This window comes from Solanum lycopersicum, chromosome 9 (genome assembly GCF_036512215.1).
Source record: "Solanum lycopersicum chromosome 9, SLM_r2.1".
NCBI lineage: Eukaryota > Viridiplantae > Streptophyta > Magnoliopsida > Solanales > Solanaceae > Solanum > Solanum lycopersicum.
The window spans coordinates 18,113,306-18,185,394 of record NC_090808.1 but is presented as its reverse complement, the minus strand read 5'-3'; the positions used below and the strand labels follow the sequence as shown (position 1 = coordinate 18,185,394).

At 34.0% G+C, this 72,089-nt stretch overlaps 1 protein-coding gene and 1 pseudogene across 1 annotated transcript; both read right to left on the bottom strand.

Annotated features, from left to right (window-relative positions):
• Positions 1-18,917: 18,917 nt before the first annotated feature.
• LOC101247055 (MLO-like protein 1) lies at positions 18,918-23,487 on the bottom strand (annotated as a pseudogene).
• Positions 23,488-58,586: 35,099 nt separating this feature from the next.
• LOC138338400 (uncharacterized) lies at positions 58,587-59,750 on the bottom strand. The gene is made up of 2 exons (XM_069289356.1): positions 59,458-59,750; positions 58,587-59,238 (listed from the first exon to the last, which is right to left on the bottom strand). Exons 1-2 carry the CDS (start codon positions 59,748-59,750, stop codon positions 58,587-58,589), a joined length of 945 nt encoding a protein of 314 aa, XP_069145457.1.
• Positions 59,751-72,089: the final 12,339 nt, after the last annotated feature.

Here is a 72,089-nt window from a genome sequence, read left to right as displayed (position 1 = left end):
TTAAAAAAGGAAAAATTATAGTGCAGCAAGGACCACAAAACAACAATGGCAATCCTTCTATGGCGAATGCATTCATCGTTCAAGGAGATCCTACAAAGATGTATGCTAGGCACTTGACAAGGAAGTGTAAATTACATCAGAGAAATTGATAAGGACAAGAATCTTATGAACAAAGTTCGCTTTATTGTTCTCAGACCTTATGCCAAAATCCTTCCTCATTCATTACATTTTTGTTGTAAATCTGAACTACATTTAACCTGATTTCCTTTTGGATACGTAGGTAACCCTTGATGGGTCCGGTCTCTATCAAAAAATTTCTCTTCTTTTCCATGTTCATTCAAACACTCTTTTACAAATTCAAATCTAGGCTAATTAACAGTCCATGAACATAATTGACATTTGGATTCGAAATTTAGCCTTAATATCAAAATACAAGACAATCACTCCCTTTTGGAACTAATAATTTTCTTTGAGTAAAGCAGGATCACGAAATCCCCACTTATAAATTGGGGCAAAATTTTTGAGGAAACTTCAAAAATTTTATGGAGATATCTAACAAAGTGAGTATATATCTTATACTCTGGGGCAGAAACTTTTGAAAAATTTTCAAAAATTTCATCAAAATGAAGTGCGATTCTAAAGGCAAAACAAGCACAGGTATGACCCTCTCTCCTTTTGAATTTATGATATTGCTCTAGATGCATGAATAAATTATATATGAGTGGACTGTCAAATTTGATACAAGGAGCTACTATTTAAGTCATACTATCATTCAGATTAAATTTGAAGAGGCTATTCTTTGAATCAACTTGCTTCTATATATATTTAGGCTTTTCCACCTTACAATAGGATGTTTAGACTCTTCCACCATACGATATTTAGGCTCTTCCACCTTACAATAGGATGTTTAGGCTCGTCTACCTTACAATACGACATTTAGGCTCTTCCGCCTTACAATAGGGTGTTTAGGATCTACCGCCTTACTATAGGGTGTTTAGGCTCGTCTGCCTTACAATACGACATTCAAGCTCTTCAACCTTACAATAGGATGATTAGGCTATTTCGCCTTACAATATGATGTTTAGGCTCATCTGCCTTACAATACGACATTTGGGCTCTTCCGCCTTACAATAGGATGTTTAGGCTCGCCCACCTTACAATACGACATTTAGGCTTGTCTGCCTCATAGTACGATATTAAGGCTCGTCCATATTACAATAGGACATTTGGATCTTCTACCTTACAACAGGATGCTTAGGTCCATCTACCTTACAATCAGACTTTTTCCTCTATATTATTATATCTCTATACTATCAGATCTATTGGAGGTTGACTTTATTCTTCAGAGAAGGTTTGCAATTCTTCAACAAGTTAAGTCAAAGTCTACCACGACATCTCAAAGCAGATACATTTCTTATCACCTCTTGTCATTTTTTTAAGAACTCATATTTTATCGTTGTTGGTCATCCTTTCTCTATTTATAAGCTAACATTTTATCTAGTCATACTAGAATTTGCAGGTGTGATCAATCGCCCCCTCAGTTACAATTATCGTGTTAACATCTATCGCAACGAAGGCTCTATCAATTCTGCACTACTCGTATTTTTGTCTGAACGTTACTTAAAGTTAAAATTTCTCTATCATGCTCTTCTCACGTCTCTATCTCTCTCTTCTCGCTACTCTAAACTTATCAATTCTAGCTGATATCGTGCCCTTTAGAATATCTGACCGGTCTTTCAACTTTTAAGAGTTTCATTTGCTCTTGAATCTAGAAATATACACAACCTGATTCTCGTATTACCAGAGATATGTAGGCTACTTAATACCAAAATATCAGTCGTACCCTTTTTCAACTCTACAACGTTTCAATTGATCCCACCGACATCTCACACCGATCTGACAAAATCGGCTACTAAGTCAACGTTCGTTGCCTGACAATTCATTCTTCATTCTCAAGCAACCAAGGGGCAGCTGTTGACACTCAATTTTGACCAGCCTTTAATCATTTTTAGGAATGTTATTCGATTAAATGCATATGTTAAAAGTTTAGAATTTTAGTCGATTTTGCATAAAAATTATATATTTTATAAAATTATTGTAAATATTATCAAAATATTTTTTAAATTCATAATAATGTTTGAAATGATTGTTTTATTTAAATGTTATAAAATTTAAGTGATTTTAATTGTATAAAAGTTTTTATAATATTTCTAGTATTTTAATTGAATAGAATCTCTTTAAGTTTTCCTCAAAATTATTTTTAAAATAGCTTATTCTATTCCAATTCATTTCAATTCTAGTTAATCCAATTCCGATTTTTATTTCAATAGTAACCATCTTTTCCTTTCAATTATAGCAAATTTCTATTGCAATTTTGGCATTTTCAAATCCCATTCAATATTTTTTAGATTTTAATCTCATCCGTCCATTCTTAAAATTAAATTCTAGATAAAATCCTAACCATGCATCTCTTATTAAAGTAATGGTTGAGATAAAATCCTTACTTTCCTCTTCTTTAACCTAAAAAGAAAAAAAATAATTCACTAATCTTCCTCCCATCCTCTCTCCACGAATGCCCCTCTTTCTCCTCCTCATCGTTGCTCCTCCGACCACCACTGAAGCCAGCGATCCAGGCGATGATGCCTCCCCTCTCCCCTCTCTCTCTCCAACCTTCCTCTCCCTCTCGTCCTTCTTCTCCTCTTTCCTCTTTCCTCCCCCCCCCCCTTTCTCCTTTTGTCTTCCCCTTCTTCTTCTCTTTTATTTTCTTCTTCTTTTTCCAGAGACCAGCGACCAGCGACGGCTCCATGCAGCAGCAGTCTCGCGCAACAGCAGCAGCAGGCCATGACTAGAAGCACGGCGCCACCCTCTCCTCTCTCCTCTTCTCTGTCCATTTCTTCCTCTCTTCTCCGCCTTCTTATTTCCATCACTGGCAGCACTCAGACGAGCTTCCAGGCAGCAGCAAGCAATCACCAGCAATGGATGCACGCAATTGACAGCGACTCCAGCAGCAACATCGGCGCCGGTAAAATAATGCAGCGCCAAATGGACAGCATCTGCCTAACGATGCCCCCTCTCTTCTCCATCCAGCAGTAGCGGCAAATTTCGGTAAAATCCTCAAAGCTTAGATAAGGATCCGACCAGGTATGTCTTTTAAATAATCTCTCATGTCATGTCTACTGGTTAATACATTTTAATACGCGATTCAACTTGGCAAATCTCTGCTTGCTCATATAAAGTTTTGTTTTAAATTAATTATTATCCATTTGTTCTTATGTGATTTCCTGCTCAAGGTTTAAATGTTCCTATGCTATTCTTGAAATTAATTTGAAGATCTCATACTTGTCTTTGATTTGCCTATTATTGCCTGATCATCTTGTAAATCTTGATATATCACCAATCGATTTTAGTCTACACCTTAAGTAAATGATTCTCTTTCATTTAGAAGCAACTCGCATAAATGGGTTACTAATTGATATACTCTTTGGACCCGGACCCAGTATGTTATTGCATTATATTTCTTTTAGTTGTTTGTTATGTAACATTAATAGTTGGAATTTTACAGCCTACTTACAAGTTGATTTAACTAATTGATTTTCTTGATTCTGAAAGTTCCAAAACATAAGTTGATCCTTCTTTAGATGCTTAGTGATTTCAATAAATTCGTATATGGTGAATGTCCCTAATCAAATCTCTTAGCATAATTAGAATTAAACTAATATTTGAAAAATCTTAATTAGTTGGATAGTGTTATATATTAATTTTCTTTCCTTTCATGCGAATCTTGACTGGCCATAAATTCAATCTTGGTAAAAATAGTGACTTTTTAATTTATTCATTTACCTTAATTAAAATTGATTGATCTCTTACTTATTTTCATATTTGGTAAAAATAATTTTAATTTTGGCTCTTCTTGATTTAAGGAAAAATAATATTACTCTTCCTAATTTGATTTTTTACTTGTTTACATATGATAAAAGAATATTGTTTGGCTCTTCATTATTTAAGGTAAAAGAATATTTTACTCCTAATTTATTTCTTTCCTTATGTGATTCCCCTCTTTGTTATATAAATAGGACTCCCTCCTTTCATTATTTGAAAACTCATTCTTACGTTCTTACCACAAATGCTACATTATTCTTAAACTCATTCATTCTCTCATTGCTCATACACACACATTCATTCTCTCAACTCATCATTCACTCATTCTTCTAATACAAGTGCTACCTTATTCTTAACTCTCTCTCATTCTTTCTCATACTTGAATACTAATAATATTATTTTACTCTTAAAAATAAGTTAAGATTCTGATAAGCATTCAAGTGCTTTTTGCTACTTTGTTGTGTTCGGATTACGCTGTCTCTATTGTTGATAATCTTTTCTACATATTTTGTTAGAGCTCTTTATTAGTTTAAATTTGACTATTGCATGATTATAAATATTTGTGTGTTAGAGAACGAAACAACAAGGAAGCATCCAAGTTAGTTTCATCATCCTTTTACGTGTCATAATATAACTATGTTTATTCTTTATATCTTTTTGTGTGTTATTTACATATATATGAGAGTAATTGGTATTATAAACGTCCGATTACTTTTTCCATCGTATATGTGTTACATCGCTTCTAACAGGTTTGAACTAAGAGTTCAGGATGTTGAAGAGTCACCTAGAAGAAAATTTTGAACGAAGCTATTTATTTTAATGTGTACTTGGTTCATTATTTTTGTAATATTTATAAAACTCGCTAACTATATATATATGAAATATATTTGGGGATCACCTAAAGGGAGGGAGAATTATGTGTTAATTATCTCTTTATTTGCAAACTTACTTGTGCTATAAAACATGCCTATACGTTTGTAAATTTGTTTGATATCTTCTCATTTGATAAAATAACTTTAGATCTAACCATAAAATAAAATAAATGTTTGCTTGATAATTTAGTTAATCTTGTCCAAATTAATGTTGGAAGCTAATTTTATTCAAATTGGCATATTAAGTAATGGGTTATGACTAATTTGCTAAAATGTTAAGTGAATAATTTGTGTGCATTTTGTACAAAGTTATTCATTGAATAAATTATGCCTGTGGAATTTATGCATCTATATGTCATTTGGAGTTTAAAAAAATGTTTATAGGTGTTATTTAAATGTGTTAATTGTTAAATCACTTAGAAATCATGTTTATAGTAATAATCAACTAATTTTTAGCATGCTAATATCGAATTGTTTCTTTTTTACTTTGTCATTTTTTCCAGCATGTTAAACACCTAGAAATCGTGTTAATAGCTTGTAAATTCTCAGTATTTCAATAATTGAAATAAAATTCGTTATGCATATTTTCTGGCACTTTTTAATAAATAAGTCCTATTGATTTATTGCATCTAATAGATCGGCTACCTCTTAAACAAATTTCTGCATTAATAATAAAATTTGTTATTGTTCTAAAAAAATATTTTCTACAGCTAATAAAATGACTGCCTAAGATTATTTCTGCATTAATAAAAATTCGATTTATAATTGTTGCACGGTAATTATTTTTCTGCTAAAAAATATATTTTCAGCACTAATAATCGATATATAAATTTGTCATTATTTTAAAAATAATTTTCTGCAGTAATAATAAAATTTTCACTTATCTATAACAATTTACTGCATTAGTAATAAATTTATTATTCTTCTTAAAAAATAATTTTCTACCTTAAATAAATAAAATATGTTGTTCTAAAAAATATTTTCTGCATTAATAAATAAAATCTGCTACTTTAAAATGCTCTCAATTAACTAATTTCTGCATGTTAAATATTGTTTTAAAATAATTTTTTGTACACATAATATTTTGCTACTTCTTTTCTAAAATAATTTTCTGCATTTGTAATCACTTTCCTGCATTGAATGCTTTGTCTATATGTATGTTCACACACATAGCATGAAGACCTTTTCTCAATTATGTGTTCTTTGCGAGCATGTCTAATTAAAATTTAGAAGTCAAGTTTAACTTATCATGCTAAAATGACCGTCTTGTTTGCCTTGTTTATTTTACTTGGTGTCTAGAAGGGTCTTATATTTCATCTTGTCAACCTATTAAGAGCCCAATACCTCTTGGACATTAAATTGGGACGATTAGGCACCTTTTAGGTACGAAATGCATGCGGTGGTAGGGTAGCGGGTAGCTGACCCTGTGGAGATGATGGCATAGACAGAGACTTGAAAAGACAAACCTAGGTTTTGTCTGTCCCTATATGGAAGTCTATAAGAAGATAAAAGAAAAGTCGAGTGTTGATCCTAAAGTCTCTCTTAGAGTCTCCTTTTCCTTTCAGCCCTTTATTTGTTTGATAATTATATTTATTTGGGGTAGCTTATAACAATAAAATAAAATGATTTGCTTATTTATTTGTTTCATTTCTATCATATTGCTTATCTCTTATTTAATTGCTTAGTATGCATATATTTTATTTATTGTTATCACTTAGACTCACATGCTTAATTATTAAATAAAATAATAATATGATCTAATTGTTTAGTATTAGATAAACTCTCATCACCTAGTCTTGCATGTTTGAATTAATAAATAATAAAATAGTTTTAATGTCTAATATTATGTTTATCACCTAGCCTTGCATGTTTAAATTAATAAATAATAAAATAGTTTTAGTTATTTAACGTTATGTATATCACCTAGCTAGCATGTTAAAACAAAAATAATGAAGTGACTTTAATTGCTACTTGTAACCCCCACATAGATTGCATGAGACACGGCGGGACCCACATTTGTGGAACTCGAGGGATTCCTAATACATCCCCTCAAGGTAATTTGAACTCTTACCCTGATCCCTGGCTCGTTGACCTTAGCTAGACTTAGTTAGGTTAGATAGTTGCCTTAACGCGCCTTAATTCGTTAGGTGATGACTCTTCAAAATCAAAATCCCAAAAGAGTTGTTAGGTCGTGCACAAAATCCATTTTTGATGAAAACTGGGGCGCGACATTGTGATTACAAACTGCTCTTTTAAGGACTTGCATTCGAAAATTATAAGAGCATAACGGAGGTGACCTTTCGTAATCATGGAAATTGCACTCGTAGAGTCAGAATTTAACTCTAATGGTCTTAAGTTTCTTGATTTGGCTAATTTAAACCCTAGAGAATGTCTAGAAGTTATGTTTGAATTGCGTCTGTGTAGGCCTACATTTTTTTTGAAGCCAAATATCCAATTTTTTGTGATGATCCCTTAACACTGCTCCAATTCTCCGTATGTCTGCTTTAGCATTTTCAGATGCATCTATGTTAAGTTAATAAGTGCCTTGTGTTAAGGGGTTCCATTTGATTTGGACATTCTCTCTTACTTCTGTGGATGGCACATTTATCATAAGATGATATTCAATAGCATTGGCTATAACTATTTAGTATTTACAATTTACATAGTTTTGTTAAAGACTTAATCCTTTCTTCCTAGCCACAAGTGCCACATACGAAGGAAATTGTAGTCTTCATAGGATTAACATATTGAATTACTTCTTCTTTATTGAGTTCTAAACTAATATACAATTGGTTTCTTTTCATAGGAGATAGGTTTATCTCAATCATGGGATTGCTCTAAAAGGACATGATTTTTCAAAAGTGATGTATTACATGTTTTTTAGTGATCCTCACAAATGCAGGGACTAGGTCCCTGACAGAGTGTTTTCGCATCCGGGATCAATATGATATACAACTGGAAAGTTATTCTATCAGGATTTGGTGAAGCGTCAATGTACTTCACCAATAAAAACGGACGACATTGTTTGTCCAGTGGTCAACAAGTCTTCTTGATTGATATATTCAAAAGGACCAAAAACTTGACGACTCATTCATTCAAAGTGAGAAGAAACCAAACTTCAAATATACAAAATACAACAAAGGACCTGATCAGCTGAAAAATTCCTACTCGTGTGTGCTGTTGTTTTTGAATTCTTGTAATGTTCTACACTTGTAGGATTTACACTTGTAGGATTCATTTCACTCTTATAACAAACATTTCAAAGCTTTCTTTGAATCAGTGTAAGAACATTGTTAGAGTTAACTTTGTGTCTTACTGTTTGAAGTCTATATTAATTAATTTTAGTTAATATAATGGGCATTGTGTGCATTACCTTGGCTCAGTAAGTAATAAGTATATTACTTAGTGTGAGATTAAGAGTTTAGTCTCATTGGTGTAGTTGAAATATGTATTCCCTTTTCCTTGAAGATTAGTGAAGGCAACTGAAAATTTTGTGTGGCGGGTCATGGTTTTACTTTCTTAAGCAAGGAGGCTTCCACGTAAAATCTTGTGTGCCTATTTTACATCCATTTTTTTACTTTCTACATTCAAACTGTATTAAAGGACCTGATCTTGTTGTCATTAGTGGGCGTGTACATTCCAATAATTGGTATCATGATATTGGATTATCTATCTGGTAAACACTAAGAGAAAAGATCCTTAAGGAATGGTGGGCCCACCAAGTTTGGAGGAAGGTCTATCACCACTCGTCCTCCTTGATTCAACGACCAGTACTATGGATGGTAGAAGACCAGGACGCACGATTATATTATGCCAGAAGATAGAGAGTTATGGGATGTAATATTTATGATCCTTATGTTCCTACCAAGGACGTGAAAATAAGGAGATATTACTAAAGTAGTTCCCAATTCTGGAAGAGAGTACAACCAAGTTAACAGGAAAAAAATTAAGAAATCAATTACAAGGCCAAGAAGGTGTTGGTTTGTGGGTTCGTCGATGCAGATGAATATAGCAGGACTTATGCATGTGAAATGGCCAAAGAAATTTAGGACTGCTTGAAAATAGCCCATGAAGGAACAACTTAGGTCAAGGAGTCCAAGGTGGACATACTAACAACTCAATATAAGAATTTTAGTATGAAGAAGGGTGAACCAACTCATGAGATGCACTCTAGGTTTACCTCCATCACCATTGAACTTAGGCGTCTTGGTGAGCCTATTCGTCCAAGCAAGAAGGTTCAGAAAATTCTTAGAGATCTTCCCAAATCATGGGAACGGAAGGTGAATATTATTACTGAGGCCATATATCTAAAAGTTCTCATAGTGGATGAGTTTTATGAACTAAACAAACAATAGGACTCTTCCAAGAGAGAAGGAATGAATGATAAATCAGTAGTATTGAAGGTGTATCCAAATGATATCTATAAAGATGAAGATGAAATGGATTATTTAACTAGAAGGTTTCAAAATATAGTCAAAAAGCAGAGAGGGTTTCAAAATAAGGGAACCACCAGTAAAACAAAAAATGCTAATGACCTCTGTCACAAGTGTGGAAAGCTACGTAATTTTATGAGAGACTGTCAAAGTCACAAACATGAAGTGCAAGATCTCAAACCTCAGCGAAATGACCAGATCCCTAACCATACTAAGAGAAAGGCCAATGCATATCAAGTAGTGATGAAGGACTTTGCACTATAAGGAAACACTTCAAGTGGCTCTGAAGAGAAAGAACAACATGAAGATGTCTCTATGATGGCAGGCAAGGATGTTGGAAATGTATTCAATTCCATATTCTCATTGATGTCCAAATCTGATGACGATGATGACAAGAAAGAGGTAACACTTTTGATTTTAAGGGTGATAAAGATACATTGTCGATTAAAAGATTGATAAAACTTACTACTCTGTTAATTGACTTTGTTGATGAATCAACAAATCAAAACTTGATCTTAAGCAAAAACCTCAATCATTGTGAAGATGAAAAATCTGCCCTTATTTCTCAAATTTATGAAATGAATGTTTGGTTAAGTATCTTGGAGATTGACAGTCGTCAACTTGAAGAGGAATCTGCTACCTCTAAGAGTGGAAAGATAAACCTCAGTAGCTTTGAACTTGATTTAGTGGAAATTTTATAGGCTTCTGAGTCCAAACTAGTTGCAGCCTTGAAAGAAATTGAACTAGTGAGGGATCTTAGCAAAGTTAAAGAAGATCTAAATCAATACTTGAAATAGACTGACTCTTCCAATATTCTTTCCAACTTGGCAAATCAAAGTTCAATAGTGGAAAAGTTTTAGGGTTTCAAAAGATAGAACCTCCCTATAACCCTCATTGCAAGTATGTTTCGGTGTCTAATAAGCTTCTATGTACCCACTGTGGTAGAACGGTCACTTCAAAAAAAATAGTGAGCCTTTGAAAAAGTTATAAGAAAATGAAGAAAGTTTCTTCAAATCTAAGATTAAAAAAGTGGAGAAAAAAAGAATACCTGGTCCCAGATATCATTTTAGCAAGAACACATTGCCTCCTTAGATTGGAAAGTTTCTCATCAAACCTCTCAATGACTCTTGGGAACTCCATCTTAAGTGGGTTCCTAAGTCTAAAAAAGTGATTCATTTTGCAAAAGGTAAGAGCAAACAATGTTGGTTCATAGATAGTGGTAGATCAAAGAATATGACTAGAGAAGATCATCACTCCCTCTCTTTGGAGACACACCAAGGTGGTGGTGTGTCATCCGAAAATGGCAAGAAAAATTTCATCCTTGGCATTAGGAATATTGGGACATTTGTATAGAATTACATAGAGTGTACTATGTTAATGGGTTGAAATACAATCTACTCAGTGTGTCTTAGATTTGTGATAAAGGAAATGAGGTGAGATTTGTGTCAAATCAATTTATTGTCACAAATCTTACTTCCAAAAGAGTTATTCTTACTTATATAAGGGTAAAAAATGTATGTTGTTGATCTTGATTCTATAGAAAGGGATAATTTGGGACATGTAAGTTCATCAATGCTAGACAAATTGGTCTCAGGGACTTGGTCTGTAGGCTACCCAAGCTGAATTTTGATGAACAAAATATGTGATGCTTGTGCAAGGGGAAAGCAAAAAAATCCTATTTTAAGCTGAAGAAAGGGGTAAGCACAACCAGGTCACTAAAGTTCCTTCACATGAACATGTGTGGACCTATTAGGATTCAAAACAACTCCTTCACATGGACTTATATGGACCTGTGCTGCTGAATGGGAGAAAGTCATCACTCAGCTATCTGAAGGCCTTTGGTTGCAAGTGTTTTTGTGCTAACAATGATAAAGAGATCTTGGCAAATTTGATCCAAAGAATTATGAAAGAATTTTTGTGGGCTATTCTTCTACAAGCAAGGCATACCGAGTCTTACAACAAGAGAACTTTGTGTGTAAGGAAAGTATTCATGTTATATTTGATGAATCTGGTGAGATGAACAACCTTGAAGAGAGGATAATTTCAAACTTGAGGAACTAATGCAAAATCAAAGAGATAGTCTAGTGCAAGACTCTGGGTTGGAAAGGATTTGAACAAAGAAAACTTTGCAGAACCTATTGAAAAACATGGTCTTTCTAATACTTCAAGTCTTGTTAATGAAGGAGATATACACAATGAAAGTTCTGAGGAAGGTGAAAAAGTTTTTCAGCATGATGAAGAAATAACAAGGAAATCAGGATGGAAACATCAGTCCTCCCATCTTTTGGACAATCTTGTTTCTCCCCGGGAATCTGCAATGCACACTAGATCCAAGACAAGAAATCTAGTTTAATTCTCCACTTTCATCTCCACCATGGAACCCAAGAACATTAAAAAAGCCTTGAAAGATGCAGAATGGGTGAACTCAATGCAGGAGGAGCTTCATCAGTTAAAGAAGTAAGGTATGACACATGGTCCCCATACCTCTCAACAGAACTATTATTGGGTAAAAATGGGTGTTCAGAAATAAGTTGGATGAACATAGGAGTATCAGAAGAAACAAATCAAGACTAGTAGTGCAGGGATGATTATGATGAGACTTTTGTACCTGTGGCAAGAATGGAGGCAATTAGATTCTTGATTTCTTTTGCTACCTATATGGTGTTCAAGCTATTTTAGATGAATATTAAGAGTGGATTTTCTGAATGGTTATGTGAAAGAGGAGGTCTATGCTAAAAAACCTGCAGATTTTGAAGATGTAGACTTTCCACTCATGTGTTGAAATTAGATAAACTAAACACCCAGAGCTTGGTATGAATGATTACCAAAATTTCTTCTAGAAAATGAATTCACAAGAGGAAAATTTTCAATACTTAGTTCTTGAAGTCAAGAGGAAATGGGATTTTTATAGTACAAGTTTATGTGGATGACATAATATTTGGAGCTACTTCAAATCCCATGTGCAAAGAGTTCGCAATGTTGATGGGTAGTGAATTTGAGATGAGTATGATGGGAGAACTTACTTTCTTTTTGGTCTTGCATATCAAATAGTCTCCTCAAGGCACTTCACTTTGTCAAAAAAAATATTTCAAAGAACTACTCAAAAAATTCAGTATGCAGGAGGCTAAGATAATTTATACTCCCATGAACACTAATACCAAACTCTATAGGGATGAAACATGCAATGGTGTGAATGGTACAATGTATATAGGAATAATTAGATCCCTCCCCTATCTTATTGCAAGTAGGACATATATTATCTTTTAGTGTGGGGATGTGTGTTAGGTTCCAAGAAGCTCCAAAGGAGTCACGCCTGAAGGCAACAAGAGAATCCTAAGATACCTGAAGGGATCTCAGGACCTATTCTTATTTTATCCTTATAAGGATTACTTTGATTTAGTTGGATATGTTGATGATGACTATGCAAATTTTCTTGTTGATAGGAAGAGCACCCCATTTATGACACATTTTGTAGGGTCATCAGAAATTTCATAGGGAACGAAAAAAGCAAAACTCGGTAGCTTTGTCAATTGTCGAAATTGAGTATGTAGTTGTTGCTTCTTTTTGTGTTCAACTTTTGTAGATCAAGGAACCTCAGTGACACAATTCCTCTCATGTATGACAACATAAGTGCAATGAACATGGCAAACAATCTTGTTCATCATAATAGGACCAACACATTGATGTATTACAAGTTGTTTTGTTGATACTCATAAAATCTGACTTTTTATTTAATTATAACTAATTGAGTAAAAAAAGGAAATCAAATATTCCTATTTTGTTTTGAATTCCCTTAATTTATATCATCATTACTTATCCTTAATGTTATCTGTTTTTTATGAAATTTTAAAAAACTATTTTTACTATTGTATTAAAATCTTTTTTTAAAAAAATAAAATGTTATAGCCTGAAATTTTTTATTATTACAACTTGAAAGTTCTATTTTACTGCTATAACTTGAAAATATTAGTCTAATAAATGTTATTTATAAAATTCTCACCTGCTTAATGACCCCATATATTTATTTAAGGAGTAATATTGCAAGTTTTAGGTCTACTTCTAAATATTACCACTTATAACATCTTAATTGAAAGTTATAACAAGTCATTTTTTATTTATAATTCAATTAACTTTACTTCACTAAATAATTGGTCTATTATATTATATTTTAACTAATAGGTGAGATAAATAAAATAAATAAGAGATAATCAATTGTAATTATCTATTACACCTTTTTAGGGATTTTTCACCTTCCACACATAATATTACACCTTTTTATGGATTCTTTTACAATTCACGTTCAATATTTACTCAAATGGTAGATTTTTCTCTCTCACCATCACCATTCTTTTTTTTTGTACATCCAAAAGAAGGAACAATAAATCTCTCTCATCATCTTCATTCTTCTTCTTTATATACTCCAAAAGAAGGACAAATATTCTAAATAGTACAAAGAATCAAGAGTCTAGGTTGACAAAAAAACATGTTGAAGAATAAAAAACATTTGCATACACTTAGAAAGGTCCTAGATCTGTTAGAAGGGGATTCTAATGTTGAAATTGAGGCTTCATCTTTTAACATTTTGACTCAAACGACGTCGACTACCAAGAATGCGAATTCGATGAAAAAGTGTGTTATCACTCCCAAGAAGAAATAAATGTCAATAAAGTTTGTACATGATCAAATTTAGTGTATTTTTTATATGAAATTGATATACTGTGTAGTTGGTATGTTACATTTAAGTTTTCCAAAGGAATATTTATTGGATACAATATTAACTAGTATTAGGTTGATTAATTTGGTTGAAATCTTAATTACATCTTAGTTTTTCTTTTTTTTCTTTTTCAATTGGATATCAGCTGGATACCAAATAGATACCAATTGGATATAACAATAACTAGTTTTATGTTATCGAATTTGGTTGAAATCTCAACTACGTCTTCTTTTTTCTATTTTCCAACGGGATATTGGTTGGATACGAAATGGATACCAATTAGAAATTACATTAACCACTCTTAGGTTGGCAAATTCGTTTGAAATCTCAATTATTTTTTGAAAAAAAGAATTTCAGTGGGACATCAGTTTGATACCAAGTGTATATCAATTGGATCCAACATTAACTAGTTTTAGGTAGGCTAATTCGGTTGAAGTATCAATTAAATATTTTTTCAATCAGTGAGACTTCAGTTAGATATCATTTTCATACTTAAATTTGACTTAATACTAACACCTATCCTAATAACAGTTAGTCTTACGTGTACAAAGGAATATATATAAATATGTTGTATTTATATTCAATTTTCATACCATAATAATACAAATTTCATCCACAACTTCATTCTTCTAACACAAATTTATACACACTCGTCATTACTTATTCATACCAATATCATTCCAAAGTCTACCAGAATTCATACCATAAAACACATCTTACGAAAAATAATAGTCCGCCGTACACAATACAAAGGAATAATAATTATGTTTTATTTATATTCAAATTTCATAACAGCCTAATGCAAATTTCATCCACAACTTCATTATTATCAGTCAAATTTATATACACTCATCATTACTGATTCATATCATTATCATTCCAAATAGTCTACCAAAATTCATGCCACAAAACATATTTCATACTTTTTTTGGAAAAATTTCATATTTAGCAAACTAAATTTATGAAATAACATTATATGAGTATAATTTACATAATTACATTTTATGGGTAGAGTATAGTTTGTTATGTAGCTTTTTATTTTGTACAAAACATTTTTTATTAAATTTGTACTATATTTTACTTTTCATTAAATAGTAACAATAGCCCTAAATATGGTAACAAACATTTACATAATCCCATAATTTAAGCTATACATTCAAATTCAAATATTTTCTCAAAAAAGAATTCTATTGCGACTGAAAATCCATACAAACTTGTTTCTGGGAAACTAAACTTTTTAATGTATATAAAGTTTATATACGGATGTAAATAAATTGAATATAAATTATTTAATTTGCACCAAATTGTAAAGTAATTATTATATACATATACACAAAAATCCCTCAAATAGTTTTATATATAATAATGTAAAATACAAAAAAATTGTGATTTAAAATAAATTATTATTCAATTAATTGTACCAGATATTTTAAAGTAATTACTTATATACATATATAAATAGTTGAATATAAAAAAACTGTATATGTATAAACAAAGTTTTTATATGAATTTAAATAAAAATGAATATATAAATTTACAAAAAATTGTATATGTAAAAACAAATTTATATACGAATGTGAATAAAATGAATATAAATTGTTTGATTTGTATTAAATTAACTATTATATAGATATATAAGTAATTGTATATGTATAAATAAAAGTATGAATATAATACTTGTATATAAACAAATCCCTCAAGAAGTTTTGTATATAATAACGTCATAAAATTATGATATAAAACAAATTATTATACATGTAATTGTATCATTTTTAAAAGTAATTTCTTATATACATATATAACTAGTTGAATATATGAAAAAACTTAAAATATGAATATAACAGTACAAAATACCTTGATCAGTTTTGTATATAATAATTCATTGTACAAACAACTATATACATAACAATCAAACAAGTAATTCTTACAAACAACTATATACATAACAATCAAACAAGTAATTCTTACATAATGAGATGAATTTTTCATTCTGATTTTGAACAACTTTAAATATGATGAGAAAGAAAGATTTTTTAAAAAAAGAATATGAAAAACTAAGAAGCATAATACATATACAATTGTTGATGAAGGAAAAAAATAAAAATAGATTCATGGGTTACTTGCGAAAATTGAGAGCAAGACAAAAGGAAGTCCGTGAAATCTTATAAAATTTGAACTTCAAAATAGAGTAGTGGAGTGATTTTAGGAGAAAGAGATGTAACAGGGATAGAAGAGATAAAATTGGTTTTATATAAAATTATATATAAAATCATTAATAAGTCCCATTAATTATGACAAAAAAATGAAATTATTATTGTTGAGAGTAAATAAATTAAATTATGCCCTTATTAATTAATTATTTAGTATAGTTTGTCATCCAATGTAATTTTCCCTTATTTTTTCTACACATTACATATATTTATAACGATAACATCATCACTATTTCAAACACTTTCACGAAACAATACAATCAACTTTAAATATAAATACAAAATGGCCACATGCATGGTTTTTACAATGTACAAATTACAAAAATCAATATGCCAAAAAAACTCATAACATCATTTATACAATTTTCATAGAAATTATTTTGTAATATGAAATAAATGTAGGTTCATACAAAAATGACAATTTAAATCTATTATACACAACCAAAATACAACATTTTCATTGTTCTTAATTTTTTTTTTAAAGTTGGAACAAAAATACAAACAATAAATTGCAATGAATACTAACCAGAAAAATCCCATCGACCACCATATTTTATTAATATCAATAAAAAATTGTTCATTACCACAAATTAAAAAATTTTGAACCAAGAATATTTTGAAATTAGTCGTGAATGACGATAATAGTAGAAAAAAATCAGGAAACTGAGAAATATTTGAATTAAAAAATCTCATTAATGAATTAATTTTAACTGATTGAGTAAAAAAGGAAAACAAATTCATAGAAAAAAGTTAGAGGGAGAGTAAACATTTGGAAAAAAATGAAATATGACTTTTGGTTTAATTATAGGCAGAATAGTCTGGTGAATTCTCGTACTTGTATCGGATTGTATATGGACTCTTTTACTTAGTTTTTGTCATTCAGATCCTTATAATCCACATAACACAATATATTAAACCCCTCTCACCATTGATCATCCTTACGTGGCATTAATATAGATGAGTTGGCAAGAGAGTGTAGTCACACACCTGCAAAGGCAAATGAATATGATATTTGAAATTTCAACTTTTACTTTTAATTTATTAAAATTATTTTTTTTAAAAAAATAAAAGGAAAAAAACTCCATCTTCTTCCCCACACTACCTCCATCTTCTTCCCCACACTATCCTTTTTCCAGCCACCCCAACCCCAACTTATTTTTCTTTCTTATCTACACCCTATTGTTATTTATCTTCATTTTTCCTTCACATCTTTCTTCTTCCCCCCACCCATCCCTATTTTTTCCTCTTCAATCATCACTTTCCCTCTTTTTCCCCTCCCATACCTGAATTTTTATCTTTCTGTCTTTCCTTGCTCCTTTTCAACTTCTTTCTTGTTTGTTTTTTTTTTTTGTTATCCTAAATAAAAAATAAAATTGAGAATTTTTTTTGAACATAATAAGGAAAGAAAAATCAGAAATTAGTGGAATTGTTGATATCTCTAATGAGTAACTTGACCTCTTTTGGTGTCAAAATCATTCTTGTATTTCTAAGCAATTTGGGGTGTGAAATAGTAGTTAGCATTGGATTATGAAAAGTTTGGTTAGACCCGGTTGTTAGGTGGCATGCTTGTTGTTATTGTGGTTGTTAGATGACTTTGGTTGTTATTACTTGATCTCGTCGGTAAAAATGGCGATGACGCTGGCAAAAATGGACGCCTCCGTCAAAAATGGAGACGACGCAATGGCTCCATCGATTTCTCTGGCATCGACGAGATCCTCTACCTTGTTCCGACACGTTTGAATTTCTATCCATGACGGAAAATCGGAAATGTTATATTAGAATTTATAATTGGATTCTAATGGATTTTATGACGCCGGCTTGGTGGTGAAATAGTGAAAATAGGGAGGATTAGAAATGTCAATAAAAAATTAAAATGACACTAGCGTGGAGTGAAGTAGTTTCATGAATTCATCAGATTGCTGGATTGTGAAAAAATTGAAGAAGAAAAAAATGGGGATATGGAGATGGTGGAGTTTTAACAGTGATGGTGGGTTAGGGAAGGTGGAGGAAAGGTGTACAACAATAATAATTTAATTTTATTTGAATAGATTTTTTTAAATTTGTTTTTTATTTAATATTTTTACTAATAATTAAAAAATTATTATGAAGAAAATTATGACTTGACATTAATATATATGACATGGATATAATATGTCATTTATGTAAGCGAGAGTGAGATACAGACATAGTCAGAGGGATTTAAAAATCTCATTTTGGTAAAGCTTAGGGGTCCAGATGACAAAAAATCTAAGTAAAAGAGTCCATAATACAATCCGATACAAGTACGAGAGTCTACCAGACTATTCTGCCATAATTATAATTGATTGAGTAAAAAAAGGAAATCAAATATTCCAATATTGCTTTGAATCCCTTAAATTTATGGCATTATTAAATATCCTTAATGTTATCTGTTTCTTATGGTATTAAAAAAAACTTTTTTAAGTATTATTATAAAAATCTATTTTTTAAATAAAATGTTATAACCTGAAACTTTTTATTGTTACAACTTTGAAAATTTTATTCTGTTGCTATAAGTTGAAAATATTATACTAATAAATATCATCTATGCAAATAGGGGAAGATAATCAAAAGGCTTGTACATTTAATTAATAGAACAGTACAATTTCTACAAAAATTCTGCGATCCTATTACTATATAATCAATTGCGAGTGATTATGACAAACATGTATTATTTCTCTTCAAGCATATTTTGGGTCTAACCACGGGAGATACAAGAAAAAGTAAAATATCATTATTTTGAATAGCAAAGAAGTTACAAAATTAATGTATAGTAAATGCATAGCAGATGTTTGCTAAAATTTCCATCCATTAAAATATGAAGAGAAGTTTGTAGGTCTTACATTGAATATCCCTCTTCGAATATGGTTCCTCAGAAGAGTTGAAAAAAATATTTTATAAATTTAATATAAGGTTTTAATTACGACGACTATAGTTGATTATAATTGTGTTCCCAATTAAGATGGGTTGTTTCCTTCTGGTTGATTGCTGACATCTGTAATCTTACTGTAGAACCCTCAGTTGAAGTTCCAGCATCTGTAGCAGCCTTGAGTCCCCTCTTCATTTTCGCTTTCAAAGCCCAACCAAGAAGACCAACTTGAATGGGCTCATCAAATATTGACTTCTTGAAATGGGTACCCATCTGTAATTCAGATTTAATTTGAATCTTCATATCAACCTACTCAACAAACCATGTCTGTTTAAAATACTAACCTGTGTAACAAGAGCATAAAGTGGCAACGTGCTATAGCTTCATAACACTTGAATTATTACCCTGGAAAAACACAATCACATCATCATCAAACACACGTTTTCTCCTACATTTGCGCATACCAAACTGGCCACTGGACTTTACCCTATAACAAGTCGTGGAACAATGAAACCAACTTGTCCCATTATGCAAGAATCAAACCCATATTGCACCTATTGACACAACGACAAAACTACCTAAATTAGGAGTAGATAAGTAAGCTTAGTGAAAATCATAGTATAGTATAATAACTTTAGCTTACCAATATCCTGAAAAAAGAATGCTATCTCAAAAGCATTTTGGAAGAGGATAAAGTGTATCAAGACAAGGACAATTTGAGGGCGCTTGAACCAGAAGTGATCATCAGAAGGTTGGACCACCAATTCACCTTCTATCGCGACATGTTTCTCTGCTACCTCATGAGCTAACTGTATAATTACATGCTCCAACTTCGTGCCAACCGCAATCAGAAGCTGATATAAACCAAAAAAAAAGAAGTTTAAGTGGAAGAAGATGAGGTTGTTGCTAAAGGAGCCTCGTGTTTAAAAAAAATATTAAGAGTAATTAAGAAAGAAAAGTAATTGAATGTGTGAGAAAGGAAACACCCACATTCAACATGCATCTTAACTCATGAGAAGGTTGATAGGAATCTAGAAATGCTCCAGGCTACCCTTAAATTAAATGACTTTTAAATAGAATGGTACACTTTTGTGGACTTTCTTTTTTACTAAATAAGTGGGATCCAACATAGTTAAAATATTGATTCTGCCACTAAACATTTGACAAATAAAGAAACGTGTCATTTTTTTGGCGACAAACTAAACAGAAAAAGTGTGTCACATAAACTGGGACAGAGGGAGTGATTGTTTTGTTTGAATGGCTATTCTTAAAATTTGAATTAGATCTAGCAGAAGGCTTAGTAAAGATACAACTCACATCAAAAGGAATGAACGCAATCCAGAAGTATGTATGCCAACCTGGAGAGTATAAAATGAATTAATCAGCTTTCATATATAAACCACTACCAAATGACCAAACTGAAAAATCAATGAAACTTGTAAAATATCAAAGCCAAGTGAAAGTTATGCAGGAAACACTGTTAAAAGCAGTGTCTGAATAAATCATCTAAAAGAGTGCTGAAAAATGAAAATAGTAACACAAAACCAACAGAATTCTAACACGTGGCTTTATTGAATCATAACTTGGGGATGCATAAGGAGATGTTATCAAATTACAACTATAGCATGTACAACACTAAGATTGCTGGTAGCCAATTATTACTTGCCAAGACAACCCTTTTTCATTTGTTCTGCATAAGTATACCATTGAAACATTTCAAAGCAGCTGCAAGGTAAAAATGACTATTCCAAGTTTGAGTTGGCATACCATTAACATTCAGAAACAAGAAGAGGACAACAAATACCCAGAGATACTAACTGCAAAAAAAAACACAGGAAAATGGCAACAAGTAAGAAAAACACCGCAAATTCTTCCCGGTGGGATGGGCTCCTTATCCCTCACCTTCTTCAAACTCCGATTCATATTTCTCATAGAGAAATCTCCGATGTGGCAGAGGAGGTAAGGAGAATGGACACTAACCTGATACCAACGACAGTCTTAAAATCATCTTCCAGAGCACGAATCATGTACTTGTGAAAATTAAATTTTGGGTTTTGTTTGCAATGTGTCTGCCAAAGAGAAGAAACTTAATACTAAATGAGCAATTAAACACCTAAAGATGGGAAAACACTAAACAATTATCTCAGACAAGTAACGTAGTGAAGTTACCATAATGAACCCCAAACACAGAGTAGCATAATCTAACTTGCTGACAGAACCATAAAATTGCTTAAAGAAAGAGTGCTGCAAGTTTTGTGGAAACCAAATAAAAGTATGAGATGCTTATGTTAATGTAAAGGCACTATAAAACCACGTGATTACTCTACTATAAATTCCCCATTTCTACATTTTCTGTCTTACTCATAAATAAATTGATGTTTGTTCAGCATGTTTTTCAAATTTTTGTTAGTGCCAACTTATCATATTTGTTGAGAATAAGAACTAGTACTTGCTTGTATAGAATTCTCAGGTAACAGGGCCCTAACACAACAGTAAATAAAACTTGCTAATAATATAAATTCTTTCAACGCACTTAAGTAGTGAACCATATATTAGCTAAACTAGATATATGATGGAGTTACTGGAGACAGGATCCAACATTTGCCTTTCTCACAACATAAACGGATAAAAGAAAGTGATCATATATGTCCATCACATATTCCCCTGTCATTTGAAAGCGTATGCACCTTCCCCATCTTTAATAGCTTAAATTTAATGATCTTTCTTTTCTTTCCACATAAATGTGTTGTAAGAGCAGTTCCCAAGGTAAGTTTTACCATACATAGGAGAAATATATGATGGGGAAAGAATGATTGCTTATTGAGGAAAGAAACTGCTTACCAACCAACCAAAAATGGCTGAGCATTTGCCCATACCCACAAATCGATCCCTGATGAAATCGTGTTGCTGGACATGTGTAACCCGTGGTTTTAAAACTGCAAAAGAAAGCATCAAACTATTTTAGTTTTAAGATCAGCTTGATCTAGATATAATGCATGAGGGGAGTAACTCCATATTGCTTCTTACTTATCTTTCCTCTCATTGGTTGCAGTATGAGAACAGTTCACTACCTTAAAGACTTGGTTAAGATAGTAACTAGTTTTATAGGGAGCACATTAACTACAGGGACGACATAAACTTTTATATCGGCCATTTAATTTCTTTCATCTTTGATTATTATCATTTCGAACCGTGTAAAGCGGTTCCCAATTGTTATGTAAAATTAAAGTTTTCCACATAAGCTTTTCATTAGGTCATTTACTTTATTTCTTCTTTGCTAATCGTCATTTAGAACAGTGTTAAGCGGCTCCAATTATCATGTAAAATTAAGCTCCTTATAGAGAAAATAAATCAAATTATATCTGTTTTTTTGGCGATATGGATCAAAGAGTTTGATAAAAGACCTCACAGGTAATCAATCATACATACCTTGTGCAGTCTCATAATTAGCTTTTGCAATACTGTCCTCACAGTGCTTCCGTTGACGTATCTGAACCATCAGTAAATTACAAACACTCAATTCAAACAACAAACAAAGTTGAAGAGAAGAAACGAGGAACAAGTTAATAAAGTAGAGACCTTGGCTCCTCCAAATACAATAGTCAGAAGAGAGAAAGTCACGTGAACAATTGCAAGGACAAAGATGAAAATGTGAAGGTGATGCAAGGCTTCAAGAGAGAGTAATGGTACCTTATGCTGAAACAAAAAAAAAAGGAATAATGATATTAGAAGTCAGTATGTAGTGAAGTAGAGTAATCTAACTAACGAAAAATGACGAGAATGAGATACTGGAATTCAACTCAAGAGTCAGGATACTTAAGAAAATAATTCAAGTAAAACAAATTGATTACTTTAGCAATGCAATCGCCAACAACTGCTTCTTCTTCAGCTAACAGACGGCGAAGATGTTGTGACTCATGAGATAATGAACAAGGTAGCAAGTGCAAGACCACATGGTTAGGCACACAAATCTTGATTATGCTACTTTGAAGAACCGTCAGTAAAAGGGATATAAACCCCAAAAGCATCAACTCTGCATATTCAACATTACAAATTAATTATAACTAGAATTAAAAATTTACAGATCTTGGTATGGACCTTCTTTAACTTTCTGTAGCGCTTCATATAAAGGCTTCTGATTCTTCTTCTTCAGATACTGTGAAGAGATAGTATGTGAGTTGAATATGAAATTGAATTAAAAAAAGAATAATTTATATACATACCTTTCCAGTATAATGGACGAGACGCTCAACGGCAAGAGAAATGGCAGCGATGACGGTGCAGACGGTGGCCACCACCCAAGTAGGGGTAAATTCCAATGTTGACCCTTCTGCTTCTCCTTCTCCGCCACTCATTTCTCTTCCCTTTAATCTACCTAAATTCAAAACTCTTCTTCTTCTTCACAAATGTAACTCAAAAATGAACTTTTTCTTTCTTTTCTTTTCTTTATAAACAATATTTAAGATTATGACAATTTTCTTTGTTGAATAGTTATATATTACTTTATATATACTAATTTCTATTATATAGAAGAGTAGAAGAGTAAAGTGGGAGGACCACGATCCGCCGCAACTTGTCTTTCTTGTGTGGTATCATACCTGATGGAATGATTGTTTTCCCTTGTCTCTGCGAAAGAACTCCCTTGTTTCATCGGTGCAGCTGATATTTGGTGAGAAAACTCCTTGCTTGTCGATAAGAGGAAATAAGCAATTGTAGTAAGCGACCAAGGGTGAAAATTAATTTCAAGCTAACAAAAATTTATTAAGAAAGATAATTAATAATTCTAGAAACTGTTATAAATACATTGAATTAAGTGGATAGTCCATAAGGTTGGTACATGAACAACCATTCATATTCACTAGGTGACATGAACCTTTTTGGATAAGAATGTATCTATTTATTATGATACTTAATATGGTAACCTTTTGAGTGATTTCTCACTCTATAAATAGGATTGTTCATTCACTATTGTAATATATACATATGAGATTTGCATACACTTGAATAAGAAGAAAATTTCCCTTCTTCTATCTATCTCTCTTGTCTTCTTCTCTTTATGATTATATTCTTATGAGCTTGATTTTATAACACGTTATCAGCACGAGTCTCTAGCCAATTAAGATTGAGTTTTACTTTTTCTTTAACTCATGTTTTGGTTGATCTCGTTATGAAGATTAAAGTATTATATGCATAAAATCAGGTATGTATTTTCTAGAATATTTTTATGATTTTGAATAAAATAGTATTCAGTCACTAACAATTATCAGGAACCAAAGACATATACTACTATTGGTTGAATATGACATGCTATACAAAATTTCTTAAATAGAAGAAGGTATAAAATTTTAATAGCATGAATTTGAATGTTATTTTGATTGTTTTGAAAGACTCAAAGGATGAGTCATGTTGTACTTCGATTTATTATACCGTTGGTTAAGGGTAAGACGATGAATTCAAGTTTCATCGCACCAAAAGGGTAAGACATCAGGTTAAAGTCCGGATGCACCATAATGAAAAATATTTGAGGATAAGACGATAGATTCAAGTTCTATCGCACCAAAAGGGTAAGACATCAATTTGAGATTTGATGCACCGTGATTGGGTTCAAGTCCCATAGAATTATGGCGTAAAACGCCTTATATGGATAAGACATTGAGTTTGAGTCAATGCACCATAATGATGATATAATGATGACTAGGCTTTGATGAAAAGTCTTGAAATTCGTTCTATTGAATTTGCTTCATTCCTTGAAAAGAATGTGGTAGCAACATGTAATAAATCTGAAATCCGCCTGTTAACTTGCTCCATTCAATCATATGAATGTGGTAGCAGTGAATGTTAGTCTGAAAGATGACAAATGATTAATGATATGAATAAGGGCGTGGAGGGACATAATTATAATAGTCATCATTGTGGTAATGATAAAAGGAAGAACACTATAAGTTCTTCAAATAGTCCTTCAAAATGTGAAGGCAATTTAAATAAATATGTGAACTTAAAGTTCAAGGGATAATTCAGTTGCATAATGTTGCAAATCAGTTGCCAGAGGAATGCACTGACCCTATGATATAATTCAGCTGTGAATGCTTCAATGTGAAGTCCTTGAAGGATAGAGTCTATGATACGCCGAAAGCGTAATAGACCAATTGATTCCAAATATAAAATTCCTTAAAGAAGGAAGGAGCAAATGATCAATATGGTCATGATAATGAGGCAAGTGCTATAAAAGAGCACATTGACATAACACTTCATAAAATCTTGAAAAAGGTTCAGGTACCTGAAATAATAAAAAATGAAGAGATCTCGATAAGTTATGTCTTGTTGGAATCGATATCAAATAACCGTCAACGGTATCTTTGATATGAGGTAGCGCTCAATGATATAAATTGTGACGAGGATCTTGAATTCAAATCTGTCATATAGTGTGGACAGATAAATGGTTGGCCAAGTAAAATGCACAATTCAAGTATATTTTGTTTCACTTAGAAAAGTGACATTTTGGACTGGTAGTCCATAAATCAAGGTATAATGTCAGTGGGGTACAAATAAATTATTATGCGATAGTATAACCGTAAGATATCAAATACGGTTTGTGCCTTGGGGCATAAAGGTTTATCGCAAAAATCCTGACATTATTGGAGATGTTTTCTCCTTTGGTGGATGCAATGAGGTTTGTTTTGATCTGGCAACATATGAAAAATTTGAGTGCATGTAATGAAAAATTGTAATGAAGGTTATATGAAAATCCTTGAAACAATCCAGGTGTCTGAAGCATATAAATGTTTGAAAGAAACTTATCCAATAAAGCTTCAAGAATCCTTATATGGATTGAAATAGTCAAGGAAGAAAAAGGTACAAAAGAATGACCCTAATTGTCCTTGTATTTTTATGAAAAGGTCTTGGTAAGACAAAATTTTGTCTTGACCTACAGATTGTTAATTTGACAAATAAAATATTTGTCTAACAGACAACAGTGCACATACACTGAAAATTTTTGATGCAATTTTATGTGGATATATCGCATTCATTGAGTACCCCAATGATTATGAGATCACTTGACATAAATGATGATTCAGTTTGATCTCAAAAGAAGGATAAGAGTTTCTTGGTGATGAAACTCTATCTTGGTGCAATCAGGGCACTAGTGCATCTTACTAACAATATTTGACTAGATATTTGTTTTGCAGTAAATTTACTGGCAAGATTCAGTTTCTCCCCGATAAAGGACATTGAAATGGTGTTGAACACATGATTGAATATCCTCAAAGGACCATAGTTATGGGCTTATTCTATTCCGAGGAATCCAAAACAAATTTGATTGGTTACGCAGATGCAGAATATTTATCTGATCCGCATAAAGTTCTATCTCAATCACGCTATGTGTTTGCATGTGGAGGCACAATAATATCCTGGGGATCAATGAAGCAAATGTTGCTCTGCAGAAATAAAAGTCCTTTATGAAGCAAGTCAAAAGCGCGTCTGGTTGAGATAAATGACACACCGTATTCAAGAAATGTGTGATTTTTCTTTAAAAAAAAGAATATACCAACCACAATGTACAAAGATTGGAGACATCATCACAAGAAATCAAGTGATGTTTTAATCAGGGGGAGTACAATACGCGTTGCACTCTTTTTCCCTTGATCGAGGTTTTTTCCCACTGGATTTTCCTGGCAAGGTTTTTAATGAGGCAACAAATGGTGCGTATCAAAAGATATGTGTACTCTTTTTCCTTCACTAGAATTTTTTCCCACAGGGTTTTTCCTAGTAAGGTTTTAACGAGACACATTATCTATGGACATCCAAGGGGGAGTGTTATAAATACATTGAATTAAGTGGATAGTCCATAAGGTTGGTACATGAACAACCATTCATATTCACTAGGTGACATGAACCTTTTTGGATAAGAATGTATCTATTTATTATGATACTTAATATGGTAACCTTTGGAGTGATTTCTCACTCTATAAATAGGATTGTTCATTCACTATTGTAATATATACATATGAGATTTGCATACACTTGAATAAGAAGAAAGTCTTATCTTCCATCTTACTCCTCTTGTCTTCATCTCTTTATATTTATATTGCCATGAGCTTGATTTTATAACAGAAACATCTTTTTATATATTAAGTGAATAATGATCAAGGGCAAAATGTAATTTCACGCTAAAAAAATATCAAGAATGATAATAAAAAAATTAAATAATTTTAGAAGCATCTTAAGTTATTATTATTACCATTAACTTATTTTATTATTACTTCACTTTCTTTTCTTTTATGAGTTATTATGATATCTATTTTATTATTACTCTATTTTACTATTACTTTAATTTAATTTTTAATATTTTTTTATTCATCGTGCTTGTAAAAATGCCTACTTTTATATAAAAATTTATCATGAATTAATTATTTTCATCTTTATTTTGGCTCTAATAATATACTTGAAAATAAATAAGTGTGATCAAATTAATAATATATATTTGATTGAAATTAAAGAAAAAGATGTTGAAAAGTAAATTTACAAATAAAAATGAATAGGATGATATATTTGTATTAAAGACGACTAAAATGTAATTTTATTCTAACAAAAATCTAACAAGAATAAATAGTTCTAGAAACATCTTTATATATACGAAGTGATTGATGATCAAAGGTAAATATGTAATTTCATGCAAGCAAAAATATACCACGAAAGATAACAACAAAATTAAATTGTTCTAGAAACATATTTAGTTATTATTATTAGTATTACTTCACTTTTGTATTTTCTTCATTTTTTATGAGTTATTGTAATATCTGTTTATTATATGAAAGTAAATAAATAATGATTACGCTTAGCTCTTAATAATTATATATCAAGTATATTATTAAGTGGAATCAATCAAAATTAAAATTAGAATTTATATGCATATTTAAATTTTGTGTATTGAAATATTTTTAATTTTCTGATTTTAAATATGCTATATAAAAAAATAATTCAGAAGTTAATTTTCTTTTCGAAATAAAATAAAACAATAAATTCATATAAATAAAAAAGGAGGGATACATATATCTACTACTATATAGAAGAGTGAAGCGAGAGGACGACCAAGGGCGAAAATGAAATTTCAAGCTAACAAAAATCTTTTAAGAAAGATAATTAATAATTCTAGAAACATCTTTTTATAAATTAAGTGAATAATGATCAAGGGCAAAATGTAATTTCACGCTAAAAAAATATCAAGAATGATAATAAAAAAATTAAATAATTTTAGAAGCATCTTAAGTTATTGTTGTTACCATTAACTTATTTTGTTATTACTTCACTTTCTTTTCTTTTATGAGTTATTATGATATCTATTTTATTATTACTCTATTTTACTATTACTTTAATTTAATTTTTAATGTTTTTTTATTCATCGTGCTTGTAAAATGCCTACTTTTATATAAAAATTTATCATGAATTAATTATTTTCATCTTTATTTTGGCTCTAATAATATACTTGAAAATAAATAAGTGTGATCAAATTAATAATATATATTTGATTGAAATTAAAGAAAAAGATGTTGAAAAGTAACTTTACAAATAAAAATGAATAGGATGATATATTTGTATTAAAGACGACTAAAATGTAATTTTATTCTAACAAAAATCTAACAAGAATAAATAGTTCTAGAAAGATCTTTATATATATATATATATATATATATATATATATGAAGTGAATAATGATCAAAGGTAAAAATGTAATTTCATGCAAGCAAAAATATACCACGAATGATAACAACAAAATTAAATAGTTCTAGAAACATATTTAGTTATTATTTTATTATTGCCTTACTTTTGTATTTTCTTCATTTTTTATGAGTTATTGTGATATTTGTTTATTATATGAAAGTAAATAAATAATGATTACGCTTAGCTCTTAATAATTATATATCAAGTATAATATTAGGTGGAATCAATCAAAATTAAAATTAGAATTTATATGTATATTTAAATTTTGTGTATTGAAATATTTTTAATTTTCTGATTTTAAATATGCTATATAAAAAAATTAAAATTCAGAAGTTAATTTTCTTTTCCAAATAAAATAAAACAATAAGTTCATATAAATCGAAAACGAGGGATTCATATATTAAAAATGAAATGTACATGTGTTATTATTGAAATGAGCTTTCATATATTTATTTTTAAGAAAATTGTTTGGCTTCTTTCTATTAATTTGTGCATATATGTGCAGCTTTAAAGATTTGAACATTTTAATATAGAAATATAATGATTTGAAAACTTTAATTTCTTCATTTTAACTTCTAATATGTTATGTATTAGAAAATTACATATAAAAGAACCAAAAAACAAAATGTAAAATTTAAGATATTTTTAGAAAACATAGTTAAAAAAACATTATAAAATTTGATTGAGTCCCTTATTTTTGTTGAAACAAAAAAAAAGTTGCATATATTGTTTGAAAATAACGTAAGAACTGAAAAGTACTATGAATCACAGTAAAATGACAACTAAAAATATGTGAGAATCATATAAGAAATTTCGTTGACTTTTCTAATATCACTTGTATCATATAAAATAAAACAGATATAGTAACATATATTATTTGAAAATGACACAAAAGGTACATAAATTCATAATTTGAAATATTTTTTTAAAAAAATACATTTAAAAAATTTAGTTCACTTTTTCAAATTTAATTTATTCGCAGACACCTGATATCTAATAATATAAAGAAGAGTCTACGAAGCAACTGTTCGTCAACATGCTTGCTTTCTAGACAAGGATAATTTGGTAAGTTACTCCCTAATCTGCTTTTACTTTTTTGTGATTGTTTATACAATTTGATTTGGGAGTTGTTCGTTTAATGATTTGTTTTCTATAATTCCTTTTCTGTACTTTTGTTGATAATGCAATGTTTTTAAAAGTTTATTTGTCCCTTCTTTTGTATCTTTTTACAACAAAACTATTGCTATATATTGGTATATATCGAAATCTGAGCCTTTTCAATACCTAAAACTCATAAAATGCTAATGTTAGGAGTTACTCTGGCCCACACGTCTCATCAGTAATATTTGAAAGGAAAAATTACGTGGGATGGCAAACATTCCTGTGTAATTAGTTAATAAGGGTATAGTTTAATTTATTTATGGTTAGTAAATACTGTTTCAGTATTTTTGCCATAATTAATGGGATTCACTACCTATTTGTATATTGGATAAAAATAGTCATTCAAAGATTTTTATATAATTTTATTCAAAATCAAGTTTATCTCTCCTATTTTGATTCCATATCTTTTCCTAAAATTACTCTTCCCTTCTAATTTGAATTTCCATTGGGGAGATTTTGACCTTCATGTTCTTCCACTTTTCCCAGGTAACCGCCAAATTCATGGCTTTCAATATTTTTCTTCTTGATTCCTTCTACAACAATTGTATATGTAGTATGATTGTTAGTTTTTTCATTTTTTAAAAAAATCTTTATTACTTATTATATTACAAGTCTTTCAAAATCAGAATGGATGATTTCTCTTCATCTATGAGGATTACGAGAGATATGTCATTTCATGTCAATGTTGTTGATAATCTACCTTCGTTTCAAATGGGTTAACTCAGGATTTTGGGGTCAATATAGGGTCTATGACAAAACATAAACAAGTTTAAGTTGAACAATCTATTGAAGAATTGAAATCCATGAACAAAAAATATCCCAATGGCAATTCATAAAGTCATCAACAACGCGAAATCTAGCGGCATTAAGATTGTTGAAGGTGAAAGTAAGAGAAAAGCCATAAACATTGATTCAGAGGAGATTGAATCTGCCTCATCAAAATTGGACAAATCTGAAGAATATTGGGAACATGAGGTAGTGTATATACAAATTACAAAGTTATGTATATAGTGGGTTGTATATTAAGGTAATATATACAAAGTATTATGAAACAGTTCTTAATTGTATATTCTATTAGTTGTATATCAATTACTAATGTTAGGTATATAGTTGGTTGTATATTAATGTAACATATACAAATTCTTATGAGGCAATATCTATTTGTATACAATTATTTAATTTTGTATAATTTTTTGTTAAATTCACTTTATAATACATATACAAAATCATAATACATTATACAAATTCGTCGATATATACAAAAAATTATGAACCTTAATAAAATATTGTATATATAAACGTCACACACTCAAATGTAGAAAAAAATTTCTAGCTTACTATATATACAATTAACAAATGATTATATATATATATATATATATATATATATATATAAGAAAAAATAGGAATATAATAAAATATTGTATACAAACAGATTACCTAAAAAAATAAATTAAAACATACATATTATGATGGTCATATGCAATTTAAAAGATAAAATCATTTACACACAAATATTGTATAAAAATTACATACAATTTCTCAAATATATACAATATAATTAATATATATATATATATATATATATATATATATATATATATATATATATATATATATATAATTGAGAAAATATTTGATTTTGAACTGGTATTGTCTTTCTATTGCTTTAGAATTTTTTTTTTTGAAAAATATTTGATTTTGAATGTTTTGCTTAAATCATGGGATTATGTGAATTTATTGTTAACATCTTTTGTGCTACTATTACCATTTATCAAAAAAATATTTTTTTGTATAAATATAATTTAAAAAAATGTTTTATACAAATTTTGAGTCACCTAACAAACTAACCTATACTAATGGAATGTAATTATGTAAACTATATCCACGAAATGTAATTTCATAAAATCCGCTTGCCATATATAGAATTTTCCCTATTTAAAATTAATTTGTAGTTATTTTAGGCTTTCTATATTATTGTGTTTGAGATCATGCATGATAAAATTAACTAATAAAATTTAATATTTCATATGTCATTTCATTAATAAGGCTAAAATTTAAATGATTATATGAATCTTCATACACTCGACATTCCATTAATGTCACATAAATTAGGATAGAAAAATAATATTTATATTCTGAAAATCCTTTTTATGATATTGTTGATGCAATATCACATTTGAAACGTGAAAGTAGTAAGTGACTTTTCCAATATGTCCTCATCTTTTATTGTCTCCCGATATAATTTCAAATACAGCAAAGTTGTATTCAATTACGGTCTTAAAATTTTGAAATCGTAAATGCATTCACTCATAACGAGAAATCGAGATAAAGAGAGAATATTATATAAAACACATCAAATATTATAAATCACAATAATTAATAACTTATATATAAAAAAAATTTAAAAAAATTAATTGACTTAACTTTTAAAATTTCATTTTTATTACATAAAATCAACACAAAGTAATATATTATGTGAAAATTACGTAAAAATACTATAAAATAAAATAATTAACAAAAAGTGTAATATATATTGGGTCCCGTAACTACCGTTTGAATTTGTGTTTATGTGAAAATTACGTAAAAAATATTATAAACCACAATAATTAACGAAAAGTGTAATAGATATTGAATCCCGTGGTGGCACGGGGTCCATATCTAGTAGTATATGACATGTCTAATGGTCTTTTACAAAATTAGCAAATCCAACTTTTATTTTGAAAATTAAAATTAAAGCTTTCCATAAGACTAAAAATAAATAAATTTAACATCCTTTTTTTTTCTTTTCGAGTTCAACACAAAAAAAATGAACATTGGTTATTTAAATAATAATATTTGGATGTTGGATACAGTAATTAATAATTTTTTTGTTTACGTTTAGCGAGCGTGTAAAAAAAAACAAATTAGTTAGTATTCAACAAAAACATTACCTACTTTATAATTCTACTTCTCTATTTATATCAAAATATTTGTCACTATTTTTTCTTTTTATTAGTCAAATAATATCAAACTTCAACCAATATTTTAACATTATTTTTCATCATATTGATAAAGAGAAATTTGTAAATTCATGCTACTTCTAATATATTTTTGGAATATCTATTATTTAATTTCAAAATATATAGAGTATAAATTTAATATATGAAAGGCTTAAGTCATCTATAGCCACTTAAAGTTGTCCACATATTTCATTTAGGCACCTTATCTTAGACTTGTTTCAATTGAACACCTTTTTTAGTTTAAAAAAATACCTATCGAACATATTGACAATCAACTAAAAATAAAGATGGTGTGTCATACACTCGCGGCTGACATGACATGGTAGCTAATAAAAAAGAGACATCTGACATTGGGCCCAGAAAAACACAATTAAATAAATAAAAACTATTTTTTGAGAAAAAAAAAATTAAAAAAGAGCAACCTTCCCTTTTCTTCTTCTTCTTCTTCCTAGAACCACTCCCACCCAACCCCAACTTTAAATTCCACATTTTTTTTACCAAAAGACACAAAATCGAATCACGTTTCGAATAACCATTTTCACTTTGACGTTTTTCCTTTTAATTTGAAATTATATGTTTTTTTTTCGATCAACCCACCTACCCCTCTCCTTGAATCTAATTCAATATTGGAAATGATATTTATTCCAATCACACTTTTTCTTAATCATTAATTAAGATTTGTTAAAATTGAAAAATAATAATAACAAGTTTTTGTCCAAAAAAAATCTATTCATATCTTTTTTCATCATAATTAATAGGACTTCGTCAAGATATTTGAAACTTAAATCAACATAAGAAAGAAAAAGGAAAAGCAGAAGAAGAAGAACGATAGAGGGTGAGAGAAAGAGAGAGGTGGAGGTGGTGGTGTGTAGCGTATGTAAAAAGATTATGAAAATGGTGGAAGAATAGTTGCAGCAATATTGGGGAAGAAGATGTATGTTTCTTCTTCTTTTTTTTTTTTAATTTTTTAAAAAAATTAAATTAGGTGTAAAAGTTAATGAAAAAAAAAAAATATTATTTTTCATAACTTAACGCGCTCAAAGAGAGTGCACTACACATTTTTTGCCATGTCAGCGTTTTGTGTTTAATGGAAATGATTTTTGAACAAATAAGGTGTTCAATCGACATATGAATGAGTTAAGGTGTCTAAGTGAATTTTGCGGACAACTTTAAGTGGCTGCACATGACTTAAGCCTATATGAAAATTAGTTGAACCAAAAACAAAACAAAATAAATATTTTGAATCAAAGGGAGTGTCTATATACTCGTCTACTTTTTCTTTTTAGGTATCCGTAATTATTATATGTCCATTTTAACAAATCAAGAAAGAATAAAAAATTCTCTATTATATCCTCAATTTATTATTTTGAGAACTTTTTGAAAATTTTAATTTTTAATTCATCAATTTCATAATTAATAAAGGTAAAATGATAAGCTCACTATATCAATTATAATTTTCTTAGAAGAGTGTGAATTTAAAAGCAAATAAATAATTAATAATATATGGATTAAAAGTAGAAAATTCAAATACGAAATCTAAATTATATATTACGCACTCATTTAAAAGAAGTAACTTCAATTACTAGTATTAAATTATATGTCCCATTTTGAGATAGGCGTAAATAATTAGTTTACCTCCTATAAGTTTTGCTAGTGAAAACGTGGCTCCAATCACAACTCAGTTGTTAAAGCATTAATTCCTATATATGTCACGATCCAAAACGTGTCGTGAGTGGCACCCACATTTATCCTCCTATGTGAGCGAACCAACCAATCTAAACCCCAACGTTTCAAACATAATAAATAGAAAACAATGCGGAAGACTTAAACTCATTAATGAAAATCAATTGAATAACTTCTAAAAACTCAACAACTATTATTATCCCCAAAATCTGGAAGTCATCATCACAAGAACATCTATGATCAAATTACTAAACTAAGAGTATTCTAAGAAGCTAAAATAAATAAAAAGCTAGTCCATGCCGGAAGTTCAAGGCATCAAGACATGAAGAGGAAGACCCGGTCCAAGCTAGAAGCATTAGCTCACCTGAAATCCGGTGAAATGAAGACTGGCTAGAGTTGCGGTTGAGTTGAAGACGACAGTACGTTTGCTGCACTCCACAAATAACAAAGAAAGAAACATACAAGTAGGGGTCAGTACAAACACAAGAACTGAGTAGGTATCATCGGCCAACTCAAAATAGAAAATAGTATATATCAGATCATATCATAAATCAACTACAATACTCAATCTGTAGCAAAAACATGTACAAGAATCTTTGATAAATAACGTCAAGTACACTCATGAGGACTCAAGCCTCCATATCATACTCTTTGGGAAATAGGTTCATTAAATTGAGTATATTAGCATCTTTCAAGATTCATTATCTTTATTCCTCTCGTATCGGTACGTGACACTCCGATCCTCATCATACTATCCTGGTGTCGGAACGTGACACTCCGATCCCCTAATACTATGTGTCGGAACATGACACTCCGATCCCCTAATTCTGAGTGTCGGTTCGTGACACCCGATCCCTTAATTCTACGTGTCGGTTCGTGACACCCGATCCCCTAATTCTACGTGTCAGTTCGTGACACCCGATCCCCTAATTCTACGTGTCGGTTCGTGACACCCGATCCCCTAATTCTACGTGTCGGTTCGTGACACCCGATCCCCTAATTCTACATGTCGGTTCGTGACACCCGATCCACTAATATCATTCTATTAATTCATCAAGCCTTCTCTTATACCAAGGCATCATCATCTCATTACTTTAGTTCATCAAGCCTTCTTTTATACCAAGACATCATCATCTCATTACTTTAGTTCATCAAGCCTTCTTTTATATCAAGGCATCATCATTAAGAAGGGGTTTTCAAGATTTGGGATTCAATAGCTTAATCATGCTTATTTCATCACAATTATATAATCATATTCATGCAAGCATACAATTAAGCATATAGAAGACTTTACAACACAACCCAACACATATCATTCGCTATTAAGAGTTCACTACGAATAGTATAAAAACCATAACCTACCTCCACCGAAGAATTTTGATCAAGCAAGCAATTTCCCAAAGCTTTGTTCTTCTTCTCGTTTCTCCTCTTTCTCGTTTGATCGTTTTTCCCTCTCTTTCTGTTCTTTTCTTTTTCTTATTCAAACCCTCTTTCTTTTACCCCAATTAGTATATAATTAAGTATAAAAGGTGGTGAAGTAACCCATTAATTAATTCAAGTTTATCTCTTTTAACCCTCAAGTAGTTAAATTATTAACATTAACCCACTAAATTTATAATTATAGCAGGAATAGTCCAAAAAGTCCCTTAAAACATTTAAAGAAATCCAACCCCGCCTGGGATTACGCAGCCTGTGACGGTCCGTCCTGCTGCTCCGTCACAGAGTTCAGAGACTCCATTCTATTAAAGGGTCTGTGACGGTCCGTCGTGCCCACGACGGTCCGTCCTGCCATTCCGTTACGAAGTTCAGAGAGTCAATTTCAGTACCCAATTTACAGAATTCTAAGTATTTTGGAACGAGACACCCTCGACGGTCCGTCGTGCCCATGACGGTCCATCGTGGGTTCCGTCGTCTCAGCCAGTTTTTCCAGAAATAAAATCTGCTGCTCAAAATGACTAAACAGGTCGTTACAATAGATACCAATTTACCCATCGTTCGTCCCCGAACGATCACAAGAAGAAAAACAAGGGCGAACAGGAGTACCTGAATCTGTAAACAGATGTGGGTATCTTTCTTGCATGTCAGCCTCTTTCTCCCAAGTGGCTTCTTCGACTGGTCGATTCTTCCATTGAACTTTGATGGATGCAATCTCCCTTGACCTCGGCTTGCGGACTTCTCTATCTAAAATAGCAACAGGCTCCTCCTCATAAGACAAATTCTCATCAAGCAAAACTGAATCCCAACGGATAATGTAGTTTCAATCCCCATGGTATCTTTTCAACATAGACACATGAAATACCGGATGCACTCCGGACAGCCCTGGAGGCAAGGCTAACTCATAAGCCACCTCCCCTACTCGCTTAAGTACTTCAAAGGGACCAAGATACCTTGGGATTAGTTTACCTCTTTTACCAAACCGCATCACCCCTTTCATGAGCGAAACCTTCAGTAAGACTTGTTCACCCTCCATAAACTCCAAGTCTCTAACCTTTCGATCTGCATATTCCTTTTGCCTACTTTGCGCCGCTAAAAGCTTTTCTTGAATAGATTTCACTTTCTCTAATGAATCCCTCAAAAGGTCAGTACCCCAAGGTCTAACCTTAAATGCATCAAACCAACCAATGGGAGACCTACATCTCCTCCCATACAATGCTTCAAATGGGGCCATATCAATACTTGAGTGATAGCTATTGTTGTAGGAGAACTCTGCTAAGGGTAAGAAGCTATCCCAATGACCACCAAATTCTATCACACATGCGCAAAGCATATCCTCCAACACTTGAATCGTTCTCTCAGACTGACCATCGTTCTGAGGATGGAACGCAGTACTAAGGTCCAACCTAGTACCCAATTCCGCATGCAATGTTTTCCAAAACTTAGAAGTAAACTGCGTACCTCTATCTGATATAATGGAGAGTGGAACCCCATGCAATCGCACCACTTCCGAGATGTAAAGTTTGGCTAACTTCTCTGCATTGTAAGTCACCTTGACCGGAATGAAGTGAGCAGACTTAGTTAGCCTATCAACAATTACCCAAATGGAGTCATACTTACCCATTGTCTTGGGAAGACCAACCACGAAGTCCATTGCAATTCTTTCCCACTTCCATTCAGGAATGAGCATTCTCTGAAGTGTGCCTCCAGGCCTCTGGTGTTCATACTTTACTTGCTGACAATTTGGACATTTGGCAACAAACTCCACAATGTCACTCTTCATTCTACTCCACCAAAAGTGTTGCTTTAGGTCACGGTACATCTTGGTTGCACCAAGATGTATAGAGTACCTTGAACTATGAGCCTCTGTCAGAATAGCGTTGATCAAATCATCAACGCGGGGTACACATACCCTTCCCTTGATTCTCAAAACACCTTCCTCGTCGATTGTTGCTTCTTTAGCCTCTCCTCGCAACACTTTATCTCGGATCCGGATCAATTTCTCATCATTAAACTGCCTTCCCTTAATCTTGTCAAGAAAGGAAGATCTTGCCTTCATACAAGCTAACAATCCTCCTTTCTCATTTACTTCTAACCTCATAAAGTTGTTAGCCAGAGTCTGAACCTCTCTAGCCAATGGACGTCTAGAAACTTGCAAGTGGGCTAGACTTCCCATGCTCCCTGCCTTTCTACTTAAGGCATCTGCCACAACTTTAGCCTTTCCCGGATGATACAAGATGGTGATATCGTAGTCCTTCAGTAGTTCCATCCATCTCCTCTGTCTCAAATTCAAATCTTTTTGAGTAAAGACATACTGTAGGCTACGATGATCTGTGTACACTTCACACTTAGCCCCATATAGATAGTGTCTCCATTGCTTTAAGGCGAACACTACCGCAGCCAATTCCAAATCATGGGTCGGATAATTACGTTCGTGCACCTTTAATTGCCTTGAAGCATAAGCAATTACGTTCTTCTCTTGCATTATCACTGCACCCAAACCCGAATAGGATGCATCACAATAGACAATGAAATTCTTACCTTCCACTGGCAGGGTAAGGATTGGTGCAGTAGTCAACAAGGTCTTGAGCTTCTGAAAGCTTTCTTCACATTCATCCGACCATACAAATGGAATATTCTGCTTAGTCAAGTTCGTCAATTGGGAAGCAATGGAAGAGAATCCCTTGACAAATCGACGGTAGTAGCTAGCTAAACAAACAAAGCTCCTTATTTCTGACACATTAGTAGGTCTTACCCAATTCTTCACTGTCTCAATCTTAGAAGGATCCACCATCACCCCATCCTTAGAAACCACATGCCCCAAGAAGGACACTGCATCTAGCCAAAACTCACACTTGGTGAATTTGGCATAAAGCTTTTTCTCCCTCAACATTTCCAATACCATTCTCAAGTGCTCCTCATGTTCCTTCTTGCTCTTTGAGTATACCAATATATCATCAATAAATACGATCACAAAGAGATCCAGATATGGCTTAAAAATCCCATTCATCAAGCTCATGAAAGTAGCAGGGGCATTCGTAAGACCAAAAGACATCACTACAAATTCGTAATGTCCATACCTGGTCCGAAAAGCAGTCTTTGGCACATCCGTTGCCCGTATTTTCAATTGATGATAACCGGACCTCAAGTCAATCTTAGAGAAGACACAAGCGCCTTGTAACTAATCGAACAAGTCATCTATGCGAGGAATGGGATACTTGTTCTTAATAGTTACCTTGTTCAACTGCCGCTAGTCTATGCACATCCAAAAACTCCCATCCTTCTTCTTCACAAATAACACCGGAGCACCCCAAGGAGATGCACTTGGTCTAATGAAGCCTTTGCTCAACAACTCTTGAAGTTGAGCCTTTAACTCTCTTAACTCCGCGGGAGCCATTCTATAAGGGGGTATAGAAATGGGGCGAGTACCCAGTTCCAGATCGATGCAAAAGTCAATATCTCAATCTGGTGGCATACCAGGAAGATCTGCAGGGAACACATCCAGAAACTCACGGACTACCGAAACCGACTCAATTGAAGGTACTTGGGTAGTGTCATCCATGAGATGTGCCAAGAAAGATAAACACCCTTTACTAACCATTCTCTTAGCACGAAGAAAGGACATGATACGAACCGGAGTGGAAGTGTAGTCGCCCTCCCACAATAACGGATTTGTCCCAGGCTTGGCTAACGTCACAGTTTTAGCATTACAATCAAAGATTGCAAAATTCGGAGAAAGCCAAGTCATACCCAGAATTACATCAAAATCAACCATTTCTAAGATAACCAAGTCTACATAAGTATTGCTCCCCACAAAGTCACCAAACAAGACCTAAACACTTTTTCAACTATCACAGACTCACCCACCGGAGTAGAAACACGAATAGGCATGTCAAGCAATTCACAATGTAAATTAATGACCATTAGCAAATGCGGAAGATACATATGAAAATGTAGAGCCAGGGTCAAATAATACCGAAGCCATACAATCACAAACCAAAAGATTACCTGTGATAACATCATCAGATGTCTCCGCTTCAGACCTCCCAGGGAAAGCATAACAATGGGCCCTATCACCTGTCTGCCCGTTGCCCCTACCATGTTGTGCTGCAGTAGTTCCCATTTGTCCGTCACCCCGGCCGTTTTGGTGACCACCATTACCTCGGCCACCACGTCCGCCAGAATAGCGGCCTCTACCATGACCACCTCTACCTCTAGCTATTGGGGGTCTATTACTCTGTTTTGGACAATTCCTCCTAATATGTCCAGTCTCCCCACATCCATAACACTCCCTGGAGTCAAGCATAGGTCTCTCAGAGAAGTGTTGACCGGTCTGAGGTGGACCCCCAACTACAGTCTGTAGTGAAGACTGAATTGGTCGGACTGAGTAACCTCCTGAACCCTGTCCTCTAGAGTAAGAACCATTAAACTCACCTCCCTTTCGAAACCTTTCTGATGTCGTTGCCATGGTGAAGTCATCTGGCTTCACTCCCTCTACCTCTATCACGAAGTCTACCACTTCTTGAAAAGATTTCGCTGTAGCTGATACCTGTAAGGCTGAAATTCGCAACTCTGATCTCAACCCCTTCACAAGTCGGCGAATCCGCTCTTGTGGACTGAAACATAGTTGGGTGGCATACCGGGATAATGCACGAAACTTAGCCTCATATGCAGTAACCGACATCCTACCTTGTTCTAGGCTCAAAAACTCATCTCTTTTCCTATCCCTCAAAGTGCGGGGTATATACTTCTCTATAAACAAGCTAGAGAATGATGCCCAAGTCATAGGTGGTGCCTCTGTTGGTTGACACTCAACATGTGACCGCCACCACATTTTGGCGTTCCCTTGAAACTGATAAGTCACAAACTCAACACCAAACCGTTCTACTATACCCATCTTGTGTAGTAGCTCATGACAGTCAACCAGAAAATCGTAGGCATCCTCAGATTCAGCACCCTTGAAGACTGGAGGTTTCAATTTCAAGAACTTACTGAAAAGTTCATGCTGATCATTTGTCATTATCGGCCCTGTAGTCAGAAGAGGAAACGTGCCTATTTCCAATGAGGCATCCATGCGGGGAGCCACAATAGCCGCATGTTGTACCTCCAGAGCCTGAGGTGCTGGTGTAGAAAACACTGGAGGCGCTTGTCCTTGATCAGATAACCCGCTAAGATAAGCAAGAACCTAATTGATCATCTCTGGGGTAGGTTGGGGTGGTAATTCCTCATTTTGTACTTGTTCATTTTCCCCATCCTCCCCTTCTCTTACTACTTCCTCAGTCGGTGGAGGAGTCACCGTCCTAGTACCAGATGGGCCAGGCGTTCGTCCTCTTCCTCTAGAGGACGTCTTCCCGCGACCTCCACCGCGGCCTCTTGCTACTGCTCCTCTTTGAGCTACAGTCTCAGTGGCTGGCTCAGATGCATCTTGTCTTGCCGATGTTGATGTTGGCGCGGTTGTTGCTCTAGTTCTAACCATCTGCGAAATAGAGTGAAGATGGTCAGATACCAATTTGTATCACCTAGATACCAATTGGATCCAAGTAATAGCACGAAAGAAAGAAAGAAAGAATGAAATTTTCCTAAAGTCTTATAGCCTCTCAAAGAAAAGTAAAGGCGTCTCCCTACCGTTTCCTTAAGACTCTACTAGACTCGTTCTTGTTTGATGAGACCAACGAACCTAATGTTCTGATACCAAGTTTGTCACAACCCAAAACGTGTCGTGAGTGGCACCCACATTTATCCTCCTATATGAGCGAACCAACCAATCTAAACCCCAACGTTTCAAACATAATAAATAGAAAACAATGCGGAAGACTTAAACTCATTAATGAAAATCAATTGAATAACTTCTAAAAACTCAACAACTGTTATTATCCCCAAAATCTGGAAGTCATCATCACAAGAACATCTATGATCAAATTACTAAACTAAGAGTATTCTAAGAAGCTAAAATAAATAAAAAGCTAGTCCATGCCGGAAGTTCAAGGCATCAAGACATGAAGAGGAAGACCCAGTCCAAGCTAAAAGCATTACCTCACCCTGAAATCCGGTGAAATGAAGACTGGCTAGAGTTGCGGTTGAGTTGAAGACGACGGTACGTTTGCTGCACTCCACAAATAACAAAGAAAGAAACATACAAGTAGGGGTCAGTACAAACACAAGTACTGGGTAGGTATCATCGGCCAACGCAATATAGAAAATAGTATATATCAGATCATATCATAAATCAACTACAATACTCAATCTGTAGCAACAACATGTACAAGAATCTTTGATAAATAACGTCAAGTACACTCATGAGGACTCAAGCCTCCATATCATACTCATTTGGGAAATAGGTTCATTAAATTGAGTATATTAGCATCTTTCAAGATTCATTATCTTTATTCCTCTCGTGTCGGTACGTGACACTCTGATCCTCATCATACTATCCTGGTGTCGAAATGTGACACTCCGATCCCCTAATACTATGTGTCGGAACGTGACACTCCGATCCCCTAATTCTGCGTGTCGGTTTGTGACACTCGATCCCCTAATTCTATGTGTCGGTTCGTGACACCCGATCCCCTAATTCTACGTGTCGGTTCGTGACACCCGATCCCCTAATTCTACGTGTCGGTTTGTGACACCCGATCCCCTAATTCTACATGTCGGTTCGTGACACCGGATCCCCTAATTCTACGTGTCGGTCGGTGACACCCGATCCCCTAATTCTACGTGTCGGTTCGTGACACCCGATCCACTAATATCATTCTATTAATTCATCAAGCCTTCTCTTATGCCAAGGCATCATCATCTCATTACTTTAGTTCATCAAGCCTTCTTTTATACCAAGGCATCATCATCTCATTACTTTAGTTCATCAAGCCTTCTTTTATATCAAGGCATCATCATTAACAAGGGGTTTTCAAGATTTGGGATTCAATAGCTTAATCATGCTTATTTCATCACAATTATATAATCATATTCATGCAAGCATACAATTAAGCATATAGAAGTATAAGGTGGACGCTTCTCACCTTCCACCTACACCTTTAGATATGACAAAATGTATATAATTAGTACAAACACATGTACTAAGTATGACTTAATACATAAAATCATGAGAAACAGACATTTATGAGAAACATGCTCTTTTTTTTAATGAAAACATAATATTAAAAGTATAAGAACCACATTTAAGCACCAAACATCACATTTAGAACACCATACAAGTCATAAAATTTATAACATTTTAGGTAACATTACAGTGAAGTTACCATAACCTTACAGTAAGCCTTTCATTAACTTCATTGTAACTTCATATAGAACCACACATCAAATAGCATCAATCATACATCAAAACATATAGACATGAGATCCTCCTACCAAAGGTGATTCTAAGACTCACTTGAGTGAGTTATGAAGCGATCGCCAATACAATCCCTTCACACACACCTAAGAGATCTTTTAGACTACCTAAGATAAGATCATTCTCACTACACACAATAGCATACATATAATATGACATTCTCTTCCCAAAGGTTATCAAAAGACTTATGTAATAAAAGAAGAGACCGCCCATACACTCTCTCCAAGCTTACCTAAATAATCCTTAAGACTACCTAAGTTTAGATCATGTCTACTTTATCAATTTACTTTCCTATCTAGAGTTATTCTTAAGACTTCCCTAGGTACGACATGAAGTGACTATTCTTATTCTCTCTTCATACCTTAACTAAACAACCCTTAAACTACTCTAGGTAAGTATTTAGTCATTAGCCTAGTTTCCAACTTTAGTCATTGTCACTTTCGGGGAGCACCCCCTAGACATAACTGGCATCTTCGTCCTTATCGAGGACTAAGACTAACCTCTTAGCTTACATCATTACATTCATAGGTTAAAAATGCAGAAAAAATTTAAACTTTTCTTCTATCTATCATGAGGTTTACATAGACCTCTCACATACACGTAATATATATATTCATATGGAGTATACTTAGACCCTTCGTATAAGAAGATTACATAGTCTTAAAACCGTAGGTCTCATCTCATAACCATCTAAACAAGAGTACAACAAACAATTGGGCATAACACATACACTAATACAATAAAAGGCACATATAGGCTATATAATCTTTAGTACTCAATATAAAGAAATGAACATATTGTCTTACGACTAATCAATATCCGAATTTAGAAAAGGGCATGGTCCTCGAAGTGGCGAGGACTTATTTAACTTGAAGGATGAGAATTCCAAGTCTTCCTTCAAAAGTCGTCACAAGATCTTCAACGACCGGACCCTAACATATTAGGGAAAAGGGAGAAAATGGGGTTAGCATATCACTTATACTAAGTATAGAACCATATGAACACAAACATAAAATCATGTTAAAATGGGACATTTCATTAAAACATGCAATTTCCTTTGAAAAGCACCATGCACATTTCAAGAACCAATACAAGTCAAGAACACATATTCATTAAGTCATGACCACATTCATCACAATACCAACAATAATAAGTCTAGTCAAGTCAACATACATATAAACATAATTGAGCACATAGTCAAGACAACTCTATCATCAAGTCATAACATCAACAAGCACGTACAAGAGTTCATAACATCATAACCAAAGCAAGACTATTACTCATACAACCTCATTAAGTCTACTAGTGAAATGACTAAGCAAAGCCCCATAACCTTACTCAATCAAGTACCTAACAAGAACCACAACCAATGTCCAACTTCACATACTATATCTTTTAGACAAATCATCATCATACGTTAGCAATATAGACCATAGACATAATCATAAGTGAAACGAATGTCATATAGTGTCATCAACATGTAAGATCATCATATACATATCATTTACATTTATAAGTATATTCATACATAAGAACACCCTTATAAGACTTCCCTCAAGGCTAGATAGTCCAATGTATAAGTAGAGTCCCATACCCCTACCTAGACTAAGTCAAACCTCTCAAGGAATCCTAGTTAGAGTCCACTTTATTACTTCATTTTAATTTCGGGAGCATCTTGCCTTAGCCGACATAGACCACATGAGCCAATGTGGAATTATGTATCATGAAACCCTACCCCGAAGAAAGGTGGACTACTTACCAAGGTAGTACCAAAACATGAACATATTATCTACGTGGATTCACTAGCTAGTATACCTATGAGAGCAACATAGTTCAAGAACTAGGAGATATAGTTGGGTCCCTCTTTATGCTACATGAATTATAGTCTCCAATCTCATGAGTACAATCATGAACCTACCTTCCCTATGTGGGAAGGGACACTCCTCACTCTAGTTCACTCGGTGCTAAGCTAGAGTCCCATTTGAAATGTATTTAGTGCCTTTATAATCATCATATCTTAATGTAGGTCATAGGGTCTGCCCCTTATATAATCATCATCGTCATGATAACTTAATAAGAATTGCATGAGTATTGTCCTTTCATTAAAATTCATTCATGTGAGGTTAGGCAATTTACATATCACACCATAATAAGGCACATTGGTAAGTTATCGCCATCCTTATAATATTTACATCTTAGCCAAAAACTCACAAACCATAGTTTAAGACATTTCAATTCAACATCATACCAACCCTATCAATCTTAATGTAAGGTTTACTTCAATACAACATCATCACTTAATCACAAGTTATTATAATTGAAGTAAATAATTGAGATCAGAAGAGTCACCCAATCTCCTTCACAATACCATCATCAAGGTCTTACCATCAACCCTCCAGTTCAACCCATCAATGGGTGTAATATCATTACACAATTGTAACCAACATAATAATAACGTCAATGGAATCACTATACAACATTCATCACTAGTTCATAACCTAGAATAAGAGACTTAGGTCAATTACTCAAGAACTAGCATAATTGGATTATAGTATATCACAATCTACTCATAATTGGCATGATAACAACATAGGATAGAAACTCACACACTAACCAAGCTAATTGTATAAATACTATACAATTCAATTCAAGATCACAACCTAAGGTTAAGGGGAAAATGTCATCTTCCATAAACTAGGAAAACGTATCAAGAATTATTATAATGTTACCATAATACATGTTAATCTACTCACAATAACCAAAAGGAATCATAACCAAGTAATTCACAAGATCAATATCGTAATAGAAGAAAACCCATCTAAAACTCTTTTTTATTGAAAAAGATTTGAAGGAACCCTTTGGGGAAAGAGATTCCAAAGGTGAAAGGAATCCAATATCTCACTAATTTATGAAGTAAGATAAAGAAACTTGATATTTTTCAGATTTAGAACCCTCCTTTGCTTGGTCATCAATGGGGTTTCTTTGGGAGAGAGAAAGAAGAGAGAAGGAAGAGCAATTGGGTTGTGCGAATTATGCGGGTTAGATAGTTTAATTAGGTTAGAGTCTTTATGTAGGCCATTAACAAACTTAATTACACCTCCCTTAATCCCTAAGTAATTAAATAACCACCTAATTAATTAATTTAACTAACCTAAAAATGTGCAGCAAAATAGTGCCTTGACAAACAACACAGCGACCAACGGGCCATTTGTTAATCGACAGGCACTGTTCATGGCCGTCTTGTGAAGTTGTTGTTTTGGTCAAAGAGTTGTCTAAAAGGACCTTTGGCCAAAATGTCTAAGTTTCCATCGAATCCCTGTCAATTGGAACACGCCTTATCGATGGGCCACGTTGGTGAACACTGTCCCTTGATAGCTTTTAGCCACTTTTGCAATGGTCCTCCTCAAGGGCCCTTGGTTGGTTCTTGGGGAGTCATACCCAAAATTTTCAACCATAAACCAACTCTAATACATGTTAGACACCTAACCTCCTAATTTCATTATTTTCCTACTCTTGAAACCAAGTCAAATATGCTGGCACACTAACACCTCTCGAACTAGTTTCAGGACGTCTTGGACGTTCTTTGATATTTTGATTCTAGCACTTCCTAAATGACTTAAATACATTATAGTTGACTTATAAATAGTGTTATAACTCTTATGCTCTCATGTTAGTCTCTAAATTAGGCTTTACACTTTTGGAGTATTACATTATCCCCCCCCTTAGGAACATTCATCACCGAATGACATTAAAATTCTTTAAAGGAATTAATAGACTCATGACTAGAAGACCAACCAACAACAACACATCAAAACATGAGTAAAAAATCAAATCAACATAATCTCATGGCCTTTTACACAATGCAACTCCAAACATCCTTTTTAATTCATGGGATTTCGACATTCATTTCATGCTTATTCATTATGCCAAGACTTTTTTCAACACAAGTCAACATGCTCAATACAATTCATGAAGGCACAATATACAAAAATGCACAACTTAAACTCAAAAACAATTAAAAAGCAATATTTTCAATGTTAGGCATAAAGTTCATTGTGATTCACTGTAACATGCACTTTTTGCACAACTTTACCAAAATCAAGGCAATTGAAAATAAACTAATTATTTTTACTACAAGTAGGAATAACTTACCTTAGTTATCAAAAAGATGGGGTAACGAGATTTCATGTCGGCCTCGGCCTTCCATGTTGTATTCTCAACTAGGTGATTCTTCCATAACACCTTTACGGATTCCACCTCTTTATTCCTTAACTTCTTTACTTATTTATCAAGGATTTGAACCGGAACCTCCTCATAATTGAGGTTCTCTTGAACACCGAGACCTTCAATAGGAATAATGATCTGGGGATCATCGATACACTTCGTAAGAATCGAAATATGGAACACAAGATGAAACGAAGCCAATTCACTAGGCAACTTCAACTCATATGCAACCTTGACAATCTTTTGCTAAATTTCATAGGGACCCACATAACAAGGACTCAAATTCTCTTTCTTGCCAAATCTCACCACCCCTTTCATAGGAAAATTTTTTAGATACACTTCATCACCTTCTTCAAACTCTAATTCTCTTCTCCTATAGTCGGCATAAGACTTTTGCCGACTATAGGCTATTTTCAAGGGAATCCTTATAATATGAACCTTCTCCAAAGTCTTGTATATCAAATCGGGACCTAAAACTGAAGACTTGCCTACTCCAAACCATCCAATTGGAGATCTAAATCTCCTACCATACAAGGATTCATTTGGAGACATAACTATAGATGAATGGTAACTATTGTTGTAAGAAAACTCAACCAAAGGCAAGTGTTTATCCCAATTTCCCTTGAAGTCAACTATACAAGCCCTAAGCATATCTTCAAGGGTTTGAATAGTATGCTCCGCTTGACCATCCATTTGGGGATGAAATGCGATACTTAACTTCACGTTGGTACCCAACCCTTTTTGGAATGACCTCCAAAACCTAGATGTGAATTGTGCACCCCTATCTGATATGATGTATAACAGAATACCTGTCACGAGCCACAAGTACACCCTAGAAATAGAGCATCCTTGTGTCGTCACATAACAAATGAGACTTCAAGAAGTTTCATCTAAGCCTCTCGTATCACTAATTGTATAATAAACATTCTATAATGAGCAAAAATTTAAAACTCTCTTCACACATGAAGAACTCTTTCATATACAATACACAAGCGGAAGACTTTCATTTAAAACATTAAATCTTTACAACATCTACTTGAACCATCTAAATTTTAGAGTATACAATATTTGGGACTAATCCCATACAAGACAATAAAATAAAGACTATGACATAAGGGACATGTGGATATTTTCCTCGAATCTATGAGGACTCACCAATACTTCATCTTCAAGCCTTAGAAATCTATCCAACCTCCATGGCACATCAAGGCTTCCAATTCCCTACACTTTAGTCAAAAAGGGAAAAGAAGGGGTTAGCACATTAGATGTAGCAAGTATAGAAGCCATGCAAGATCCATGAAAAAGGGACATTTAGTAATAACATGCTTTTCATGAATTTTTATTAAAACATCATACAAAAATAACAAGAACAACATTTAACAACTTAGAAACACATAAGAAATCATTTAAGAAAAAAGTCACATTTTTAGAAAATATTACAGTGAATCCACTTCACTCTATGGTGAACTCAATTCACTGTTACAGTGAAGTTCCTTCACTTCACTTTAGACATCTTCTAGTATGTAATTATCCCACATAAAGCTATCCTAAGACTCACTTAATTCACACAAAGAGAGACCGCCCATACAACCACTCCACGCATTGCCTAAATGATCCTCAAGACTACTTATGATGAGTCACATACACACTTACAAGACATCAACCTAAGAACATGAGATTCTCCTACAAAAGGTGCTTCTAAGTCTCACTTGAGTGAGTTGTAAAGCGACCGCCCATACAATCCCTTACACACACACTCAAGAGATCCTATAGACTTCCTAGGATAGAATCATGCTCACATAATAAATCAACACATAGATGATATGACATTCTCCTTCCAAAGGCTATCAAAAAACTTACTTAAGTAAATCAAGGAGATAATGTCCATGATTGACCTCTTCAAGATTACCTAAGTATTCCTTAGGACTACCTAAGGCATAGATCATGTCCACATAATAAACCAACTTCCCTAAGTAGAGTCATTCTTAAGACTTATCTAGGTAAAATAAGAAGTGACCATTCCTTTGCCCCCTTCACACCTTAACTAGACAGTCCTTCACTACTCTAGATAAGTACTACTTAATTTAACGTACTTTCTACACTTAAGTCATTACATTCATTAGTTCATTTAAGAGTCATTAATCATATAAAGGACATTCAAATAATGGTCTTGGACAAGACCTAGGGACTCTCACTAACACCTTCAAAGCCTGTTGTGAAATGTCTAGATAGCGTCCCATACCACCACCTAAACTTGATAGAACTTCTCTAATGCTAGTAGGTATCCCATATGATGAGAACTAGAAATAAGCGACATAGACCATGTTAGAAAACACATGGAATCTGGAGTTCTAACCAACTTTGATGAGGGGTTCTACTTGCCAATGTGTAGAACTTGGGACACATCCCATGTAGGCGCATGGTTAAGGAATATAAAGGGCACGCTTTGTAATCTAGTCTCATCCTTTAACTAAAACTACTTACCTTACCATACTTAATCAATGCTAGCCTTCGTTCTCATAGAGTAATTTACAATTAAGGTTCATATAAAAGGGTTCCATAACAAGTTCATAACCCAATCACATTTATCCTACCAAAGAGGTCCTTTTAGAACTACCTTCCAATGGCGACAAGAATCTCATGATGACTTTCCTAAGGACGTTCCAGCCAATCAACCTTAAATCCATCATTCTTTTACTTGAAGGATACCATTACGACTTTCGACTTCAACATACATAATCTTACCACTAGGTTCAAGGTTTCACATAAAGGAGCCTCTTAACATCATTCAAGGTCTCACATATCATTCAACATTCAAGACTAAGAGATTTTAGCATCCTAAGTCAAGACATTACATATTCATACTCATACAAATATCAAGTAAAGGACACAAGTAAACCAAGACAAGTCACCACATACTTCACCTTAACACATATTACTAGTCATTCTATAAGCACATAGGAATAACCATTATCATCCTTAATTCATCCTAAACACTACCATTATCATCATCAATATAACAATTATAGACTCATATAGTCAAGTAGGAACAACCATGTATCAACCCTAAGACTACACATAGAGCACATAGTCATAGTCTACATGATTTCCTAACATACATAGAAAGAACACATACTTTCACATCACTTCACATATAGATTGATATACTCATACTTCAAATAAATAAACTATACAAATCATCATAATACTTCAAGTAGTGCTGACAAGGCCATGATCATCATATTGCATAAAGTAACGCCCACAAGGCCACATCAATTCACATAGAACCTCCACCATAAGTAGACCATTCCAATAACAATAGAATTGAAGTCTAATTAACATAAAATAAAAGGAATTAGGGAAGCATATCTCCACTCCATCTTACAACTTCGATTTCAAAGCTAAATCATCAAATTCGATATCTTAAGGCCCTTATCCATGGCCATAACCAACAATTCAACATAAAATTCATGAAACTAGGCCAATTTACTTCACATTCATAAATCTAATACAACCTAGATATCAATTTACTATAATCGTTACATCAATTAAAACCCTATATGAAACTACATTAGAATTCATAAACCTTAAGTATATATCAATTCAATAAGCCTAATATTCAATAGATCTAAGAATGTACAATATTAAATTGATTAAATTGAAACATCCTATAAAACAATCAACCATAATCTATACATGAATCAAAAGCCCATAACGATCTACACATGAATTCATCAATATCAAAGCATGATCACATAACCAATATTTTAGTCAAATTGAGATATTTGTGAATGTCAAGGGTTCATGGAGAATTTCATTTGAAAAAATCAGTTATACATCAATAACATCATATCTTAACGTTTGAAAACCATTATGCATGAACCCAAGACTTAGAGTAGAAATTGGACTTTTCATCTTTTTGAAAACTTCAAAAATCATCTTTAAAATTGGATCTAAGATGATAGAAAGCCTTAGATGAAGAACTCCCATACCTTATTTTAAGAAACCAATGAAAATTTAAGAAGAAACTCCATTGAAGAACCATCTTCAAGCTCCATCTTCACCTTGAACTCACATGGAAGTTTTAGGAGGAACTTTTGGAGGGAATGTGTTCTGATTTAGGTGTTAGGGTTATAATGAGAGTTTAATGACTTATATACTCTTAAAATATTCATAAAAACTCAAAAAAAAAAAACCGTCCAAAGACTTAGTGGGGCTTGGGGTGAATTTACAACTTCATCCCTCAACTTAACATAAAACTGACAGGAAAACTCACAGCCCCATCGACGCCAACATTGACGGTCCGTGGTCTCAGCCACGCCCCGTCGATGGGGTCTCATGGGTTGTACCTGCAACTCTTCAACCTTCAGGCCAAGTGTATCCATCGATGAGACCCATCGACGGGCCGTCGTCTAATTGATTGGCCGTCGTTTGGCTCAGTCGACTGCCACTGCCTGACAATGTTGAGCTCCAAGTTGGGGTCCTCCTTTAGGGACCCTTGTGGGTCCTACATGGAGTCGTACCCATAATTTTCCAACCCAAATATGTTTTTATATGAGTTTAGTATGTATCTCATGAATTTCATCCAAAACAAACACGTAAAACTTGATGAAACATACATACACACACAAGGTTGTTTCAAGGCAATCCTTTCGAACGTCATGGACGTTTGACCTCCAAACTTCACGAAACTTTACACACTGCCTACATTCACTATAATAACTCTTGTAATGACCTTATAACATTATTAATCACATATAAACACATAAAACAACATATGAGGCACAAAGGTGACTTAGTCGTCGAACATCTTAGTCGTCCCTTGACTTTTGACTTCCAATGCACCTAAAATCTTAGACATTGCCTCAAACCCACATTTTAGACCATTTTAGTACCTTATACCATCACGACAACCTTGTTAGGTGCTATCTTCACCTAACTCATTTTTTGGGTCTTACAATACCATGGCGACACACAATCTCATCTATGAAGATCCTTGAATAATCCTCTGGCGAATAAGTAGACTTGACGGGAATAAAATGAGTGGATTTGGTCAACCTATACACAACCACCCATATAGAATCATGTTTCTTTCATGTATTTGGAAACCCTTTCACAAAATCAATATTTATGTCTTCCCACTTCCAAGTTGGAATTTGGATTTCTTGGAGTACACCACCCGGCTATTAATGTTCATCTTTCACTTATTGGCAATTTGGACAGTTTGCAACAAATTCCGCTATGTCCTTCTTCAAGCCTTACCACCAAACCACTTCTTTAAGGTCATGATACATCTTTGTAGAACCTGTATGAATGGAATAATGCGAACCATAAGCTTCCTCAAGAATACAGTTCCTCAAGTCATCAACTTTTGGCACACACAACCTTCCTTGAAACGTCAAGCATCATCCCGCATAAGGAGAATAACCCATTAAGCTTGCTAAGAAATGATTTCTTCAAATCCATCAATGATAGATCAAGGTTTTGTTTAGACTTCACTTCAACCACCAAAGACGATTCAGAGTTATGATGGACCATAAATACACAACTCTAGAATCTTCCATTCTAATCCTCAATCTAGCCAACCTATGAACATCTTTCACTAGGTCTTTCTTGTATTCATCTACATGAGGCACACTACCAATGGTCATACGATTTAGAGCATCCACAACCTTATTGGCGTTGCCGGGATGGTAGAGAACACTCAATGTCATAATCTTTCAATAATTCTAACCATGTTCTTTGTTGGAGATTCAACTCTTTTTGAGTAAAGACATATTGAAGACTCTTATAGTCGGTATACACATCAACATGGAAACCTCCATATTTTAAAGACAAAATACCACGGTCACTAACTCAAGATCATGAGTTGGATAATTGTAACAACCCGAATGACTATGCAAAGTAATGCCTAAACGTACCTAGAATGCCTAGATTAAACTAGGTTCACATGGCTTGATGCGCGTGGAACCAAACCTCAGAACAAATGCACCAGCCAAGCCAGACCAACTTGGTGAGTTAGTTGAGCTATTCAAGGCTGGGTGCAGCCATGTAGGGCACCCGAATATTAAGATTCATCCAAATAGGTCTTAACCGGACTTGAAAGGGATAATCTTAGGTTTGGAGGGTCTAGGGGTAAAATGGTCTTTTCTAGGATAAGGATAGTATTGTAATAACTCTAAGTATTTAATTAAGTAATTAATTAGTGTAATTAGGGGACGATTTGGGTCGAGTTGACCCGGATTAACCCGATTTACGAGTTAGGCTTCGCCCGGTTCAATCCTTGGTGGAAGCTAAATTAAGTTGAATTAATTGTTATTTAATTATCAAATTTAAGTAAGGTCATATTAATCATTTCACTTAAGTCTTAGTAAATTAGATTTTTAATTTAGATAACAAAGAGTCCTAGTTTGACTAAGTCTTTACCTAAAACTCCTACTCCTAAACTTACTCTCACATCTCTCCACTCTTATTATCACGTCTCTCCACTCTAATTCTCACGCTTCATCATCAGTAAAAGAAAAAAATCAAAATTTCATCACTCTTGAAGAAATTGTACGCAAAAAGTCAAAACAAAAACTAAACTAAAAACAAAAAGCAAAAGCATTTTTCTCGACGGGTTGCGCGTGAGGTTTCAGTGGTGAACCATTGTTTTTGTGGGAGTTGGAAGCGCATTGGATCAGGTTTGGAACGGTATTTAATGATGAAATAGGTATGGGTTTATCCCTTTTGGTCCTTTCCCAAGAGACCCCTAAGATGTAGTTATATTATAATCTGAAAACTAGGAATTCTATCCCTTTGTATGTCCCCGTCACTAGCTCCCATCAATTGTGGTAGGTTGGGTATGTTTGCTGGTAGAATTTAGGGATGTAACGTGTTTTCTTGATGATTATGTTCATGTATGCATACTTGGATTTATATGATTGTTAAGTATGTCTTTTTCAAAACTATGTGAAAATGGCATGTTAAATCCTTACATTTCTGTATGCAATTACTTGTAGAAATTGTGATGTTCATGGGAGGTGTAATGTTGATGAATTGAGTGAAAGCTCTTGGCCAAATGTAACCACAAAAAAGCACATAATAATGTATGAAATATCCAACGAATTGCCTAAGCATCTAACGTATAAATGTTGAGAAACAGAAATCTGAAAATTTTGTCTCCGCATAGGTAGCATTGAGGATTTGGGATTTTTTTAAAAAATGTGTGAGGTCATCAAGGATTGAACCTGAGACCTCAATGTATGTAAGTTGTTGAAAATTCAATAATAAAAATGAGGTAAAGGGGATTCAAAATGGGGTAAGGCTCGAGTGAAAAAATGAAAGAGGGAAAAATAAATAAAATGAGGTGTGTGGGGATCGAACCCACAACCTCTCGGATAGGTGAGGAAATTAGGAGAATTATTAAACAAAAGGTAGAAATGAGGTTGTGGGGATAAATCCCACACCCTCTTGACGTCAAATAAAAAAGGAAGGAAGAAAATAAAGAAAAAAAGTGTAGGCGTTGGGGCTCGACGTCGGGTACCCAAGCCAAAATTTTATATTAAAAATTAATATAAGACTAAGTGTTGCTCAAGGTATTTGAAATCGGGTTCCCTTGACCAATCTCGTATTGATACATAAGTCTTACGTGAATAAATAATTAATAAATGCCACCTATCAGAATCAAATTCGAGACCTTGGTATACTTACAAGATACATAAGTCTTGTACCACATAATCTTGGGAAAGTATAAGTCACTTTGAAGAATTATGAACAAAGCCTCATGGGTTGTACATGGATTTATAAGTCTAGCGTACGTTTAAAAATAAGTGAACCTAAGATGTATTTTATGAAATCACGTGACCCAGGAGGGTTAAGTAAGAGTGTGAAACACACTAAAAGGCCAAGTGCATTGGCATATGACGAAATGAACATTCACGTAATGGGTGAGTAATTATGAAGAGCTAATATGCTAAAGTTAATGAATGTTGTGAAAACATGATAAGAGGCTAATATGAAAGATGAGATCAATCTCAAATGAGACTAATAAGTGTTACCAAAAATTGTACTCACCTATGAGAGTGTAAAACTAATAAAGAGACCAGTTTCTAAGAAACACTCTAATGAAAGTATCGAGATTAATGCACACTTAATACTAATGATGAGATGAGAAATCATCTAATGAGCAATGATGCCCTCATTCTAGAATCCAGCTTCTATGATGTGTGAGATGAATATAATGGAACTTTATACGAAACACCAATAGGCTATCTATGAGTCACGATTACTTATCTCAGGAAGGCAGAGGTTCGTGTAAATATCATGAGAGGAGACTATCTGTTTAGGAGGGTATGGGTCTCCTTATATCTCATATTCTTTGAATCTATGCTGCCAACATAGGGTTTTAGCAGGGTTCATTTCCCTATATACGCTAGCATGTTTTGGTTTCACTTTGGCCAGTGATTCCACCTTTTTTCAGTGTGGGGTAGATACTGGATTAAAGTTAAGTTCCCAAGTAAAGAATGAGGCTAGCCTCATGTAATGCACACAATGAAATGAATGATACGAAAGTTGTTTGGATAGGATAATCAAGATGTGAACTAGACTTAAGTAGTGACACTAGGTCATTCTTGGTCATTGCACAGTGAACTCAATGAGAGTTGTAAACAACATCCTAGGTATATAAATGGATAAAAATGAAGTACGTATGAATGAATGAAGCAGACTCTGTGTTTGCTAAAGAAGGCTCCCTAGTTGAGTTCCCATATGTTGAGCCATCATTTGGGAATAACTAATGTTAAGTCCGTGATTCCAAGGTCTCACGGCATATGAACGAATGATATATGATATATGTATGTGCTAAATAAAATATGTTATGTGTTGTGTGCAATATGAAAAGAATGGTGATGCATGTTACTCTCATAGCATGACTTTCCTAATCTTATTTGGCAAGTCCAACTGACTTGGCTTTCCATAACTCATATCCTTAGGAGAGATCTCTTCTTAATCATGCATGTCCTAGGTGTGTAGTTGCATACACCCATACTTAGTACAATTGTGTACAAATCCCATACAACCCTTTACTTTTAGGTGCAGATGCAGGTGGACGCTAGAGCTTACGAGACTACGTTGAAATTATCCGAATGTGGAGCATTCATCCGTACTTGGTAGGCCCTCATGCTTTTGAGGATGCTTATCTCTTATATTCTATCTTAGACTAAGGCATGAGCTAGTAGAGAATGTTCCACTAGCATTTCTTTCATACTTACTTTCAGACGTCGTATTGGTGCCTTTTTGTCAACCTTATATTAATTCAGTTATGAACTAATTCCTTCATTTGAATATCTTATTATTAAATGGTTGGTGTTAACTGATGTGATATAATGCAAGTCTATGTATACTTTAAATCAACAAAAAGTTTGAAGTTTCCGCTAAAATTAACCTATATGATGTAATGATGATGTATGTAGGCTTGTCTGCAACCTCTGAGAGGTCAACGACGCCAGTTTCGGCTAGGGTCTAGACCCCGGTCGTGATAATAATTATTCTCATACACCTTAAGTTATATATAGCCATAGCTATTACTTTCCCGTGTCTAATAAGAACACACCCTAAGCCCACTCGAGATGTATCACAATATACAACGAAGCCCTTGGACCGGTAAAGTCAATATCGGAGCGGAAGTAAGCCTATTTTCAAGATTTGGAAGCTTCTTTCACATGCCTCCAAACACTCATATTTCACACTCTTTTGGGTCAAAGTAGTCAAAGGAGATGCAATGAACGCAAAACCATCCACAAACCTCCTATAATAACCTTCTAAACCCAAGAAACTCCTAATGTTGGTTGGAGTCAATGGTCTAGGCATATTTTTCACCGCCTCAGTTTTCCTTGGATCAACCTCAACACCCTCACTAGATATGATATGACCAAGAAATTCCAGCGACCTCAACTAAAACTCACATTTTCTATACTTGGCAAATAATTGGTTTTCCTTAAGTACATGTAACACCACCCTCAAATGGTCCATGTGTTTACCCTCATTTTTGAATATACCAAGATGTCGTCAAAGTAGAAAATGACAAATGAATCTAGGTAACTTGAAACACCTTATTCACGAGATTGATAAATGTTGCTGGGGCATTAGTTAGACAAAAGGACATTACAAAGAACTCATAGTGACCATATCTAGTCCGAAATGCCATTTTTGGTATATCCTCACCTCTCACCCTAAGTTGCTGATACCTTGATCTCAAGTCAATCATAGAAAAATATCTTGTCCCTTGGAGTTGATCGAACAAGTCGTCAATCTGAGGGAGAGGATACTTGATCTTAACAGTAACTTTGTTGAGTTGGCGATGATCAATGCACATTCTAAGGGACCCATCCTTCTTCTACACAAACATAAACCAGAGCACTCCATGGAGAAATACTAGGTCTAATGAAGACTTTTGTTTAGTAAATCTTTGAGTTGAGCTTCAAGTCTTTCAATTCGTCCAGCACCACCCAATAAGGAGGAATTGAAATGGGATTGGCATCAGGTTGGAAGTTAATACCAAAATCAGTTTCCTGTCCGGGACGGATTCCAGGAAGATCATTAGGGAACATCTTCGAAAATTCCCTTATTATAGTGACTAACTCAATGGGAGGATTTTTAGAGTCTAAATCTATGACTCTTACAATGTGGTATAAACACCCTTTTGAGATCATATTACAAGACTTAAGACAAGAGATGATACGACCTCTAGGAATAGAATTTCCCTCCTTCCACTCTAAAGCGGGTTCATTTTGAAAATTGAACTTGACAATTCTTGTTCTACAATCAATGGAAACAAACAATCATGCAATGAATCTATCCCCAAGATGACATCAAAATCAACCATATAAATTTCTACTAATTCAACATGAGTAACTCTATTGGGCAACATTATAGGACAATTTCTATATACCCTCTTTGCAACAAACGAATCACCTACCGGGGTAGTTACCACAAAATATTCTTTTAGAATATCAGGAAAATTATTAAACTTTCTAGCTATGAAGGGGTAACAAAAGATAATGTAACACCCGGATCAAGTAAATCATATATATCAATAGCGAAGACTTGCAACATACTAGTCACCACATTGGGAGAACTCTCTTGTTCACTCCTTGAGCAAAGAGCATAAAAGTGATTCTTCTTTGGAGGATCCATATCAGAACCACAAGCTTGAGATTTCCTACTACCCTTGTCTTGTCCCTTCAAATTTGGACAATACCTAACCTTGTGGCCACTCTTGCCACACCCAAAGCAATTGTTCGTCCAAACAAGGGAATCATCATAATTGTTCTTGCCACACTTTCCACAAGTTGGCTTCTTGTTTGGTGATCTAGTACCACTCCCCTTTTGAGACTTTGGGTTACACACCCTATCGTAATGAGCCTTGAAAAATCTGGTAGGAACTTGATTAGAAAACCTCTTCTTGAACCTACGTTTATCTTGAATGTCAATCTTACCCTTTGAAGAACCACCATCAAATGATCTTTCCCTCCTGGCATCCCTACTGTTTCTTTTAACCCTTGTCTCTTCCTCTTGTTGAGCATGAATCATGAGACGAGAAATGTTCATATTATCATGTAGCATAGACGAACAACATTCTTTCTTCAAGTCATGTGATACCTCCATCACAAAGTGTCTCATTTCATCCCTATGATCAGAAACCAAAGAAGGAGCATACTTTGGAAATTTAGTGAATTTCAGAAATTAGTCAAGTACACTCATACCTCCTTTACGAAGGTTGATGAATTCCTCCACTTTGACTTCCCTCTTCTCTCTTTGAAATAACTTATCAAGAAAAGCCTTCTTGAAGATCTCCCATGTCACCGCTCAACCTCATAAAGTCCTATTTTCTCTCTATTGGATGTACCAAGTTTGGTCCACATCCTTGAGTTGGTATGTGGAGAACTCGACCTTCTCACTAGTAGTCGACCCCATAGCATAGAAAATCTTGTAGGTTTTATCAATGAAATCTTGGAGGTCTTCCTCAACTTTGGACCCATAAAAAGTAAGGGTATTCATCCTTGAAAAATCCCTCAAACGGGAGGCCATGGTGCCAACATGTTGGTTTTGTAGGGGTACAACCTTCCGGTTAGCTTGGGCCGTCATAGCTTGTGCTTGAGTGGTGACATCTTGTGTTTGAGTAGTAATTGCTTGGGCCATTTTGAGAAGGCTGCCCTTATGTCCCATCCATCAAGGGAGGAGGATAGACCAGAGCTTGTTCATCATTATAAACTCAAGAGGAGGAAGTTGATTGCCTTTGGGAGGAACTCCCGCATTGGAAATCTCTTCATCAAGTCTTCGAGCGACTTCTCTTTGAGTATTCATTGCCTATAATCATAATAAAAGGATTAGATGTTGAGGGAACAAGCACGATATTGGATTTCCAAGAAAAATAAAAATTTTTCTAAGCATTTTATAGTTTCCTATTCATAAGTGTGGTGCGCTTCACAATTATGAATAATAATCTACATAGAAGTGTTCAAGCGAGACATCAACTCAAAATATATTCAACCTCATGCTCTGATACAAAGTTTGTCACATCTAGGGAGCACACCTAGACGTAACCTGCGTCGTCATCCTCATCGAGGACTAAGACTAGCCTCTTACATTATATACATTCTTAGGTTAAAAATACGGAAAAATGTAAAACCTTTCTTCTATATATCATGAGGCTTACATAGACCTCCCGCATACCCAAATATGTATATTAATATAGAGTATACTTAGACCCTTCGTATAAGAAGATTACATAGTCTTCTACTTTAATTACGCACACATATATATAAGATATAACATAGTCTGAAAACTGGATGTCTCATCTCATAACCATCTAAAAAAGATTATAACAATTGAGCATAACCCATACATTGATACATTAAAATGCACATATAGGCTTTACAATCTTTAGTACTCAATTGAAAAGAAATAAACATATTTTCTGAAAGACTAATCAATATATGATTCTAGAAAATGGCATTGTCCTCGAAGTGGTGAGGACCTACCCAACTTGGAGAGTGATAATTCCAAATCTTCTTTCAAAAGTCATCACAAGACCTTCAACGACCAGAACATAAAATGTTGGAGAAAAGGGAGAAAATGGGGTTAGTACATCACTTGTACTATGTATAGGACCATATGCACACTCACATAAAATTATGTTCAAACAGGACATTTCATTAAAACATGCAATTTCTTTTAAAAGCACCATGCACATTTTAAGAACCAATACAAGTCAAGAATACATATTTATTAAGTCATGAAAATGTTCATCACAAGACCAACAGTACTAAGTTTAGTCAAGTCAACATCCATATAAACATAATTGAGCACATAGTCAAGACAAATCTATCATCAAGTCATAACATCAACAAGCACGTACAAGAGTTCAACATCATAACTAAAGCAAGTCTATTACTCATGAAACCTCATTAAGTCCACTAGAGCAATGACTAAGCAAAGCCCCATAACCTTACTCAATCATTTACCTAACAATTACCATAACCAATGTCCAGCTTCACATACTATATCATTTAGAAAAATCATCATCATACCTTAGCAATATAAACCATAGACATAATCATAAGTGAAACCAATGTCATATAGTCTCATCAATATGTAAGATCATCATATACACATCATTTACATTTAATAAGCATATTCATATATAAGAACATCCTTCTAAGACTTCCCTCAAGACTATCGAGTGCAATGTATAAGTAGAGTCCCATACCCCTACCTAGACTAAGTTAAACCTCTCAAGTCATACTAGTTAGACTCCACTTTGTTACTTCATTTTTTCTTTCGGGAACATCTTGCCTTAGCCGACATAGATCTCATGATCCAATGTGGAATCATGTGTCATGGAACCCTACCCCGAAGGAAGGTGGACTACTTGCCAAGGTAGTACGAAAAGGAAATATTTTCTAGGTGGATCTACTAGCTAGTATTCCTATGGGGGCAACATAGTTCAAGAACTAGGAGATATATTTGGGACCCTCTTTATGCTACATGAATTATAGTCTCCAATCTCATGAGTACAATAGTGAACCTACCTTCCCTATTCGGGAGGGGACACTCCTCACTCTAGTTCACTCGGTGCTAAGCTAGAATCCCTTTTGAAATGTCTTCGTGCCTTTATAATCATCATATCTAATGTAGGTCATAGGGTCTACCCTTTATATAATCATCATCATCATATCTTGATAAGAATTTCATGAGTATTGTCCTTTCATTAAAATTCATACATGTGAGGTTAGCCCGTTTACATATCAGACCATAATAAGGCACATTGGTAAGTTATCGCCATCCTTATAACATTTACATCTTATCCAACAACTCACAAACCATAGTTTAAGACATTTCAGTTCAACATCATACCTACCCTATCAATCTTAATGTAAGGTTTACTTCAATACAACATCATCACTTAATCACAAGTTATCACAACTGAAATAAAGAATTGACATTAGAAGACTCACCCAATCTCCTTCTCAATACCATCATCAAGGTCTTACCATCAACCCTCCAATTCAACCCATAAATGGGTGTAATATCATTACACAATTGTAACCAACATAATAATAAAGTCAATGGAATCACTATACAACAATTCATCACTAGTTCATAGCCTAGAATTTGAGACTTAGGTCAATTACTCAAAAACTAGCATAATTGGATTATAATATATCACAATCTACTCATAATTGGAATAATAACAACATAGGATAGCAACTCACACACTAACCAAGACAATTGTATCAATACTATATAATTCAATTCCTGATCACAACCTAGGTTTAGGAGAAAAGGTCATCTTCCACAAACTAGGACAAGGTATCAAGAATTAATATAATGTAACCATAATACATGTGCTTTTATTTGAAGAAACTTCATGAAATTATAACCTTTTTTTATCCACTACCCATAGTCCTCAAGATTTGTGATATGTTTGAATAGCCAACTTAGGCCAAAATCATATGTTTGGGGTGTGGTGAAAAGAATATGTAACTCAATAAGTGTAAAGAAGTTCCTCTTGACCCATGGTTTTGAGAAAGACGGAACCCCTCCATATAAAAAAAGAGACAAAAAGAAGAAAAGAATGAAAAATATTTAAAAAAATAATGAAAAAAGTTGTTGAATAAAGTTGTGAAAATGTAAAAATAAAAGGGGTGTCCAACAGTCCATTGAAATTGGGCGAATTGTGAGTACAAATGTCACGACAGGGAGCATCCTCTAGACATAACTGACGTCATCGTCCTCGGAGAGGACTCAGAAAAGCCTCTTAGCATTCATCATAACATGTCATCAGTAAAAATGTAGAAAAAATAAAACTTTATACATATTGAGGTTTACATAGACCTCTCACATACTACATATGGTGTTTACTAAGACTCCTCGCATAGGAAGCCTACATATGCTTCTCATTTAGACGATATAATTAACATATAAGGATTTTGTCTAATAATAACGTCTCATATTTAACCATCTAAGATGAAGTAGAACATTTGGGCATAACCCTCGTACAAATATGTAATTGCCACATGGGGCTTACAAAAATATCTTCTACAATAGGAGAGAAAAGAATATCTTAAGACTAGGAAATTCGACTAGGCTAGATAGAAGAAATCTTCCTCGAACATTAAGGACTCCCTAATCAAATTGGGAAAGATGTACAAGTCTTCTTCCAATTGACCTTGATACATCAACGGCCCGAACCTACATTGTTTTAGAAAAAAGGATAGAATATGAGTTAGTACATCCACTTGTAATATATACGGAAACATATGCACATATAACCTTTGAAATCATGCTTAAGGGGGCATTTTGTTCAAAGTCATGCAAATTTATTTTTGAAAGCCTTAATTCACAAATAAGAACACATACAATCCAATGATCACATATTCATTAAGACAAGTCCATATGCAACACAATACCAACACCATCAATAAAGTCAAGTCAACATAATCATTAGCAACATTAAGTCATATCAACATGTAAAGTAGCATATCAAGAGCATATAGACAAAGCAATCTCCAACATAATGTCTGAACAACAGAACATGTACAAGAGATCATATCATCATAACTTATAAGACCGTTACCAACAATACCATCCCAAGCATACAAGTGGATTTCTTATGTGAAGTCCCATAATCCTCTTAATCAACTAAACAAGGAATAAGATCATAAGTAATGCCTAACTTCGTATAGCATAGCATAGCATCATGACTAGTCATCATCATATTTAGAAATATAGACCAATAACATGTTCATAAGTGAAACTAATATCATGTAGGATCATCAACATGTAAAGTCAACATATGCATATGATTTACTTTATATGATCATAAGAACCACCTCCTAGGACTTCCCTTAAGGCCAATTAGTGCAATGTATAGGTAGAGTCCCATACCCCTTGCTACACTAAGAAGAAACTTTATGTCACCCTAGTTAGACTTCACTTTATTACTTCCATTTTTCTTTTGTGAATGATCACCTTAATTAACATAGACCATATGAGCTAAACATGGAATTTGGTGTCATGAAACCCTACACTAACATGTGATGGTCTAGTTGCCAAGGTAGGAACAAAACATGAACATAGAATTATAGGTGGATCCACTAGCTAATATTCCTATGGAGGCAATATAGTTAAGGAACTATAAGTTACGTCTTGAACCCTCTACATTTCCATTAGCAATTTGAGCCCTCATCTCATAAGAATGTTTGGTGAATCTCCCTTCTATGGGGAGTCAACACCTTTCATTTTCAAGTTCACACGGTGCTAATGTAAAGTCCCTTTTTGAAATGCTATTAAGTCATTATTTAACCATCGTAACTTAATTTAGGTTAAGGTCATTTGTGAGATAACATGTCATTATCTTATCACCTAAGACACACAAGAGAAACCATCTTCAAACTTGTATTATCATAGCTTAACCATGATGTAACATTCAACATAATCATATCATGCCATCAGAATTATCATATCATATATTCCTACTCTAATCACATGTAGTACTTCAATTTCACAACATCATCACCAAATCTATCCATCATTATTGAAGAGTTTCAAGATCACAATGTCCTACCAAGTAGCTTCCATAGCTTTCATCAAGAATCTCACCCTAAATTCATCATAATTATCCAATAACTGACTCATCATCATCATAATATAGCGAATTGAACAATAACATAACCAATTCTAACCAACCTAATGATCTTCAAGTCCAACTCATATATGGTTAAGGCAAATGGTCGAATTCATATATTCTATCATCAAACTAAGACAATGAATAAGAAATAGAACAATTAACCCACAAAAAACATATTCTATCATTAATAATAAAAGGAAATCAACATTAAATCCAACTGAAAGACAAATCACGATATTGGAAAAAAACCCATGTTTTTGACATCTTTAGAAATCAATTTGAAAGAGCATCTTGGAGAAAGGAGTCCCAAGAGTGAAGAGTTTTCATACCTTAACGATCCCTGAAGATTGATGTAATGAAATTTTGAAATATTTCAGCCCTAATAACCTTGAACCTTAGTCTTCAATGGTGTTCTTTAGGGAAAGAGACAGAAAGTAGAGAGAAGTTATAGAGAGTTTGAGTTTGGGAATTGTGGGGTGTTGGGTTAGTTTAATTAGATTTAGGCCTTATATAGTGCCCCTAATAACTTAATTAATCACCCTTAACCCTAATTAATTAACTAACTAACAATTTAATTAAGTCCTAACTAAAAATCTTGACAGTTTAACAGACCCTCAAACGACGACTCTTCGACCTACGGACCATAGGTCCATCGATGGCCCGTGCCGGCAAGTCTTAGTTCGCGAGAGAGAGTGATTTTTTACCATATTGATGATTTTTCTAAGTATGGACCTACGACTTCATTGATGGGCTGTTGACCCATCAATGACTCGTCGTTTGGTCCGTTGTTTTTGACAATTTTTTGTCATTTGCAAGGGACCTCTCCAAGGACCCTTGGGGCGGTCCATGGGGAGTCGTACCCGGACGTTTTGACCCTAAACACACTAAAATACTTGTTTAACACATTTATACCAATTTTCATAAATGTTTGACTCTTAAAACCCCATGAAACATGTCAAGGCACACTAGTGCAAATTTCACAATTAACCGGACGTCATGGACGTTTCTTGACATTTTGACTCTAACACTTACTAACTAGTTTAAATAAATTATTTTAGGCCGTTAAAGAGTTTATAAGTCTTTGTTCTTCATGTGAGGCTCTATATTAGGTCTTGGACTTCTGAAGTGTTACATTATCCCCCCTTAGGAACATTCGTCCCCGAATGACACTATAATCTTTTTATAGGAAGAGGATGACTCAAGAGTAGAAGCCCAACCAACAACAACGTAAATCATTTGAGACACAAACCATATGAGTAATTCACAACTCAAATCAACATACCAGCATGGCATTTTCACATAGTAATTCAAATTATAGTTTACCACATATAAGAGCTCAACATCACATCATGAAGAACTACCTTCTCAGTATTAGCATGAGCTCAACAGGATCATCAAGTCACTTATGTCAACCTTCTTTCAAAAGTCATTAACGTGCTTAATACCATTTCACGATAACAATATAAATAAGTGCAAAATAATCCCAAGAGCATTTTGACATGTAAACTCATTTTAACATGAACCTTTACCATAAATATACATATTTAGCAAATCAAGCCGAATTCAAATTTATTCATTATTTTTAAGAGGATTATTACTAACCTAAACTTAAGCTAGAATTTTGAGGAATAAATGAGGATAATGAGAATTCATGTCGGACTCGGCCTCCCATGTTGGTCTCATAACTAGGTGGTTTTTCCATAGGATATTTACGGAGTCCACCTCTTTGTTCCTCAACTTCTTGACTTGGTGATCTAGAATTTCCACTTGAGCCTTTTCATAGGAAAGACTCTCATCCACACCTAACCCTTCAATAGGAAGAATGGACATGGGGTCGCCAATATACTTCATAAGCATGGAGACATGAAATACCGGATGAACCAAAGCTGTTCATTAGGTAGTCTCAACTCATATGCAACCTTTTCGACCCGTTGCAAAACCTTATAGGGACCCACATACAGGGCACTTAACTTCCCCCTTTTTCCAAATCTCATCACCCCTTTCATAGGTGAAATCTTCAAATACACCATATCACCTACTTCAAATTCAAGATCTCTTCTTCTATTGTCGGCATAAGACTTTTGCTGACTATAAGCTATTTTAAACCTATCCCTTATTACCCGAACCTTCTCTAAAGCGTCATAGATTATTTCAAGACTAAGGAGTGAAGATTCACCAACCTCAAACCACCAAACCGGAGACCTACATCTCCTACCATAGAGTTCCTCAAATTATGCCATGGAAATACTCGAATGGTAGCTATTAATATAGGAGAACTCAATTAACGGTAGCTTATTGTCCCAATTCCCTTTGAAATCTATCACTCAAGATCTTAAAATGTATTCTAGGGTACGAATAGCTGCTTGACCATCCATTTGGGGATGAAAAGCGGTGCTAAGCTTCACTTAAGTACCCAACCCTTTTTGAAAATACCTCCAAAAATGAGAACTTAATTGAGCACTTGTATCCAATATGACGGACAAATTAATCCCATGAAGACTCACAATCTCATCAATGTACATTTTTGCATAATCCTCCGCCGAATATGTAGACTTGACGGGGGATAATGTGAGAAGATTTTGTCAATCTATTCACTATACCACAAATTGAGTCTTGCCTCCGGGTTCGAGGCAACCCAACAACGAAGTCCATATTAATTTCGTTCCACTTCCAAGTAGGAACATCTATTTCTTGGACTATACCACTAGGCTTTAGATGCTCGGCTTTAACTTGTTGGAAATTTGGACACTTGGATACAAACTCCACTATGTCCCTTTTCAATCCATCCTACCAATGTACCTCTCTAAGGTGATGATACATTTTGGAAGAACTCCGATGAATAGAATATGGGGAACCATGATCTTCTTCTAAAGTCTTTCCCCTTAATTCATCAACATCCGGTACACACAATCTACCTTGGTACCTAAGCACACCATCCCTCCCTTGGGAGAATGACTCATTGAACTTGCTAAGTACCAATTTCTTCAACTCCATCAATAGAGGATGAATATATCGCTTAGACTTCACCTTAACCACTAAAGAAGACTTGGAGTTATTATGAATCATAAAATGACCATTTGGGGAATCTTCAAACTGAACACCCAATCAAGCCAACCTATGAACATCTGTCACTAGATCTTTCTTACCCTCCATATCACAACTGGGGAGCAACCCCTAGAAGTAACTGGTGTCGTCGTCCTCGGAGACGATTAAGACTAACCTCTTAGAATTCATCTTTAAACATCATAGGTTAAATTGCGGAAAATTAAAACTTCTTATCTATTTCTACATTAAGATTTACGTATACCTCTCCCTTACACATAATATATACATAGGGGATTTACATAGACTCATCGCATAGGAAGAACTTCATAGGCTTCTACTTATATTTTACGTATAACCCTTACTTTATTACAATAAAAGCCCCATATAGTACATACAAAAATCATCTTTAGTTGAAAAGGGAAAGAACTAAATGTGTTTAAACTAGAAAAACATCAAATATATAGATAGTGGCATCGTGTTTGGAAGGCGAGGACATGCACATAAAACATATAAAATCATGCTAAAAGGACATTTGTTCGAAGTCACGCTAAGTTACTTTGAAAAAGCCTTATGTACAATCAAGAACGCTTATGAGACAATAATCACCTATTTCTTAAGACAAAGCCATATAAAATACATGACCAACATCATAAAGTATAATCAAATCAACATGTTTAATAGCATATTTGAGTACGTAGTCAGTACAACTCTAACATCATGTGATAACAACAAGAATTTATAAGAGTTCATAGCATTACAAAGAGTAGAAAACTGATATACCGTGGTTTCACGGTATTATTAATACTTTTTTCTTAAGTTTAGTGTGTCCAAAAACCTTTTTATGCTAGTTTTTATATAAGTTTCTCTTTGTTTTGCAAGAAATCTGCCCAAAGTTGAATATGGAGATTTTGAGCAAAGAAATGCAGAAGAGACCACCTACGGAGCTTATGACGGTCCGTAGGTGGCAGCGTAGTAAAGCTGCTGAAGGAAGATGGGGAAGTCTGACCAAGTGTGGGGTTACGAAGCTTGTGACGGTCTGCCGTGGCTATGACGGTCCGTTCTGCAGGTTCGTCGTGAAGTTCAGAGAAGACCCTCGACGGACCGTTGTGCCTATGACGGTCCGTCATACTTGCCGTCGAGGGGAATGAAGAGAGCAGCAGAAGAAATTGCACAAGTATGGGAGGACGGAGTCCATGACGGTCCGTTGTGACCACGACGTTACGTCGTGAGGTCCGTCGACCCAGCCGCGTTTTGGCAGATTTTTAGCAATTAGAATCCTTGTTTAATTAGGTTTTTGTTTTTTATAAATAGTTCGAAGAACCTCGCTTTTGAGGTTAGACACCAGATAGTTAGACTCCGTATTGTTAGACTCTTAGATTGTTAAACTCCGTATTGGTAAACATTGTATGTGAGATTCTTGATAATCATTAGACTTTTTGTGAGATTATTGATTACTTTGAGATTCTTGCAAGTGATTTTTGGAGATTAATCAAGAAAACTTTGGATTTTACTCTTTCTCATTGAAGTAAGTACATGAAATCTTATCTACTATATTTGAATATTGTGTTTATGGCTATGAGTAACTAAACTCTATAACTAGGGTTGTGGGAACCATAGGCAAATAATGAGATAAACCCTAACTAAAATAACAATTCTAGAATAGTGTCTTGCATGTTTTAATAATTCTTTTGCTTAGAAGTCTTTTTAACAGATGGCCAACGTTAGAATTTGCATTAATGCTACTTGCCGGACCAAGGAGGTAGACAATAGGAAAAGAATTATTAACATAGATTTAGTGTATACTATCTAATAGGCTAGTTTTGATTGGTACGAGGCAATAAATTAGTCAAATATCAAATACGATGCTTAATATGAGGTAAGGATAAGGGTTAGGATAGCAACACACGTAGCCGGACCAAGGTGCGGAGTGAGATTTTCTAGATGCCGCACCAAGGATTTAGAAATACATAACTTATCACTTTGCATGCAAGATACTAGGAAAGAATTGTTATATTTAGAATTATCAAGTTATGAACCTGTGGGGAACACATAAACCCTAGTTACCTTGATTAATTGATTAAAATTCAACTGTCAAAGCTGTTAAGTGTCTCTTTCAAGTTTGTTACTTATTTCCACTTATTTAGAAATAGAAACTTCCTTTTTATGTTTTTACTTTCCAAGGAAGTTATTGACCAAACAATAGTAATAATAGGTTGAAGTTAAGTCTAGACTATTTTCCTCGTGGAAACGATCCCAACCTCATTAGTTGGGTTATTTACTTGACACGACCGCTTTACTTCTTATTTGAGAAGTAAGTTTGAGCGTATTAAATTTTGGCGCCGCTGCCGGGGAATCTAGCTTTTAGATTAACTTGAACTTATTACTATAGTTTAGTTGATATTTTCTTGATTTTACTTTGTTTTATTGTTTTTGATTTCTTTTCAGAACTATCCTCCTTGTATGCCAAATACACGGAGAGGAAGATAACCCTTGTTTCTCTATGATCACGAGTTAGAGCATACACTTCGCAATATGAATCAAAACTTGGGAATAAATGATGAGGATCCGAACTAGAACATCATAGCTCTGGTTGATGTTCATGGTCAGATGTTACCCGATGCTCTGGGTGAACATCAACAGAGGGGAAAAAATCCCGCTCCACGGCCCCAGGCATACTACAGAGGATATGATAACATAGCAGACTCGGATGGGCCACTTGTCTAGCCCCCTCTACCCACAGGCCATCCCTTTTGGTAACTAATAGCCTGATGCAAATGCTCACTGCCAGAGGTTTGTTTTCAGGGCTACCTCTAAGGATCCACATGCCCATATAGCTAAGGTAAGGGCAGTGTGTAAAAGTTGTGTAGGGAGGATTGATTTGGATTCAGATGTAATAGGTCTCAGAGTGTTTCCTCTCTCACTGACGGGAGAGGCTGCTATATGGTTCACTGAGCTCCCATACAACTCAATCTTCAGTTGGAACCAATTAAGAGATGTCTTCTTAGCATGCTACTATCCGGTCTCCAAGAAACTAAACCACAAAGAGAGAGTTAACAACTTTGTCGCACTACCAGGAGATTAGTTAGTAGTTCTTGGGATAGATTCACCTCATTCTTGAGAAGTGTTCCAAATCACCGTATAGATGATGAGTCACTGAAGGAATACTTCTATCGGGGACAGGATGATAACAATAAAGCGGTGTTGGACACTATAGCAGGTGGATCTTATGGGGAGTGTCCTTATGCTGATATCGCTGAAAAATTAGAGAAAATCTCCCGGAATAACAAAGCTTCGAGTACTAGGAAGTCTGATACAGGGAGAAACACCTTCGCAGTGCAGTCCACTCACAACCCAGCCACGGATGAGATTCGGGAAGAAATGGCTCAGATGAGAACTGAGCTTGGGTTGGTACTAAAACATGTCACAGAGGGTGCAGAAAAGATAAATGCAGTCAACTACTTGGCTAAACCACCACCTCCTAATGATGAGTGCTATTATGCGGAGGACACTTATGCAGTAAATGAGCAGACGGGGGGTTTCCGACCAAGCGCCCAAGGCTCAAATCAGGATATTGGTGCCAAGGTCAAGGGAACCAAGGTCGGAACTATGGTAACTACAACTGTGAGGGTCACTATGTCCAAGATGGAAACTACAACCGCGACAACAACTTTAACAGGGGTAACTATGCTAATAGAAATGAAAGGAATGGGCCCTATGTCCCTCCTCAAAATCGTGAAGTTACTCCTAGGGATGGTGGAGATAGTATGGCGCGAGTTGAGGATATGTTGCACAAAATGATGAGGAGGTTCGACACTAGTGATGAACACATTAAAGAGTTGAGGATTTATTTAGCTAGTATTGGGCAAAAAGTTGATACACATGCAATTTCGATTAAATAGATCGAATTGCAAGTGGCCCAATTATCTGCATCCTCACTAATAGTTCACTATGTGCTAAGATAGAGTCCCTTTTTTGAAATGTCATTAAGCCATCTTTTAACAATTATAACTTAGTATAGTTTATAGGATGCTAACCCCTTGTATATTCATAGTCCTTATCTCATTTATAATTTTATGAAACGTCCTTTCAATAAACTCGTTATAGGTGAGATCAACACATTATCATCATTATGTCATATTAAGGAACATAGGTAATTAATAACCAACCTTATATCATTTTATCTTAAATATAATCTCACATCTTCATAAATTCAAGAAATTTCAATTATATCATAATACCAACACGTACTTAATCAAATCACAAGATATGCTTCAATTGAACTTCATCACCAAGTACAATTC

Bases quoted from the DNA above. Each gene is read 5' to 3' on its own strand.
- LOC138338400 (XM_069289356.1), bottom strand. From the start codon at position 59,750: ATGGCCCAAGCAATTACTACTCAAACACAAGATGTCACCACTCAAGCA. The intron at 59,239-59,457 runs GTACATCCAATA...TTCTGATCATAG, and splicing joins AAGGATGTGGACCAAACTTG to GGATGAAATGAGACACTTTG.